We start from the raw sequence: 70,112 nt of genomic DNA, 5'->3' as shown, positions 1-70,112 counted from the left end.
AATTCTAAATAAACACCCCTTTTTTGGAAAAGAGAGGAGACAAAACAGCACCCAATGGTCGGCGGTGTGTGTTGCATCCTGGAGGGGGAGAACAGCGAGGATTCCCTGCCTTAGTTGAATGAAGCCAGTCTGTCTGCTCTGCCATGTTGCAGGGCAGGGGGGGTCTCCCCTATTTGTTGTAACTTTGTGGCCACATCTTAGAAGGATTGTGAAGATGTCCTGTTAGTATTGTTGGGAACCAAGACATTGCCCTGGGGGTGGATCGCTGCAGGCTTCCTTGGGCCAGGATTTGGGTTTTTCTGGCAAAACCACTCCCTTAGAAGATGCGGGAGGTTTCTGACTATTCATATTTGGATAATCTACAAGTTAAAAACCAAGTCAGAAGAATTGTGAACTGTGGTCTCTGAATCTAGACCGGGGGAGTCTGTCAGCAACGGGACCTCCCAGTCCTCAGCCCAGGGCCTCCCTCTTCACCTCTGCCTTGGAGCAGCTCTGACCATGAGGCTGCATCCCAGTGGAAGGCTCTTTACATCGGGTAACTGTCCTGTTAGCGGGGACAGGCAGGAAGGGCTTAGGTGCAGCTGTGTTTCCTGCCTTCCTGCCTTTGTTCCCACTCACTTTAGCTTTGACATGAAGAGATAGGCTTTTTCAATCCTGCAAAGCACATGACCATCAGACGGTGTTGGCTGCAGGCAGTCTGTCTTGGCAAAGCGGTAGGCACGCAAGATCAGGGGCCAGGCTGCCTGGATTCAAGTGGTAGCTCTCGCCTGTCTAGCTTCGTGACCTTGGGCAAATGGTTCTGTGCCTCAGTTCCTCAAATGTAAAATGGGGGAGTAACAATGGTACCTAATTCTCTGTGTTACTGTGAAGACTCGGTGAATTCCTATGTGTAAAGCTCTTAGAGCCTGGCACAGGATGGGTGCCTCAGAAATATTAGCTTTTATTATTCATTATTCTGTCTGCAAAATTTGTATCTTTGACTACAAACTAAAGGTTTGGGAAAACAGCTGACACGTACAACCTCCTGACAGATTTCTACCAAGTCCCTGAGCTCCCACCTGTGTTAGGTACATGGTCTGAGCTTCTGGAGCAGCTACATTGCAGGGCATGCTGACCTCCTGGCCTGGGGTGAGGAAAACCTCACTGTCCAGACCCCACCTCAACCCTGCCAGTTCCGTGGGTCAAGGATCATCACCAGCAACACCCCACTTCCTTCAGTTACAGGTGACAGACACCTAACAGAAATGGGCTTCAGATAGGGGGAAAGAATTTGTCACATCAGGGTACAGGAAAGTTCGGGGGCTTCAGGCATGGTTTGATCCTGGCCCTAAAACGATGTCATCTGGTGTTTCTTCACACGGTGTCCCTGTCTCTTGCCTTCTGTTTCTCCGCTCTGCCTTCCTCTGTGTGGTTTCAGTTGTTTGGAAATCTGTCCCCATAGGGGAAGATCCACACTCTCTTTCATTTTCCCAGCTTAGGAGCCTTGGGAGAAAGTAGCCTCTACTCCTCTGAATTCCAGAAAAGTCCGGGATTGCCTTGAATTTCTCCAGCTCTGGCTGAGTTCTTTAGCCTTGTAACAGCCCCAAGTGACGTCCCGTGTGGCTTCAGAGGACTGGAGCCACGCAGCGAAGGAGGGCAGGAAGGACTGGTATTTATTTATCAGCCACCTGTTCTGTCGAAGGCACTGTATATCTTCTCAGGGGGAAGATTAGCCCCTTCAGGAAGGACCCTCAATCTCATGGTCGTCTTCATGCCCCTCCAAGCTGAGGGGGGAGGTGCCCCTTCTGTGTCCACAGCCAAACCCTCTGCCTGCGCCTGATTTTGTCCCTCTGGCTTCTAGAGGCAGAGCGCCATGAAATTGTTTCCTCTCTCTCCCTATTTTCTCCTGAGCCTCCAAACATGCATGAGTCTCTTCTACTAAAAAAATCTCCCCTTCTTAGGAGAGAATTGTCTACCATCGCTCCCTCCTCCCTGGCCACTCACACACACGTCAACTAAAGGAAATCCGTTCTCTACCGCCGCTGTCTTCCAAAATGGCTCTCTCTGAAGTTAGCAATTACTGCCCATGTAACAAACCCAGGTCCCGGCCAGCTTGACCTGCCCCACGTGTCAGCTCACCATGCTTGCCTTCCTGGACTTCTCCCTGCACTTGGCTTCCCGTGTTTTGTTCCTTCCTGGCTCCCCTCCCCTTTCTCTGGTTGCTCCTTTTGCTGCTCTCATCAGTGAAATGTTTCTGGGAAGAGAAAGCCAGCCCTCCTCTCATTCACATCTATGGTTTCCAGTGCCATTTTTTCCTTGGTGATTTCCCATCCCCGTGGCCTGGGTCTGTCTCTGGGTGTCACTTTCTATATCCAAGCACAGAGTCTGAGCAGAGCCCCTGTCCACATAGAGTGAGCAACGAATGGACTTCCTCAAAGGCAGGGGCCTCAGGAATGGCCAAGCGGTACATGCATCTAGAACTCTATCCCAAGCCACTCGCAAAGGCAGACCCACTGAAGAAAAGCGAAGCAGCATCTCCAGTGCAGGCTAAGACGAGGGGCCGTTATCCTGCTCTTGCTGGATCCCTCTGATGACAACTTGGGCCTCAGAATTCAACCCCACAGAGCCAGCAGCCTCCTCTAGTCCCTCCACATTCAGGAAGCCCCCCGCTCTCATGTTGCACAGTCTTGTCCAAGTGGAAAGAGCATAAGGTCTGGAATTCCAGATCTGCGTTTGTGGCCTGATTTTTTTTTTTAAAGATTTTATTTATTTATTCATGAGAGACAGAGAGAGAGAGAAGCAGAGGGAGAAGCAGGCTCCCAAGGAGCAGGGAGCCCGATGCGGGACTCGATCCCAGGACCCTGGGATCATGACTGATTTTTTTTTTAACATTTTATTTATTTATTTGACAGAGAGAGACACAGTGACAGAGGGAACACAAGCAGGGGGAGTGGGAGAGGGAGAAGCAGGCTTCCCACTGAGCAGAGAACCCGATGTGGGGCTCGATCCCAGGACCCTGGGATCATGACCTGAGCCGAAGGCAGGCGCTCAGCGACTGAGCCACCCAGGCGCCCCCCGCCCTTTTTTTAAATCTAGCTGTGATCCACAGAAAACCAGTGGCTATGTTTGTATATATGCAGGAGCTTCTTCAGGTGGGCAAGGAAGAGCCAAGCTCAGCTGACTTTCAGTAATGGGGGCTAGGGAAAGGACAGGGAGGAAGCCACATTAGCAGCCCACTAGGTCCCTGGAGAACAGGAACAATGACGTGGTGATGTGCTCTGGGTGTCCTTTAGCACTTACGTCTCCCATACTGGGCAGTCTCACACAGGCGGTTGGCTTCTGTTGCATCTAGGTTGTTCATGGTGGCATTTGGCTTGGGCCCAAATCCTGTGTCCAGTCAGCGGCAGGAAGGTTGGCAGGGCTGGCCTCATTGGATTTACATGACCTAGATCACAGATTTTGTGAAGCAAGATCAGCTCAGGTCCACTGGCCTTGGGAGAAGGCTGTGGGAACTGTGGGCACTCAGCTTCATGGGTTGTATGTCTTCCACATTATGTCTCAATTTGCTTCTCTGTTTGACAAATGAAAGGGTTGGACCAGTTGATCTTCAAAGGTGCTTCCAAATCTGACTTTCCAGGAATTTATTATTATTATAGCGTGGTTGCCCATCAGGTCTGGCAAAATGCTATGTCATATCCTTGCTGGAAGGTCTTAAGTTGTGCTATTTATCAGTCAGGGCTCCGTTGCAGGAAAGAAAAACTGCTCTAATTATTTCAAGCAGAAAAGGACTTAATACAGGGAATCCTATGTTCAAAGAAATAGTTGGAAGGGCTGGAGGAGTGGGTTCTGGGATAAACCTCCAGGAATGACTCCTAGAACAAGATCCCGGAGTAGCTGCTAACTCTGGCACAAGCATGAAGGTGATGAGTCAGGAGGCCACTACTAGAATTCTTTTTTTTTTTTAAGATTTTATTTATTTATTTGAGAGAGAGAGAATGAGAGGTAGAGAGCACGAGAGGGAAGAGGGTCAGAGGGAGAAGCAGACTCCCCGCTGAGCAGGGAGCCCGACGCGGGACTCGATCCTGGGACTCCAGGATCATGACCTGAGCCAAAGGCAGTCGCTTAACCAACTGAGCCACCCAGGTGCCCAACTACTAGAATTCTTGCACTGAAGAACGTACCAAGTGAAAACACAACCCACAGAATAGAAGAAAGATTTTGTGAATCGCATGTCGGTTAAAGGAATTTTAACTAGAATATATAAAAAGGTCTTCTGACTCAACAATACCAAATGACCCAATTTAAAAATAAGCAAAGGATCTGGATAGGTATTTCTTCAAATAAGACATACAAATAGCCAAGGAGTGAGTGAAAAGATGCTCAACATCATCAGTCATTAGAGAAATGCAAATCGTAACCACATACCACTTCATGCCCACTAGGATGGCTACAAGGAAAAAGATCATATCAAGGATTGGCAGCGATGTGGAAAAATTGGAACCCTTGTGTATTGCTGGTGGGTAAAATGGTATAGCCTCTGTGGAAACAGGATGGTGGTTCCTCAAAAAATTAAACATAGAATTTCCATATGATCCAGCAATTCCATGTCTGGGTGTAGACCCAAAAGAGTTGAAAGCAGGGACTTGAACAGATTTTCGTACACCAATATTCAACAGCATTGGTCACATTAGCCAAAAAGTAGAAAGAACTTACACGTCCATCAGTTGATGAATGGGTGAACAAGATGTGGTATATCTGTACAATATACAATGGAATATTATTGAGCCATATAAAGGAATGAAGTTCGGATACAGGCTACAACATGGATGGACCTTGAAAACCTTGTGTCAAGGGAAAGAAGCCAGAGACAAAAGGTTACCTATTGTATGATTCCATTTATACAGAATGTCCAGAGCAGGCAAGGTCATAGGGACAGAAAATAGGGATTAGTGGTTGCCAGTGCTGGGAGGAAAAGGGAATTGGGACTGACCACTAACAGGTTTCTTTGAGGGTGATGGAAATGTTTTGGAATTAGATAGTGGTGATAGTTGCACAACTTTATGAATATATTTAAAAACTACTGAGTTGGACAGTTTATTTTTTGCTGCATTGTACAGTTTAAGATGGTAAAAGGATGATTAAACACACAGGCACCCCCTTGTGGCTGCAACCCCCCCTGTTGCCACTGCTGCTTTCAACCTCGTGAAGCTAGTGACTGGACCCTGGAATGCTGCTGAACATTCAGCAATAACATACAGCTGGGAGGTGACCTTGGCCTTACTTTTCCTCCCACCTCTTATATAAATGGATGCAATATATAGACCCTAATTTGCGTGCAGAATGTCAACCATAAGGGATTCTGGAAAATACAGTGTTTAACTTTTCAGTGTTTAACTTGGCAGTATGAGGAAGAGATTGGAACAGATCCTGATGGCCAATTCGCCATATCTACGCTAGTTTACACTTTGATCTTTTAGGGATCTAAACATGCTCCCTAAAAGGAGATATCCAAAGTCCCATTAGTCGTGTATCCACCTCTGGGTGATGTTCATCCTAGTTCAGTCGGAATTCTACCTCAACAACCTAAGGATTACATGATCAAGTTAGCAACAATAACACACCTTATAATACTAGGGAAAATGTGGGAGGTAAGGAAGAAATGGGTTGATACTTATAAATGTACACACAATAGAGCAAGGAAAAAATATGAAACGCCAACATAGCCCTCATTTCTCAATTTTTCATGAATTAGTTATTTATATTCATACATTTTTTAAATTTTTTTAAAGATGATTTATTTGAGAGAGAGATCAAGCATGAGTGGGAGAGGTGGGCAGAGGGAGGGGCAGAGGGAGAGGGAGAAGCAGGCTCCCAGCTGAGCAGGGAGACTGATGCGGGTCTCCATCCCAGGACCCCGGGATCATGACCTGAGCCGAAATCAAGAGTCAGACACTTAACCAACTGTGCCACCCGGGTGCCCTCATACATTTCTTTTAGAACTTTGAGTCCTGAATATGGAAGGACTGGAAGTAGCCCTAGAGGGTCCTTTAGGTTCCAGACATACCCCTTCTTGCTCCCACTGAGCAACAGCAGACCTGTCTCCCTCAGTAATCAAGATCAATCTACCTAACATGATGGCCCCCTTTTGGCTATTGGTTCAGGGGACGAAGAGCCCAAATTGGTCAGAAAGCTTTTGGTCCGATGGACTCATTGTTGTGTGCTCTGGTGGAAGTATTTCTCCTCTGGATATTGAGGCTTTTGTTTGTTTGTCTGTTTGTTTGAGAGAGAGAGAAAGAACGAGCAGGGGAGGGGCAGAGGGAGAGAGAGAGAATCTTAAGCAGACTCCATGCCCAGTGCGGAGCCCAACTCGGGGTGCTCATTCCCACAACCCTGAGATTGATCATGATGTGAGCTGAAATCAAGAGTCAGACGCTCAAATAACTGAGCCACCCAGGTGTCCCTGGGTATTGAGACTTCTAAACTAACAAAGACCAAATTCACAGGGACAAGCAGCAGAACATATATTGGTCACTGTTTCAGAACATGTACCTCATCCTGTGGGACAGAACTTCAGCCTCACAAGATGTTGTTTTCCAGTAGTCTTCAGTAAGCTGTTTTACTGTTCTCTGGGGCCGCAGGTCTTAGCCCCATTGGCCCTAGCTTACTTAGCTCACCTAGGTGGGCAATGTGTGGAATACTACACGATGAATATGGTTCAGTAAGTTCATGGATGATGATAAAGGAAAATGATATCAGCTAATACCTGTAGTACTAACTACAGGCTAGGCTCTGTTATATGTATTCACTTAATTCTCACAGTCCCAAATGATGAAAATGAGATAGAGAGGTTAAATAATTTGCCCAAGGTCATAAGCTACTTAAATGGTGGAGTTAGAAATTCCTATCCAGGTATTCTGGCTCTGGAGTCTATCATCTTAACCACTGTGCTTCTCAAAGTGAATGTGCAATCAAATTTACAATCAAATTTAGAATAATGGGAAGGGGGAAATGTCTTTAGTTTCATAATAACTGAAATTTTATTTAACGTTTCTTTGTGAATATTTTAGGTTTGACATTCATGGAAACAATCCATATCTTGAATGTGTGTCTATTCCAGTGAGGAAAGTCCCTGTGTTCTCAGTGATGGAAGGGATCTGATCTGCTAGTAAGTGTGTAGTTAGTCCCCCCAGAGCATGGAGCAGGGCTCAGTAGTAAGCCAACAACAGCTTCTCAAAAGAATAGGCATTGCCAAAATTAGCACGACTTGACTCCAAAATCTTAAGGCCTAGTGCTGTGGTTCTTTTATAGAAGTTTGCTGGTGTGTATGTACACAGTATCCTCATTTGCCAAGGGACTTTGAACACCACTGGATCTGCTGGGTCATAAAATCCAAGCCGGTTACATTACAGCCTATTCCAACTGGTGGCCATTCTCTTTTCCTTGACCCATCAAAGTCAGGAGCTGTATGAGTTACTTGGTAAGCAGGTCAGCACAGCATAACCAAATGTGGTAGGTTACCTCCAATATCAAAAAAGATTAAATTCTCAGGATTTTTCTCAGTGGTGGCAGGTGTACAGTGCAATAGTTTATCTTTCACTGTAGATAACCTACCATGCTCCAGGCTACTGTTCTGGATTCCTACAAACCTCCTGGAGGTGGCAGGCTCATAATCTCCACAGGGATTATCTCCTAGCCTCTAGAACACATGTGTTTTACCAAGACATTTAGACACCTGCTACTTCCGATTAGGTCCAAAAACATGATGTTATCACATGTAGAGTGGTGTGCTGGGAAATGAGATGATTTAAGTGCCTACCAATGGGATTTCAACAGAGCTGGAGAGGTGATATAACCCAGATGTAGGACAGTCAGATGGACTGTTGACCTTGGCAGGTGAAAGTCATCTGCTTGTGATGTTTTCTGCTCATAGGGCTAGAGAAGAAAGCATCTTCCAGGTCACTGCCCCCAGGTGCTGGGGCAGGTGCTGACCTGCTTCATGAAGAGATTATATCTGAAATAACAGCTGTGAGTCAAGTCCTGTACAGGGCAAACCTATACTTTAAATGTGGATAAGATAGAGATCAGCACTCCTGAATTTCTCAGTCTTTGAGGGTGGCACTGATATCTAGCATGCCCTCAGGAATGCACTTACTGCTTTTGAATTATGATTCTGCTGGGGAAGGACAGTTCCAAGGGCTTTCTTTTGCTCTTCTTACCACAATAGCTTTAACTCTAGAGGTCAATGTGAAGATTCTGCCAGTTGCCAAGTATGTCTGTTACAACTGTTCCTACCAGAACTGAGAAATAACCACAGGATGAATATGTGAGATAGATCTGGGCCAAAATTCCTTTTAAAGTATTTGATCCCCATGCATTAGTCTGCAAGATATGCTATTACAAGTACCACAAACTGGGTGGCTTAAACACCACAAGCTGATTGGGCTAGAAATCCGAGATCAAGGTGTTGGCAGGTTTGGTTCCTTCTGAGGTGCTGTGAGGGAGACTCTGTTCTGGGCTTCTCCCCCTTCTGGTGGTTTGCTGGCAATCTTTGTCATTCCTTTGCTTCTGCTGCATCATCCTGATCTCTGGCTTCATCTTCACATGGCTTTCTCTGTTTTTGTGTCTCTGTGTTAAAATTTTTCCTTTTACATATGACACCAATCATATTGGGGTAGGGGCCTACCCTACTCCTATATGACCTATTTTAATGCAATTACCTCTGCAACAGCCTTATTTCCAAATAAGGTCACATTCTGGGGTATTAGGGGTTAGGACTCCAACACATACATTTTTGGAGTACACGATTCAACCCGTAACACCCCATAAACCTCTATTCTAAGTAGTGGGCCACAAAGACCTTTTAGGTCCCTTAGGATTACTGCTAGCATAGTCCTAGTTTCTAAGTATTCCCGAAAGGCCTGAGTATTTCCATTTCCCTAAGCACAGGAACATAGATAAATGGCTTAAGGTTCCTTTGGGGAAGGCTAAAAGGTTTACAATTACAGTTATGGTGATATTGTTGGGTGCTCCCTCCAGGGCACTAAGCACCCCTTTATTCAAGGGCCTTGGGTCTGAGAATTCAGTGAGAGTTTGTAACTCCATTTTGGTGACTCAAAATAGGCCTCTTTTTGCCAGATCTGGAGTCTTGCTTTGGGTTATACAAACCAAATAGGACCATCAACCCCAGCTCTGTTGCCTTGGGATTGCCCCTTGGCCCCTGCCGCTCCAGGATCCCATCATCCTCACTGGTATCAGGGATTCCATTTCAACAGCAGCATCTCCGAGCTTCAATCCCAGCTTATGGAGGATACAAACTATAGTATTTTTCCAGATGAGGTGTTCCCCTTATCTGTGTACTTTCCAATTCCTTCGTGAAAGGAATATCCTCTGAGCAATTCTGGAGGGCAAAATTAGATGAATAAGTCACACATATGATAAATCTGCATCAACATTTCTATGTTCATGTTTTTGGATTCATCTTTTAATGCTATACTAAGGAATGTCTGGCATTTCAATTTGAGTGTAGACCACTGTTCAGTCCAGGCTTCATCTAACCAACCAGCTAAGGACTCTTAGCTGCTAAAGTCAATATATTGAATCCAGTATCTCTAGGATTTTCATATTAATAAATTCAACCCAAATGAAAATAATGTTCTTTTCTTCCTGGTCTAAACTTTTAAAATCCAGGCTTCTGCTGATTCAAATCAACAAAATCTTATAATTCTGTAAGACTTCCCTTAGATCACACTTTGTGTTTGCTTCCAAAAGCATACTGGGATGGGACTCTAGTTACAGATCTGGTGGCAATACGGGGTAGTGGGTGGGACATAAGTATTGGTTCCCTTTCAAGGCAAGTACCCGAGGGTCTCCAAGTAAGACAGGACCAGCCACATCAGTGAGGGGAAGAAAGGCTGTTTCTGCCGGTCAGAGAAGGTAAGTGGACTCTGGATTCAGAACACTGGAGTTTATCCAAATCCACTCAAATGTCCTCATTTCTCATTTCAGGGTCCCACTCTCTCCCAAACAATGCTATAATTTTCACATAAGAGACGTGATAAGGGGGTGGCTCAGTCACTAAGCATCTGCCTTCGGCTCAGGTCTTGATCCCAGTGTCCTGGGATGGAGCCCCACATCAGGCTCCCTGCTCAGTCAGGAGCCTGCTTCTCCCTCTCCCACACCCCCCTGCTTGTGTTCCCTCTCTCTCTGTCAAATAAATAAAAAATCTTAAAAAAAAAAAGAGAGAGATGGTAAGGCTATGAATTCAACTTATGTTGTAATTCTATAACCCAGAATCTCCTTCTGATTTTCATGTATACCAGCCTTGTAGTTGCAAGAGATGAAATTCTTCTGGGGCTCTCCTATACAAGCTTTCAGCTGAAAACATAAAGTTCTTGAGCCTTTGGTTTTATTTCCTTTACTTTTTAAAAAATTTTTATTTATTTATTTGAGAGAAAGGGCGCACATGCATAAGTGCACCCATGTGTGGGGGGGAGGGGATGAGGGGCAGCGGGAGAGGGAGAGAATCCCGAGCAGACAGCGCAGCTGAGCATGGAGCCCAATGTGGGGCTCAATCCCAAGATCCTGAGATCATGACCCCAGCCGAAACCAAGAGTCAGATGCTTAACCGACTGAGCCATCCAGGCACCCCTCTTTCCTTTACTTCTTCAGCGCAGCCACCACCATCTAGGCCCTCATTTCTTACATGATGGTCTGTAGTGGCAGCCATTTGATCTGCCAAAGTCCTCCAAAAGACATTTCAAGTGACCACAAATATAAGTAATCTTTGTCTACTGCTTTCCAATGGCAATTTTATCCTCATTTCCTTCAAGTCCAACAGAGTCACAACTAATCTAAGAGTCCCATGTTTGACGGCCTATTGCCTATAACCATTTTTGGAACCAAATACCATTATCAGCGTTTAGTAGTTGTAAGAAACAAAACCCTTCTACCTATTTTAAGTAGAAAAGGATTCAATACAAATAAATTAGGTGCTTGCAAGAATTGGAAAGCCTGAGCAAGTGGGCTCTAGGACGGACCTCCAGGAAAAACTGACTGGTCTACCCTGGTAGACCTCTGCGACCATCAAGATGAGGCATCAGGAGGCCACCACAGGCTGACTATAAGAACACATATCACTGTTATTTATGGATCAGGAAGCCCTTCATTCACAAAACTATGGACAGATATTGGAATACTGTTGAAGAGAAACCCACGGCCTCTATATCCTTGCAGTAGCAAAATAAATCAAAATAAAAAATCAAAATAGCTGAAGATGACCCCTCAGTCACTTCTTCCTTCCACATCTTGTTTGCACATTTAATTGGCAAAACTTAAATTATATTCAGAACCTTGGTTTAAGGAAGTTTAAGACATGTAGTTTTTAGCTTTCCAGGCTCTGGAGTACAAGAAAGTATATTAGGGTCAGAATGAATAAGTACCATATCCATGAGTTTCTTTACATTAGCCCATCCAAGTAGGACTGGTGACCAGACACACCCTCTCCCAGTTTTAGCCCCTTTCAAAGTTGACTTGCAAGCATCCCATCTGTCTGGTTTGAAGATTACCTCTCTTCCTGGCCTCAGAGAAACTTAAAATTTCCTTGTCTTCAGAGCTGTTTTGCTAAACTACATACTCTCATCCCCTGCCATAGGTCTCTAAGCTGTGTGTGTGTGTGCACGTGTTTTAATCAGACTAAGGATGTTCCACTAAAGAGCCTTTGTACTCTATTCCTAATGCCTGGTATGTTCTTCCTCTAGATATTCACTTGGTTCTTCCTCACTCCCCTTAGGACTCTGATAAAATTACTTTTATCAAGGAGGCCTACACTACCATCTGAAGTAACACCATCTACCATTCTCTCTTCCCTCTCCCTGCTTTGTTTTCTTCAGTGCACTAATCCTCATCCAGGTTATAGACCTGATGGTCTTTCCCCACTAGAGTGTAAGTTCCACGGGGACAATAATTTTGTGTTTTCTTCGTTGCTGTATTCTACACTTGAAATGCGGTAGGCATTTCAAAATGAATGAATGCTGTACAAAGAGGAAGTTAAACTTTCCCCATTTTCTAAAGGGAGAACTTTCCCAATGCATTACTCATGCTCTCCCCCAGGCGGCGCTGAAGGGCCTTTTCATCAACTAATGTCTAGGATCTACAACAGGAGTGTTGCAAAGGATTAGAGTTAAGTTTAGTTTTTCATAGCTTCTGGTCTAGAGTTCCGGGCTTTTCTTAGATGGCACCCATAATCTCCCTTAACTTATTTCTTCTTATTCCTGCAGGAGGAAAAAAACATGGGTCTTCACCAAAAGCATTTCAGTACACCATCTCACTTAATCTTTACAACCCCATAGTTAAGGATTGTTTTCCCCGTGTTGGCTAAATGAAAACAGACTCAGAGGCCACTGCCCAAGTCTCACAGTGGGAAGAAGCGGAGCCTAGATAACAACGCAGGTTTGGCTGCCAACTCTTGCCCCTCCAAAAGACTTCTTTGATTTTATCCAAGTTAACGGCTGTCCTGGTGAGGCTTCAGAGAATTGCAATCTTGAGTTGATTATTTGCATTTCAGAGATTTCCAGACTGTCTGCCCCTTTTTCCAACAAGTCCCCTTTTCACACAAGAACACTAGGGCACTTTCTTCCAGAGACCCGAAGTCCACTAAGAGCACTTCCTGTCCTAGGTGCAGGGAAATGTGCTCAGTCTAGCTGCAGTGCCCAAGAGATAAGGATCTTCCAAATTGTCGTCCAGACTCATCCTCCTCATTGTGGTAAAGCACAGGCCAGGAAGACAAGGAGCAGGTGCATCTGTGAAAGGAAACAGAAAGCCATCTGGTCCTTCAGGGAAAGGATGTTTTCAACTCTTCCTGTGGGCCCAGGGCTAAGGGGCTAGAGAAGTTTGGCACTGGAAGCTCCTTAAGTATTGTTTAAGAGTTGGGGAAATTAGGGGCATGAGAGAGAAACTGATTCACAGTCACAAAGTTACTGCCAGATTTAGAATCTTACATCAGGTTTCATGAATCTTTTAAGTTTTCTGCTACACTATGTATGAGCTTTCTTGCTAAGGTCATTATTCTAGACAGAGCCAAAACCCTGAGTAGTACCAACTTAGCTCAATTCTGATGACTTTATAAGAGCAGATAAAATTAAATGTTGAGATTCTGATGGCATGTCTCCGCTCTCCTTTTATTACAAATTTTAGTCAGATTCCTTAGGCCCTCTTAAACTACACTGGCAAAACGAGAAAGCTTTTTGGAACAGGGAGTGCATACCAGAGAATATAACAAACACCTGGGTTATTGCTTGGTGATTAGGCAAAATCAGTACCTTTCCTTCTCCAGTAAGAACACTCTGTCCCCAAGTTGTAACCCTGCACCATTCACTGGGCTTTCTCTGAAGAGCCACTGAACAGCCACCCCTCTTCCCTCCTCTGAAGTACATTTCTACAAGCGACTACAATGCAGAGAAGTAAAGCTTTAACAGCAAAACTGCACAGCTGCCTCTAGAGGGCAAACAAGGTTCATTTTAATCTACAGCTTCTCCATATGGCTGACTCCGCTAAGTCTTCAGTCTGACTACGCAGTCCAAAGCAAGCTACCTTTGCTTCCTGTCAGGCTAGGAGTCGCTGGTTTATAGAGGACTCCACCACAGTCTAATTAGAATACAACCCTTTCCTGGGATTGGGAAAACTCCGATCTAGAGACTGTTAAAGACGTGAGTGGTCTATTCAAACACTTGGCTCTGTAGAACTATCCAAGCCAAGGAAAATGAGATTGGGTTGAATTATGACAGAAATCTTTATTAAAATGTGTTCTTCGGTAATATGTTAGCATACATACAACATATACACATACATCTGTACACTCTTTGACACACCTCACGGATTGCCACCATCACTTTAACCAATAAATTAAAACTAAAAAAAGGAGGGAGGGGGTGGGGGCAGGACTAAGGGCAAAAATCTCCATGTTTTTTCTGGTAAGAAACTGCAAATTTCTCAGCATTTCCCTGGGGAAAACCTGTGACCAGAGAATCTTTGAAATAAAATACATAAATCCCCGCCTCCCCCCAAAAAAATTCCAAAAGATGCAGTTACAACAAGTGTGCTTCTCAGAACAGGAGCATTCATTCCACTTCATACTCCGGCTTCTGCACCTTCTGGCTTCAAGACAGTCTTCCCCTCGGCTGGGGCAGAGAGGTTCATATGGGCACTTGGGCTCGGTGCACCTTGGGCTCTGGGAGTCGAGGGGCAGGCTGCCGTATGGGAGCGAGGGGAGCCACACTCATCTGAGGTGATGTCTGGCACATCGTCTGACTGCGTATCAGAGCTCTCCAGGTCACTTCGGATGCTCTCGGGCTGGGCCAGGCTGATGTCCCAAGCTTTGCTGGCCAGACAGTCTTTCTGTTCACAGCTTTGGTGTTTGCAGGAGGGATCCTCTTCATTGCTGCCACTGCCGCCACGACCACTACCTTCTTCTTCATTCTCTGCCATCTGAGCATGAACATGGAGCGAGTCCTCCGTGCTGCTTCCACTCACCAGCTGATAGTGGCTCGGTTTGGCTTCAATGTCCACTTGGATTTCCATGTTGTTGCATTCTCTGTGGAGACAAAATCCACTTTGCTGAGTCATGTATGGATCATGCTATACCTGTTGGTACAAGCAGTTTGTGGGTTCAGGATTAGGAAGTCCAAAACATAGGTAAACTGTAGACTAAAGCTCACTTTTAGCAAAAACAAAAATTTAACCTAACTCTCAAATAAGATGAAGAAGAACTAGATCCCTTTTGATGATTAAGAACACACACACACCTCTGCTAATTTCTTCACATAACCAAAAAAGAGCTTTCAAAATTCAACTAAGGGCCAGACCCTCACACTATCCTACTTAAATACGAAAGTGAAAGAAGATTCCTACTGTTTTACTACTGTGTCACAATTAAGAGAAACCAGAACCTCTCCAGTAGGGAGTGCTGCAATCACACCCTATCAGTTATACTAGCTTCTCAAAAATAAAGAGAACTAGGTGACAGGAGTCACATCAGGCAAAGGGTGACATGAGAGCAAAAGCCACAGACCCACAGACATCAGTGAACAGCAATTTAGCTCCTTACATTTCATGAGAATAATTATACGATAGCCAAAAAAGACCCAAAAAATGGGGGAAGGGAAGAAAAGGAAGAAAGAAACCCCTAAAAATCAAGTGCTAAGAAGAAGAATCAATCAAGAGATCCCAAACACTCTTATAACAAGAACCTGCCCAGTGCACTCAGGGCACACACTCTATATCCCATCTGATGGTACTCACAGCCCTAACATGAGGCATTGAGCTTCTGAAGGCCTAGGACCCAACCACAAACTGTAACCTCTCCTGGGCATCTCTGACTGTTCACATACCTGTCCTGTGGGTTGTAGGAACTGATTATGGAACCGGCCATAGCACGAGTACTTGCGTTGTCACTAATTGCACCAAGACTGGCTGTGTCTTTGGGGAAAATTTCCTTTTGGACATCGGCTTGGACTTCTAACCTGTGTAAAGAGGGGACGATCAAGTTAATACGAGACCTGGGTATTCCAAGACAGTCTGCTTCCTGGCACCACATCTCTATTATTCTCTTGCAAATTGAGTTGATCTGATCTTCTCCAATTGTCAAATAGCTCAAGTAGATGCCCACACAGTTTCTCTCTTGAATATCTACTGCAATCGTCCCCTCCTTTCTACCCCCAGTGCTACTACTTAAATTTAGGCGTTGGAACATCTCCTGCCTGGAAAATTGCAACTGGGTTCTCTCTCCAGCAGCCCTAAGTTCAAGTCCAACACCTTCCAGATCAGTGCCAATGTGGACAAAGTCCTGATCACTTTAACAGTCCTCTCTTGGCTCTCTACTGCCAACAGTCCTCTCCTGGTTTTCTGATCTGCCTCCAAGCTCTCTCTCCAGTTCCATCTCTCACCATAGGTTCCAAATCATAATCACTCTGAATTCTTTCTTTCCTTACACACCTATATGTGTTGTTTACCTCCATGACTTTGCACATGCTATTCCCTCTCTCTGGAAGTTTCCTTTCTCTATGTGACAAACTCATATTCAGTCCTTAACAGCAGAGGAAGTATCATCCCCCTCACTCTCCCAGCAAACCAGTCATTCCCTGTTAAATGCTCCCACAGCATCTACCTATTTATTAAATCAATTTATGCATCTCTCCCTCACTCATCTGTGAGTTCCAAAAAAAGGAGAGACCACATCTCATTCACACTTTACCCTTCGTGTCTTGCACAGAGGAACTCAAAACACTTAGCAATCAAATTACCCCCAGGCTACAAGATTAAAGGACATTGAGGATCTGACCTCCCACAGGAGCAGCAAACTTTCCCGATGGTGTCTCAAAGCTGAGAACCCATAACTACTTCCCTCCTTGGCTCTAACACCAGTTTGCTGCACACCTAAGTATTTCCTCTTAATAGGTTTCACAGTCAAACCCATCTGACTCATTCACTTCCTATAAAAGGCTTTCACAGAACTGGAACAGCTGGACTGGCTAAGCTGCAATTTCAGCAAGTCAGTCTCCAATTATGTCTGTCTGCTTATTTACAAGGGTGATGGTTGGCATGTGGGGGCGGGATCCCCTAACAAGAGACGACCAGAGTCATGAGGCACAGACAGGTCAGCAGCAGCCTTCAGCTGCACAGTCAAGCAACCCCCATCCTACTGCCCACACCTTCACTCTGCAGCTCCAGCCTCAGATACCCTTCAAGAATGTGCCATGGCCCAGGAAAATGAGGCAGTGGAATGGAAAGTGTGTCGAATCAGAGACCTGCGTTCTAGTTTCAGCTCTCCCATAGACTCTCAGAATTGGAAGAGGCCTTTCACAAATGTCATCACTTAGGCGCTTCCCAGATGCTAGCTTGTGCAATGACTCTGCTAGAATCACCTGGGGAACCTTTTCAAAACACAGATCCCTAGGTCCTACCTTCAGGAGATTCAATTTATTAATTTTGGGATAAGGTCCTGCAATCTATTTTTAAGAGGCTCCCAGGTGACTGACAGGCACTCAGGTGTGGGATCCAGTCCATCTGTCATCTGTTGCTTGACTCCTTCTAATAGCCAAATGGCCATCTGGTCTTACTTTAAACACTTCCAGGGATAGGCAGCTCAGTATCTTCTAAAGTAATCTAATCCTTCTTTGACCTTTTATACAGATTTTCCCAATATTCTCTATAATGAAACAAAATTAAGTTTCCTTCTAGCTTCCGCCAAGTTGTCTTAATCTACCTCTTGGCATGAGTCAGAATCCTTTCTTCCTGTTCAAAGTCCTTCAGATATCTGAAGGCAACCATTTCTCCTACTTGCCTACCTTGTTCTGCCCCATCTGCAGGTCTCTCTTCTCCAGTGCATTCAACTAACTGCTTCTCATATAACGCCTGCTATGCTCCTCTGAATATGTTCTGGTTTATCTAACTGGTAAAATGACTAAGCAAGTCATAACATTTTTAGTCATAAAGCTTTACAGCTTCTCAACACAAATTCATAGAACTGATTTTCCTTATCTATCAAATGGGAATAAGAATAAGAAGGTAATACAGCACCAGTAAGCCAACAAGACACAGTATAAATGCTATTCAATTGAAAGTCAATGACAAGCCTAATGGGTAGCACAGCCTTGGGAATTCTACAAAAATGCATGCTTTCCCTTCTAGAAGCAGGCAGCCTAATGTTTAGAGGGAAAATCTGAAGTCAGGATTGCTCTTTATATGGATCCACTATGGTGCAGTGGAAAAAACACTGAACTTTCTGTAAGTCATTTAACGTTTCAGAGCCTGTTTTCTTATTATAAAATTAAAAGAAAAAAAAGATAACAAAAAACCCCACAAACCACTGATGATTACATCAAAATGAGATGATATATGAGATGTGCCTAGCATAGAGACATGGCTCAATACAGGTATGTTACTTCTTATCATTCCAACTGGTTCTGTCAGAAATTATCCATTTGCTGGGTGCCTGGGTGGCTCAGTTAGTTAAGCGACTGCCTTCGGCTCAGGTCAAGATCCTGGAGTCCCGGGATCGAGTCCCGCATCGGGCTCCCTGCTCGGCAGGGAGTCTGCTTCTCCCTCTGACCCTCTTCCCTCTCGTGCTCTCTATCTCATTCTCTCTCTCTCAAATAAATAAATAAAATCTTTAAAAAAAAAAAAAGAAATTATCCATTTGCTTACCTGCTGTATTTTCCCTTGCCACTGGAAAGAATGCCACCACTCAGAGTGCCCCCTGAGAGAGCTGCAAAGCTGGCTGTCTCGCTGTATGGACCCTGCATAACACTGAGTCCATCTGTAGGACTTCCGCTGGTGCTCAGTACGCTAGTCAGACCTTCAATGCTGCTTTCCCCAATGCTGGGATTCTTGAGGGCTCGCCAGGCATCGGCCACTGGGGATGGAACCAAACACATCAATTCAAGATAACACAGCATCAAAATAGAGTCTGTTATTTTCCTGTAATGATTCTTCAGAGTGGAGAATGTTCATGTAGAAAAATCCTCATTTACTCACTTAATGAACAGATACTATATGCAGCCACCACACATCAGGTGTTTTAACATATTGTTAATATTTAATCTTCCCAATAACTACGCAATAACAGACTGAATTTTAGAGGAGAAAATGAAAGTCTAGAACTAAATGACGTGTCCAAGTCACGGCTGGTCACATGAAACTACACTTCCGATTCTAAGTCCACTATTCCGTCCATTATATCATAGATGCCATCTAATCAAACATGAAGATTTCAAAACATGTTTAGGTCATGTTAGGTGTTGATTCTAGTTGAAGCTTCAAAAACTGTGGGACTCTCTGTGCCCTAGCTTAGTTAATATGATAAAGTGAAAACATCAAAGTAGAAGTCAGGGGAACAAAAAAAGAAGCTGGAAGACTTGCTCTAGTCCCAGCTCTGCAGAAGCTCTTAAACCCATTTAACAGATGTTGAGACAAAAGCTTAAAGAAGTTCCCATTAAATGGGGATAATAATAGCCCCTACCCTCCCTATTCAGAAAGCTATTGTAAAAACCAGGTGAGATAATAACTGTGTAAAGTCCTCTGAAAATTATAAAGTACTGTGCAGATATAAGACTTTATTATAATCACTACTATTACCAGCATACTTGGAGTTACTTGGAATCCTACTAGTTTGTACCTGCCACACAGAGCCAAGTACCAGAGGAATTAACCTAATAATTCTGGGACAAAGAAATGAAAAGCTAAAAATACTTTACCCCCCACAAAGCTCATTATCCAAAGTAATCCAATGACAATCTCTCTGTAAAATGTGCTGAATTCTACTGATTTTTATTTTCTGCACCATAAATTCAAAGGGAAATTAAAATCCTCCCTTTACCTGTGATTGGACCATCATCTTCATCAAACTCAATTTTCACCCCCTTTCCGTTTGCCGTGCTAACTCCACAGCCACCTCCACGACACAGAGAAATGGGCACAACCCCATAGACATAAGCCAGCATAATGGGGACGCCAATACCTGGGGGAGGAGAAGGAAACAAGTCAGCAGGCCATCAGGTTGCAACTGCCCTAAATTCTCCTTCCCAGCCTGAGCACAGACAAACCACTTTATAAAGGGCCAAAGAAAGACAGAAGAGGTAGCTGGGGCTAACAGAATGATGACTGGTTTTGGGAATTAGAAAGGCCTGGATTAGAATCCTGGCTCCAATTTACAAGCTGTATAATCTCACATATCTTCCTAGGGTTGTCAATAATCAAAAGAGAAGGTATGTTCAGTGCCCAGCACAGTAAGTATATGTTGATTTCATTTTCCCTCTTCTACTCTCTGCTGACATGCTAATCCAAGAACCAATCAATACTCAAACATTAAATAAGTGACTCCTGGGGTTTAGGATCACCCCAGGATGTTAATTCCAAAATCTTACTGCTGTGAAGGCAGAATGTGCTTAGCTGTTAAGAGCACAGGCTCTGAAGTCAGATTGCCTTGATTCATGTTCCAGCTAAGTGATCTTGGGCAAATTACAGCACCTTACTATTACAACTGGTACTGCTGTGAGGATTAAATGAACTAATACACGCAAAACCCTCAGAACTGCTCCTGGTACATGGAGAGCCTTAATAAATGTTAGTTACAATATTCTTATTCTAAAACAAACCCTTATGCCTCCCAAAATACTGTGAGGCATTAACCAAATCAAAATAAAAGTAATTTTATTTTGTGGGTTCCCTAGCAAGTGGAGAAGGAAGATAAAAGGTGAAAAACTAGGCCTTAAAGTAATATTCTTTAATATAACCTTTTCTCTGAGCCAGACAGAGTTCTAAGCACTAATTTAGGAATGAAAGATCCCAAACTCTGACAATTTAGTGTGGCTGCTAATCACAGTAACAGTGCCTAATAGAGTTAACTTCCAAGGTGGGTTTGGCATAAAATGTAGGAGCCTCCAAGGTGAAACATCTGGCCAGCTGGCTAAACTGCTATTGTCAGAAAGCTGGGTAGGGGGGTGTGGTGGAAGAAAAGAGAGGGAAGGAAGGAGAAGAGTCGCAGTCTGGGCTAGCTTACCCACACTAACTGCAGCGATAACTGGGGATGCAATGACTGACAAAGTCACTCCTCCTGTGATAGCCAAATTCCTCTTATGTTTGGAGGTTTTCCTTCCCTCATACCTGCTGTGAATCTAAGAATAAGAAAGAAAATCCAGGTCAGCAGGTTAGGATATCAGTCTTTTTGCTGGGGTAGAAAAAGACAAGTGAATATTCCATCTATATTAAAATATATCCCATACCAAGAGGCCATCTTTCTCAAATTTTAACCTAACTCAGACCAGGGTGACATAAACTAATACAGAAAAAGTTAATCCAAGAAGAGACAAAATAATTCAGAGTTGTGAGGAAAGTATTTCACCTTTAAGTCACTGAGACAAACCAGGCCCAGGATGCTAATAAGAACTTTCAGATCTCTTGGGGTTTATGAAAATCCATTTAAGAAATTAAGGTTATTTTTATCTAAGAACCAGCTGGTTTTCAGGAAGCTCTGAAATATAAGCTCCTCCCTATTTCCTTCAAAACTTTACCAACAAACCTGGGGATAGAACACACACAGAACTCAGCATGTCTTACCTTCCTGCCAACATAAACAGGAATGCCAATGACCATGGCAGGAATGGCAATGCCAGCAATGAGGGAAATCCCCACTGGCGCACCAATCAGTGTTCCCAGCTGCCAAAGAATTTTCTTCTTACGGCTCCACGGCTTCTTGCCCCAGAATGTGCAGCCAGAGGGGCTGCAGAGGAAACATGCTAAAGTTAATATCAATATTACAAATGCAGCTGTTGTCAACAGAGGGCTTGATAAGAGCAAGAGCCTTCTTTTTCAATAAGATGATTAATGGTTACAAAAGGTTTTAAGAAATGAATATATTACATGAGGGGGAGCAAAAGACAAGGTCAGATTAGAGCTCTGGGCCCTTTACTTTTGTTTGTAAAGACAGCTTCCAGACTTGAAACCTCTTTTCCTTTCTTTGCTATTGAACTCTGTCCTCCCTAACCCAACACTGATCCAGCTTCCTTGATTGATATACTACTTGGGATCCTGCACAACCTACACACTTGACATCTCGTTCAAAAGCGCTGTGCCCTACAGCTAATGAACATTGATTTGAATAGTTTTCTTGGCATGTGTCCTACCCATATCCAATAGATACTGTAAACTATGTTTCTGGGGAAGGATATAAAAAGACTTTGTCACACCCTTTATGTCAGTTTCATACTCTTTGAGTTTGGCTACTTTTATACTCAGTCCTTCTGTGTTCAACCATTTTTGCTCACTCCCTTTGTCTTGTCTTCTCTTACTAGACAGGATAAGCAATTTTTTTTTTAAAGATTTTACTTATTTATTTGACAGAGAGATAGAGAGCACAAGTAGGCAGAGTGGCAGGCAGAGGGAGAGGGAGAAGCAGGCTCTCTGCTGAGCAGGGAGCCGGACATGGGGCTCGATCCCAGGACCCTGGGATCATGACCTGAGCCGAAGGCAGCCGCTTAACCGACTGAGCCACCCAGGCGCCCCAGGATAAGCAATTTTGAAAGTAGGGATCATGTCTTACACACCTCTGTTTTCCCGATAATCAGTACAGTGTAAGTAACTCAATGTTTGCTATATTGGAAATGTAATGTTTCATCCACACAATGAATGTTAAGTTTGTAAATATTAACTCCTTCAGGACAATATTTTAATATTCACTCTGAATTCTTTGTAAAGTCATTACATGCAAGGAACTGTAAAAAGGTAACTCCGGCCTTAATAAATGTATGCAGTTTAGCAAAATTCAATATGTATATGAAGTAAAAGTAGTGATGTTTATAATAAAACATTTAAGGAATGCCAATACAGAAGAATGAGGCAGAAAAAGTTGGGGAAGGCATCATAGATGAAATGGCATTTAAGTGGACCCTGAAGGGGAAATAAGAACTGAACAGGTTGAGAGAAGAGGGGGTTGCTGGGAGGGTGACGTGATCAGAAAGTATTCTGGGCAAAGGGAAGAACATGAACAATTATGAAAGAACATGAACAAGAAAGGTAGCCAGAGGAAACACAGGGAATAGCAAGCCCAGGTTACCGGAATATAGCATGTATAAAAACAACATGGAAAAAGCTAGAAAAGGAGATTAGGGCCAGACTGTGGCAAAGCCATGCTAGGGAAATTGAACTCTATCTGGAAGGTAATGAAAATAGTCCCTGGAAATTGCTGAACTGAAGAAAAACATGGTCACAGGAGTGTTTGAGAAGAACTTTTTATAGCTTCCTTATACTGCAATGAGAGGACAGACAACCGTGTCTTTTTGACATCCTTTTCCCTAAATCAGTAAAAGAACAAGACTATAAAGCAATGGACACATTTCCCATCTCACCTGAGGTAATGCAAATCTGAAATCTCTTTCATACAAAGCCAACAGAATTCACAGCCACACACTGCACAGGTCATATGATTACAGCTTCCATCATTCATCTTGATAATGTAAGCACTGCATCGTGGGCATGGCTTGATGTCATCTGCTAAGGTGGGGAAGGAAGATTGGGCAGAAAAACACCCCCAGTTAAACCTAATTTGATTTATTATTCCTAGGAATATATATATAAAAAGTGAGGAGACAGTCAAGAACTCTTGGCTGAGAATTCCAAACTGTGCAACCCACTTCACTGGAAGGCTGGCTATGTCTAGACCTCAGGAATTTTCATAAAATGGATCCTGTCTCATACTGAGCTGCCTATCCCCAAAACTGGCATCTTACATAGCACTTAAGCCACACTCTGAACAAGAAGACTTCCCTAGAGACAAAGATGGTTCCAAGAAAAATGGAATTTCACCAGCCAATAGGCTGGCAGGATTCAAAGCAGAGTTCTGCAGGAATAATAGTCTGCAGCTTGGAATTGGCTTTAAGTTTTGAAAAACTTTAGCTCAGGAAATTCATTTCTCAGGCTCAGCAAGTATCATTGTGATATGCTGTTAACACAACCCACAGACCCCTCCCATGATACTTTCAAATTCAAAACCTAAAAATAATTGGGTATGCTATGTAGCACACACCTAGTAATTTTCACAGCAAGCTAGGAACTATCCTATTAAAATGACAATTTAGGTTATGCTGTGCCAGGAAAAAGTGAATGGTAAAATCTTTCCTACCAGCCTCTCCCAAATGACATCAGTGAAATAAAATACATTTATAAAAGGCAATAAACCCACTGACATTTTTAAATAGGTTTACTCTGACTTGCCAAGGTTCCTCCTTTTAAGGTTAATCATTAATCCATACTAATATTATTTCCTTTCCTTCACTCTGTACCCTACTTCCAAAAGTGGTGATGCACTTAAAGCTAGTAGGAAGATAGTAGAGGTTTAATACTAATTGTCTTTCTGCTCACAAAGTTTTGAAAAAGTCCCTCGCAAAAGGACCTATATACTCTCCAGTATAAGACATATCATTAAAAAGGTAGAAACTAAACAATTCAATTTTGTTGCATTCCAATTTTACCAATTTATAGGTTGGAAAACCTACAGTTGTCAGAGAAAGAAACTACATATCAAATATAATATTGAGAGTATTACCAAGTATTTTCTGCTCTCTGATCCCAGGAAAGACTTGGTTATACAGTAAAATAATCTCTCCCAGCTTTAGGCTCACATTATGAAATATCAAATAAAGAGAAAAACGAGACAATGCCAACTCATACCTGGTCCAGATTCTTGCCCGTAACTGAGACCTGAAGTGTGCTTGGTCCGCACTCGCAAAGCCTGCGCCCTCTGCTGCCGGGCCATATCGCATGTCTGATTTGGATGCCATATTTGCTTGCAGTGGTAGCAGAACTCCGTTTGGCAGCCTTCCCTCTCACAGGTCAGCTTTGGGCAGCTAGCACAGCCATAGGCAATAACTGCATAACTGGGTAAGGAAATAGGAAGAGGTATCAGTAAGGTAAGAATGATCGGAAAAAGACAGACATTATTCACCAGTTTTGGCGGGGTGATGCTGACACTCCTTACCACTACCCACCATGTAAAGAAGAGTATACATGTGACACATAACACACACACACAAGCATGCCTAACAAACTGTAAAACATATTCGATGTGAGAAAGTAAATTTCGTCTTGAGATTCTAAAAACACAAATCATTTACCTTCTAAAGAAAAAGGGGAAAATATAATATTTAGCCTGGATTCAGTCATAGTTTAAGAGTAGTTTACCACAGCAAGTTTCACAAATAACAGGGTACAAAACTCTATCGTTTTGATGGTTTGCTATATTTAGAGAGATTAGAATTTGTTTACATTAAAGGACAGAACGTTTGTAAAATGAAAGTATAGCAAAACTAAAGTATACTTTTTCATTTTTAACTTCCACAGTGAAGCTGGTCTGAGCACACAGCCTGAGACAATAGCCACAGATGGATTCAGGATCAACTTCTACTGAAAGCTCATTTTATTTTTCTTTCTTTTTTTTTTTTTTTTTTTAGCTCAAATCTATACCTTGAAATATCTACTTCCTTGACAGGCTCCAGAATCCAAGAATACCACTCATCTACCTTACTAATTAATCCATAATAAGGCTATTATCTCCCTCCCCTTCCTTCTCTCTTCTGACACATATTCTTAGTAAAGATGCACAACTCAGAATCCATCTGCTCCAACATCAACTGTTTCTTGTAATTAACACTTATTTTCCAAGAATTATTCTCTCACAAACAATCCAATATATTTACAACCATTAGCCCTTTTGACTAGTTCAAAATATGTCAACCAAATGTTCATATTACCCTAACAAGTGAAGACTTAAAAAAAATTTAAAAAGTAATTTAAAGAAACAAAGAAGGGAAAATAGCAGTTGTGAAAGTTCAAACAATTTTTAAACAGGTCAGTAAGTGCAGGCTTAGGTGTTGCCGTTGGGCTTTGTTGTCCCCCATTCCACTTTCTCCTCCAATAGCCAAAGACCTCAAGCAACTTATAAAAAAAGCTAATAACTTTTTCTTGGATTTATTCTACTGTTTGTTTTTTTGAATGTACATTAGATGTTCATAACAGCAACTCAAGTTCTCAGATTTATTATAGATTCTGCAAGGTGATTTGAGAATGACACTGAAAATATCAATGACATATCATTTGTGTTATATAATACAATCTGTACTAAAACTCTTCTCAGAAAGAGCAAAGTGAGAATAGGTCAATGTATGAATGCAAATGATTCATATCCTATAGGAGTTCTGAGCAAATTTACCCAACCTAGCTGCAAAATAGCTACTACAGATAAACAATGTTTCTCCTAAAGAAAGTGACATGCTTGCTATTTTGTGTTAAATGGGAAAGGTACTGGATGACCTCAGTACCTTAAATCAACTTCTGATGATACAAATTACATAGACAGTCAAGAAGCCTTGATCATTTCCTGATCTATTGCTACCTCACCTGGTGGAAATAAATACTTATTATTAACAGATTTTTTTTTCTTTTAAGACGAACACTTGACCAGATTGATAATGTCACTTTTGGGTGTGGAATTGGGTTCCAAGGAAGTAAAATAATGCCAAATACTCATGAGCCCACAACAATCTATTACCATGACACAGAATTACTCAGGGCACGAGACTTGGCATTCCTGTTTTTGGGCGCCTGGTCTGGGCTCCTTGTCCCTGACTCATACTGCATGACACTGAGCTAATTTAAATCTCCAAGCCTTAACCTCTATCCCAAAAATGGAGATATAGGTGCCTGCCACCTTCAAGTGTAACCAAACATATTCTAGAACTGCATTTGAGATCTTGCCCTGAAAGGTATGGTATAAAAATATAGCACATTTTGGGCGCCTGGGTGGCTCAGTTGGTTAAGCAACTGCCTTCAGCTCAGGTCTTGGTCCTGGAGTCCTGGGATCGAGTCCCACATCGGGCTCCCCGCTCAGTGGGGAGTCTGCTTCTCCCTCTGACCCTCTTCCCTCTTGTGCTATCTCTCATTCTCTCTCTCTCTCAAGTGAATAAATAAAGTCTTTAAAAAAAATATATAGCACATTTTATCCTACTTCCTGGCCTTTGCATAATCTACTCCTTCTGCCTAGAATGTTCTTTCCTTTCTTCTTGCCCTGGCAAATACTTATCCACTTAAGAACCAGCTCAAATGTCATCTTCCCTATGAACTCTTAATACTTAACCTCTCCAGGCGGCTGGCTGCCTACTTTATGCCTATGTACAATTACTTTATACTACTTATCACATTAATTATCTGTTTATATGTGTGCTTCCCCAACCAGACTAGACTCACGAAAAGTATCATCCATGTTTTAATCTTCAGGGTCTAGCATACTGGTTCATGCTCAAAATACTTGTGTTGAATGAATGATTGAGACCCTCTCCTGTTTAGTTTTTTACTTTCCCCAGGCCATTCTAACTCTTCTCCTGGGCTATTACTTTACCCTAAAGCAATCTTTAAACGTTACCCATGTATCTATTGGTTTACTATATGCCAGGTACTAGAACTTAGACCTAAAATTTTGTCTAAGCCCATTTTAGGAGGAAACCCCTAAATTCTGAATAGGGTAATCTTCCTCAGGTAGTTGAAAAAAAACTTCATCCTTGAGACCAAATCCGCTTTGACAATCTTGTTCCTTCTCTTCCATGTCCTACCCTGGAGCCTATCTCCTACCCTGCTCTTGGCTTAACCAAGAATTCAGGTTTGCTAATTAGAAGCTAAATAAGAGGGGAGAAAGAAGAAGCTAAATAGAGGGTGATGGAAATTACGTGCTGCTAAGAAAACAGATGTATCCTTCCCCCTCCCCTTATGTTTATATAAATTTACTAATTTCTTAAGTCTTCAGAAATATAATATGTGACAGGCTAGACCACAGCATTACCTAACTTCGGCCCTGGAGAAAAAAATCCCATTATTATGAATTTGATTATGCTCTAACAGACCCTAGTAGTTAAAGAAATGTGTTCCTATACCACGTTTGAACTTTCTAGCTCCAGGCCACATAGCTTCATTTACAAATGGACCCTGAGCATGTGTGAGGGCAGGAGAAATGCGCCAAGGTGTCATGGTTTGTACTCTTACTCTCTTCCTCTTTTTTTTTTTTTTTTGCCCTAGTTTAAATTTATGTCACCTCTTGGCCAGACAACTGAAAGAGACTAATACTTGGTCTCCTTATTCCCCACTCCAGTCCAAGTTCCAATTCCAGAAGGTTATCTATCATTATGTAACTCTTTTACTTAAAATCATTCAACAAAAAAGAAAATAAAAGTCCTTCAAGCCTAAACTTCTTTGCATGGCTTAGGTAAGTCTATCAATTGGAGTCCAGTCTACCTTTTCAGATTGATCTCTAGTTACTTTCCAGATCATGCTCTCTATATTGTGCATCCAGAGGCTGACCAAACTAGATTCCAGACCTACTACTGTATTTTTATACCTCTATGCATTTCACTTGCTCAAAACACTCTGGTTTAAGATGCCATTGTCTCTACTCGCATCATTGTTTGCCTGGTATAAATTCCTACTTACATTCTTCAAGGCCCAGATCAAATATTACCTCCTCTGTGAAGTCTTTCTTGACACCATCATGCAAAATCTTTCATCTACCCTCTAAGAGCATTTGTGTTTTCTTTAGTATGTATTACACTGAATTTATAATCTGTTATCTATATCTATCTATCTAATCTCTTCTAACAGGCCAAACTCCCTGTAAAGAGGACGTCTAAGTCCTTTTTGTAATACCCAATATTCACTTAAGGAAAGTTCAACACTACATAATTCTCAAAAGTGTCCACTGAATGATCATCTGTCTGTCCTCTTCTTGCCCTCCACTCCCATTATCTGTGTCTCTTTCAAAAACTGGGCTCTTCATTTTCTTTATCTACCTCATCAAAATTCAACTATCCCATTCTTCTGGGATCTAATGAAAAATTTTGCTCAGAGTTGTAGAAAAAGTTGGAATATGGATAACCTAGGCTAGAGGAACTCTCAATCTATTCAGAGCACAAGATTCATTGTTAAATAAGGACACTAACAGAAGACAGAGTAACTGTACAGAGTAACTGTTAAAGGAGTTTAGAAAACTGCAAATAATCAGGGAAAGTGTCAGTTTAAGATGCCATAGAAAAAACAAAAACATGTTTCCTGTTGATTTAAGTTTGGGAAAATTACACCAGATTGGAGATTTATACTGTATATTAGCATTAGCAAAATATATACTGTATATTAGCATGTTTAAAGGGTATAAAAAGCTCAGAAATACATTTTGTTCAATCCAATACTTCCCAAGCTTATTTGATCACAAAATGTTTACCTTTCCAGTAATACCAAAATATACATTGTAAAATATTGATGTAAGTGAAAAATAGCAAACAAGATGAAAAGATGGCAGTAGACTGTAAAGGGGCTTAAATTATAAGGGTAGATCATATAAATAATCAGTTCTTAAAGACATAAGAAGTCATTTTATAGGTCAAATATGAACAGTTTGAAGCAGGGGAGTGATATAAAATGTTCCACTTTAGAATGATACACTGGCAAATATGGGAAAGATGTATGGAGTTGGACGTAGATGCGCAAGTGAGGGGTGGGGGACAGAGTGAAGAGTTGTGAATATAGAAGGTACAGAGCTAAATTAAGAGAAGACGTCCAGATCAGCTATATCTCAATTTTTAAAATGTCATACCAGAGAGAAAGAGAGAGAGAGAGATAAAAGATGTAGGAAGGCTTCAGAGAGGAAAAAAAAATCCCTTTCCACTGACTGAGAAATTTGTCTGCTCAAGGAGTTTGTTCTTCCTTCATAAATGTGCTAGAGATGAACAGAAGCTTCCTATTTATGGGATGGTCTAGTCCAGTTGCCCAGGAAGGCCAACAGCTGATACTACCTGTTAGGGTCCGGTAGGAGGGGGACTCTGCAGGAGAAAGAGCCAGCAATGAGAGGCTGGAGTGGTGGACCTGCACAAAGAATTTAGGTCAAGACAGCCTTATCTCCTATTCATCTGTACAGAAGATCTGCCCCTACACACCAGGAAATTTTCTGTTACCTCCTTTGCTCATCCCTCAGTCTTCTAGAGATTCTAAAAGGGTTTAAAGATCAGTAACAGGGTACTTGAGAGGAAAACATTATATATTTACATGATGTAGGGGTTTCTGAGAAGACTCAGGCTTAAGCAGAGACTCTAAGGGGTATCAACTGCACCATTTATTAGCTATGAGACATTGAACTTAAACTTCTCTGAACTGTTTTCTCCTTTATAAAATAAGTGTACCATCACCATCCACCTGTATGAAACTAAATTATTCCTGAATAAGCTTATAATCTGAAGATTATAAAGAACTATAAAAATGTCAGTTATTTATATTTTGAGTTAATTTTATCTCATTTGAAAGTATGTTTTAAATATACTTGGTAATATTGTACTTAATAATATTAAACAATAATGTAAATGTTGCCCCACTGAAACTTGTTCTCTTATTTATGAATAAGATCATATTCAAGTATGGGAAAAGAAAAATTCAAGACTCTGCTCTACAATTATTTTGTAAACAAAAAACTTTTAATATATAGTGTTCTCATTATCATAATCACAGTGAAACTAATGACCAGAACTCTGTAAGACCACTTACATACCCCCTTCACCCTGCCAAATATAATTTTTTTTTAAGATTTTATTTATTTGAGAGAGAGAAAGAGGGAGAGGGAGCATGAGCACGGGGAGGGGCAGAGGGAGAAGCAGACTCCTCACTGAGCAGGGAGCCCTACCCTATTAAATACATATACATAGACAGACAGAGTGCAGGGAGGACTTGATAAATTTGGCCACAAGAACTTGATCTGTGAGTAAAGTAAAAATGGTCAGGTACAAGAAGAAGAGAACTAGGGATTACACTTACTGCTCATTCATGATTTTTACCAGACACAGAAGAATAGAACAGTTTGAAACAAAACAAAACAAAACAAAACAAGCTGTTTTTCTACTGACATTCAAGAGAGGTGGCAAAACCATTGGCCACATCCCCAGGGAACTCAGATACCTGTTTGGGAAATGACAGAATTTTAAAGTTACTCCCTGTTTATCTAACACCTCCAATTGCAGACCTCAAAACACTTTGCAAAGGGACGCCTGGGTGGCTCACTCGGTTAAGCATCTGCCTTTGGCTCAGGTCATGATCCCAGTGTCCTGGGATCGAGTCCTGCATCGGGCTCCCTGCTCGGTGGGGAGCCTGCTTCTCCTTCTGCCTCCTCTGCCTGCCACGCCCCCTGCTTGTGCTTTCTCTCGCTCTCTGACATAAATAAAATCTTTAAATTAAAAAAAAAAAAAAAGAAACACTTTGCAAACATTAATTAAGCTTCTCAAGTCAGGAAAGGATTAGGCCTATTTCAGATAAGAAAAATAAAGTAGATAAGAGGCTGTTCACAAAAAGAATCAGAAAAGAAACTAGATTTCAGATCCAAGGCTCTCTCAAAGTTGTCCTTAGGCCACATTTGATAAAATGATACAAACAGTAGCATCCCCAATAATGCCAACAAGTGCATGCTTTTTTTAAAAAAAGGAAAGGTTGAGAGAAAAGAATATTGGCCTTGGTTGGAGTTAAGACCAGTGTTTCAAGGCTGGTTCCACCACCCACTAGCTATATGACCCTGAACAGTGACTCAATTATTTAAATTTCAGTTTTCTCATCTGTAAAACTAAATCAAATCTATCTTACAATGTTGTAAGGATCAAATTAAATTATGTACGCCTGGCACCTGGGATACTTGGATGCCAGCTTTCTTTCTTTCTGCAGACTTCACCTTCTTTAAACCCACAGATAACACATTAAAAAATATATATAAAATTATTATATGCTTTTAACTAGTTAAAAAAACCCTCTAGATGATACTAAACCAATACTTGGCTAAAATAAGAAATGGCCTTAATTCTTTAACTTTTAGTAATGGTTTACAGTTGTCACCATAAAGATTATAAATTAATTCCTGTCCATTTTTAATGTTGTGAGCAAAAACAGTCATTGACTTTAGAGAAATAAAAACAAAAAGGGAGCTTTTCCAGAAAAATAATCAGCAACGCCACATTTCTCAGTTAAAATTCAAGGAAACACATCTCAAAAAGGAGTTAATATACTATGTCAAAATTAACCATGCAGTGTTCTCTTAAGTAAATATTCCTTTGGTTCAGAAAATAGATCAATAGTATTTATAAAACCTATCATATACATTAGCCTCCTAAGGCCACTGAGATCACCAGGCCACCAGATGTAAGAGCCTACAAGGTTGTTTCCAACACTTAGTAATTCAAAGTGAAAGTGATCTACCATAGACAAACACCATACCTTTGACCACACTTCAGAGTAATTTAGAAACCCCATCTCAGTGAGGTTAAATAACACACCCATCTCTAAACAAGTCTGGCAGAATAGAAAGACAGATGTTAACTCTTCTTACTCTCCTAGACACTCTAAGACAGCTTCTTTTCAAGGGGACAAATAGTAGCATCATAGAAATCTTTTTTTTTTAAGATTTTATTTATTTATTTGACAGAGAGATAGAGAGCACAAGTAGGCAGAGTGGCAGGCAGAGGGAGAGGGAGAAGCAGGCTCTCCGATGAGCAGAGAGCCCGATGGCGGGGCTTGATCCCAGGACCCTGGGATCATGACCTGAGCCTAAGACAGACGCTTAATGAGTGAGCCACCCAGGGTGCCCCAGCATCACAGAAAACTTAAAACAGCCTTGGTATACAAGCTACAATTAAAAGCCCTTCTTAACTCCTTTGAAGCAAAGGCCCATGCAGCTTTTTTACTACCATTACATTCACACACTGCAAGGAGTCCCTAGCGTCTTTTTGTCCCCAAAACATAACACACAAGAATAAAATGATCTGCCCAAGGTCACAGAACTGGTAAATGGCACAGTCTGACTTCCAATCACTTAGATAAGCTCTTCTTTGCTGCATGCAACCATTCATGGGATGTACTGACAATAACAGATTTTTTTTTTTAAGTGGTGGTAGGGTGGTCTCCACTGAATACTTTAGACAGTAAAATCTGGTGGTATTCTGTCTCTGCACATATTGCATATTTTCTCACTGACCTTAAAAATTCAGGATACATGGTGCCTTAAAAAGACTGTCGTCAAGAACTCAAGATCAGAGGGGCTGGATAACACATTTTCTCCTACCGCGTCAGCCTCTGGGCATCCTTCTTCTCAGTGCCCCGTTGCTTCTCTGGACAAAGAAAAGGTCCGTCCACTCCTCACCCTGCCCAAGGCAGCAGTGTAAGAACCACAGGGGGCCTCCCAATAGCTTGGCACAGAAGGCACACAACGCCCAGAGAGCCCCAGAGCTGCCAGTGAGCTGTCCTTTCCCCCTAGTGCCATTTCCATCACCTCCATCCCAACTTTAGCAGCTGTGGTCAGGAAGAACACACCTTCCCCCGTAATGCTGCGAAGTCTGCCCCTGGCCAAAGGGACACACCCCTCCGAACGCTGTGAGGCCCTCAGAATATTCTCATCCCTTCCTTTGCCAGTTATCGCCTCCCCGCCGTCATTAAGACATGGCCCCTACCTCTGGACAGAGGGGCGTGCACCCCACCTAAAAGCCTCTCCCTGCCTCCTGACTTGATGGACAGCTCCCTTCCCCTCACCGACTGCTCAGCCCCCACTTCAAGCCCTCGGGCAGGGCGGGTGGCGGGTGCCTTCCCCCGCTCGTCTGGGCTTGCGGACGGTGACCGGTTACCAACCCGCCGCAGTTGCCGCCTTCTCCTCCCTCCAGCCCTCACCTCTTCCCCGGTGCTGGGACACACACACGCACACGCTGCACCGAGGACCGCCTCTCCGGGCCGGCCACACGCTGAGTGGGGGTCCAGTCCCCCGACCCGGGTCCCCTCCGCCGCAGCCCCTGCCCTGGCGGCCACGCCCCCGCGCTCACCCGCAGTCCGGGGCCGGGCACCAGCGGCAGTCGGGGTCCGAGGCCAGGTAGCGGCGCAGCATGAACTCCTCGTACTTGTGCATGAGCGGCGGGTCGGCGAGCAGCAGGCGGATGTCGTGCGGGTTGAGTCGCTCGCTGCACTCGGGGCAGCTGATGGGCACCCGACTCTCGCTGATCTCCAGGCGCAGGTAGTGGCGGAGGCAGTCCCGGCACGAGCGGTGCGGACAGCTGAGCAGGCGAGGGGCCCGCTCGGGCGGCAGCCGAACCAGGCAGAGCGGGCACTCCACCTCCTCCGGGCCGGGGCCGCCGCCCTCCGTCGCCTCCTCATCGTCGAACCCGGGCCCGGCGGCAGCCGCGGCCTCCGCCTCCGCCTCGGCGGCCGGCTCGGTGGGCAGCGCCTCGGGCGGCGGGGCCTGGGCCGCGGCCGGGACCGGGGCGGGCGGCGGCGGCGCGGCCGGGGGCGGTGGCTCGGCCTGTGGCTTGGCCCGGGCGCGGCGACCGCGGGCCGAGGCGGAGAAGACACCGTGGAAGGTGAGGCGCCGGCGCCGGCCGCCGCTGCGGCACTTGGGGTCGGGCGCGGCCGCGTGTAGAGATGTAGAGCGCGGCGACTCGGAGTCCTTCTCAGAGCCCATGGCCCCCAGAGGCCGAGGAGCGAGGGGCGCCCAGCGCCGCCACAGCTCCCGCCTCAGCGCCCCCTCAACCGGCGCGGCGACTGCCGCCGCCTCAGCCGCCCTCCCCGAGATAGAAGCCGAGCGGCGGCGTCGAAGTGATTATAAAGCCTCCGCCCCGCGCGCCGCTGCCCACTGCGCAGGCGCTCCGCGGAGACACCTCACAACCCGCACCGCCCCCCGCCACCGCCGCGCGGAGGGGGGGGTGCTGGGCGGGGCCGAGCGGGGTGGGGCCGGGCGTGCTGGGGCGGAGCTCCGCCTCCTGCCAGTCATGGGGTTCCAGGGCAGCCATCTTGTGGAGGCGCTAACCCAACTGGTTTTCTTGGCCCCCTCCCCCGATTCCGTCACCCTGACCGCCTTCATCCCCAGGGTGGTGGTTTCGGTTTGCCTTTGCTCACGGATAGGATGATTGCCCCTTACAGCAAATGGTACTGAGGTTACTTCATCTCTAAAACATAGGCCAGGATAGATCACATGGTGATTCCCAACTGGTCCACCTTCCGACACTTCTTTTGTTAACAGCATTAATTAATAAAGAATACAGTCATTCGTTAAGCATCTACAAAGTGGAGGCATTACTAGATAAGACAGACAGGGTCCCCTATCTGCAAGGGATTTACAGAATAAAGGCCGAATTCCTTAATCTAGCATTCAGTGCTCTCTGTGAGCTAATAAACTGTATTGCTAGGCCCACCTCCCACTCTATCCTCCTAGTAGCTTGGTTGTTTACAGTTTGTGGGAGGAGGCCTAGCACCTTTCCCCCCACCCCCACCCCGTACGTGTCATTCTTGTGCTCTCGGCAGCCTTCCTGATGGGAGGCAAACACACAACTAGAACAGCAACAGGAATGGTCTGTTAGGGTTAGGTTCAGTTGCACATAACCAAAGGAAAAAAAAACTTACAATAGAAATTTATTTATTTATTTTTTAAAGATTTTATTTATTTGACAGAGAGAGAGGAGAACACAAACAGGGGAAGCGGATGCAGGGCTCGATCCCAGGACCCTGGGATCATGACCCTGGCTGAAGGCAGACACTTAACTGACTCAGCTACCCAAGCACCGGGAGATTTATTTCTCTGTTCAAAAAAAGAAGTCCAGGGGTAGGCAGTCCAGGACTGCTCTGCTACACTCAGCACTTGCTTTTCAATCTTAAGTTCACCTCATTATGTTCCACCTTTGGAAGTAGAGAGGAGAAAGGGGGAAAAGTGCACCCTTTCTTTTTAAGATACTGCATTGGAAGTCCCACATATTTCTGCTTACATCTCATTGGCCAAAACTAGTCCCATGGCTATATTGAGAAATACAGTCTTTTAACTGGACACAACGTGCTCAGCTAAAAATAGGGGCTCTGTGATTAACAGAGAAGGGTAGAGTGAATACTGGAAGGTACCAGGTGTCTTTCTCATGGGTGGAATGTAAAACCATGAGAAAGGTCCCCAGGAATAAGCCCTGAGAAACTTCAAACTTTTGAGGTAAAATAGTGAAAAAGGAGCCAGCAAAGGAAGCTAAGAAACAGGGGCTGTCAGAGGAGAAAAACCAGGCAGGTGTGATGTCACAGAAGCCATGGTAAAATGTTTCCAGCGGGGAGTGGTCAATTGTGACAAATGCTGCTGAGAAATCAGGAAAGAATAGAGAAGCGACCACTGGATTTGGCAAAAACCATAAGGAGGGGGAATGTTCTCTTCGAATAAGGAGGTTTGATGCTGGATGGCTAAAACAATTTCTATATATTGGTCAGAATAGGCTAGGCTTTGCTACGGTAACAACCCAAATAGCTCAATGGCTTAACCTAACAATGGTCTATTTTTTCTCACTCAAGCAATGCCTGATATGGGTCAAGGCACTTTCCAAGATACATATCCTCTACTCCACTGGAAAACTCAGCGATCCAGGCTTTTCCATCCTCGCCTCCACAACCTGCACACAAGGCTTTCAGGATTGCTTCAGTGAGGGAAAGATTGCTGGAGGGTTGTGCACTGGCAATTAAATACTCCAGCCTGGAAATGGAATTTGTCATATGAGCCAAATCTAACTGCAAGGGAGGCTGGGGATTGTAGAGGGGAGCCATGGACTAGTAAGTACCCAGTATTATCAAAGCCACGGTTCCCTGTAGTTATTTTTTATTCTATCCTTAGTGCCAAATGTCCTCATCAGCTGCAGGGCCCCCTTCGAGGAGGTGTGTGCCTGTGGTGGGGACAAAAGGTGGGGGAGAGGGCTGCCTTGTTCCTTGGGTCAGATTGTGTTGAAGGAGATGGGGATCCCCTGATTCCAGGCAGACCCAGATGGCTTTTAGGTGCTTCTCCCGGTGCAGCTGTCAGAATCCAAGCTTGCTGAAAAGCTCAACACACTGAATGTTTGCTTGTCTTGGCACTGGCACCCAAACAAACTGCCTCAGCTCAAAGCTGCCACCATCGGAACTTTGGCAGAAAGCTGACCTCTCATAAATGCCATTGAACTTTGCAATGGCCCCATTTCTACTGGGTTTTCTTCCCTTCTGGATCCATTCACCCTTGAATTGAGGGACTAAAGTAATTCCTCCCACTTTTTTTTTTTTTCTGTGTCCCTACTTGGTAGAAACTGAGTAAGTGACTCAGGGAGATGGCATGAGAGAAAGAAGGATTCTTACTCATCTATTCACCCGTTCAGTAAACATTTAGGATACTTTGTGCTGGGCTGTTTGTCAGGCATGAGGGTCATGGAGATGAACAACGTAGCCTGATGAGGGTTACAAACAAGAAAGCAGGTCACTGGGATCCTAGGTGACAAAGACATGTACAAAAAGGAAGGCATATATAGAGGAACGCATGGTAAGCCTTGTGGTCAGGAACGGCTTTCCGGGGAAGAGCCCTTTGAGCTGGGTCTCCAAGGATGAGTAGGAGTTGACACTCATAAGTAGGGGAAAGGGCAGAGGGAGCCTGGAGGAGAGGCACAGGATTGGTCTGAGGAAATGTGAGCAGCAGGGTGTGACAGGAGAAGAGAATGTCTGAAAGGATGTGAGAGAGAAGAGAGAATGGAAAGTTCCTATGTTAGGACTCCATCAGATGCAAGGAAAAGAAGCCCAACGTGAACTAGCCTATGCCAAAAGAGCACGTTTCTTGGCTCATGCAACTCTTATAGACAAGTACTACAGCAACCGGGCCCAAGGACCAACCACACCCGGGAGCCACCTGCCCTCCTCCAGCTTTTAACTTTGCTTGTCTGCCGGCAACTGTTCCTCCACCTTCTCCTCCTCCCTCTTCTTTGAATTGTGGTAAAGTGTACATTACATAAAATACCACTATAACCAATTTTAAGTGTGGGATTCAGTGACCATTAATTATATTCACATTGTTTGTGCAACTTTCACCACCATCCATCTCCAGAACTTTTTTATCTCTCAGATTGAAACCCTGTACCTATGAAACAATCTTCTCCCTACTTAGATGTTTTCAGACCACTTACCTCTCCAGGCTGGAACTGTGCCCAACGGCAATCCCCAGCTCACGCCTCCTAGCTTCCTCATCAGAGAGATGAGAGAGTCTCTTCCTTTTGCTCCAAACCTCCCAGAATCCTTCAGGAGGGTTCTGATTGACCAGGCTTGGTCACATGCTCACTCACACCCTTGATCAGGGGGAATGGGGTGCCAAAATTGATAGTCCCCACCTGGACCATATGGTTGGACCAGGGGAGGAGCAATTCTTGTGTTTCCAGAAGAAGGGAGGAGCCCAACATGACCAGACGAAATATGAATCATTCACCAGAGATAGGTTGGGGCCAGGTCACTAGAAGCCTTGAGCACCAGGCTGAGGACCTCAGCTTTTATTCTATTAGGTAGTGGGGCACTGTGGGAACATAATAATCAAGGAGTGCAATATATGCAATGTAGTTGGTCTGCAAAATCTGATCTTTCTTTACTTGAGGCTCTATTTTTGAGCTTTCTCTTGCCTTTCAAGGTTGCTCTGAAAGCTAATTTCAATCAGATGTCACCTGAATACTGACTAGACCCCAGCTCCTTCCCCTGGCCTCAGAAGTGACCTCTACCTCTTATGACCCCTACTCTTTCCCTCTGGATCAAGAGTGGTGAATGCCACAAGTCCAACCTGGGTCGCCTCCTGTCTCCAGGTTTCTTGGCCCTCCCTTCTCCCCACCTGCTTCAGTGAATGGCCTCCCCATTCACCTGGAAGTTCTCCTGCCCCCGATCTGTCCTCCAACTCCCACATCCAAGTCCATTTTACTTCTAAAGTGCTTATAGAATCTTACCTGGCTACAGGCCTCATTATTTCTCTTGCCTGGACTTTGGCCCCAATTCCTCAATTGGTCTCTTTTGTGAAGCCACCAGCTCATGTCAATCCCTTCTACAGTTCCCATTGCCAGCCCCATCTCCTTCCATGCCTCTTAGAATAGACCCATTTGGCCTTTTTTTCTTTTTTTTAAAGTAATCTCTACACCCAACGTGGAGCTCGAATTCATGATCCCGAGATCAAAAGTCACATGCTCTACCAACTGAGCCAGCCAGGTGCCCCTTAAAAATATGGGACACTTCACAGGTTTGCATGTCATCCTTGCATAGGGGGCATGCTAATCTTCTCTGTATCGTTCCATTTTTTTTTTTTTAGATTTTATTTATTTACTTATTTATTTGACAGAGAGAGAGATCACAAGTAAGCAGGCAGAGGGAGAAACAGGCTCCCCGCTGAGCAGGGAGCCCACCGTGGAACTTGATCCCAGGGTCCCGGGATCATGACCGGAACCGAAGGCAGACGCTCAACCACCTGAGCCACCCAGGTGCCCCGTATTGTTCTATTTTTAGTGTATGTGCTGCCAAAGAGAGCACCATTGGGCCTTCTTGATGTTATCTAAACATGCCCCAAATTACCAAGTTTTGTTTCCTTTGCAAATGCTGGTCCCTCTGCCTCTCATGCCTTTCCTATCTCTCTTCATTTGGTGTAATCACTTGCATACTTCCAGACTCATTTCCTTGGTCACGGCCTCCCTTCCTCCAGTCAGCCCCGCCACCCTCCCACCTTTGTGTCTCCAGGGCACAATGGAGATAACTCTAGTGTCACACTTATTGCTAGGATGACCACATAATTTATGGTGCAAACCCAGGACACTTCTGAGAACGAAAGGGAATGTCATGATTAATTGCCCTGGTTCAACGGGTGTCAGCTAGTCTCTTCCAGGCTAAGGAGGAGGCATGGTCAGCCACCTACACCCAGCATTGTTGTAAAACCTGGCACTTAGTGTTTTCATTTATCTTGTCCATATCTCTCAGCCCTTTTAGACAGTACCGTTATTTCCCATTTTTTTAAGATGAAAAGATGGAGCTTCAGAGAGAGAAGGGACTTGTGGTCACACAGCCAGAAGTAGGCAAAGCTGGCCTGGGAAGCCGGATCATTAGATTCTAAACCCTGGACTCTTCTGACTGTAGAGGTTATTATATACTACTACACTTGACCCCTCCAACCCCAGAGTCTTATTTGTCTAGGTTGGTCATGTGTGGTCCCTCCAAGATGAAGGAGGAAGGTAGAAATGGTGTCTTGTTCAGCTTGTGCACCGGTCCCGCTGAGGGGCTAGCCTAGAAGGCCTCGGTGCATGTTTGTTACATAGATGACTTCATGAGGATAGAACTGTGTGTCCCATCTTAAAATCTGTGTCCGCCTCCACACCTAGTACCTAGCACAGGACTAGCCATGCATCTATTCATTTAATAAAATTTTATCAAACACCTACTGTGTGCCAGTGCTGTGTTGGTGATACAATGGCTTGCAAAAAGACAAGGTCGTTGTTCTCATGGAGCTTACTGTACAAACACGATCACAAATAAACATACAGCTACAAACTGGGATAAATGCTAAGGGAAAATACTGGATATTGAGGTTTAAGAAATATTTTGGAGGTAAATTTAATAAGTTTCGGTCATAGATTTGATGGGGGACAGCAAGAGGGACATGGCTATCAGGTTTTTGCTTAAAACAGAGATGGGGACACAAAGAAGAAACAGTTTGGGGAGAAACTGTGGTTGGTTCGGATGTGTGGTGCTTGAGGTGTCTGTGAGATTTCTATCTGAATCTTCCCCACCTCCAGGCAGGTTAACTGATTTGCCCAAAGCTACAAAATCTTGGCGAGTAACAGAAACCTGCTTCAGCCAGTCCCAACAAAGCTGGCCTTCAGGTAGCACAGTAGGAAGAGGGACAGATGGGGGAAGGCAGAAGAGAAGCAGAGAAGGGATGTGTTCACGGAGACAATAATCAGACCTCCCAAGCTGCAGTGAGGATCGCGGCGAGAAGCCAGGGATCTGGCAGCGTTTAACAGGGCGGGGAGAGCGCGGCCCCCGCCCTACCCTGTTCTGCGCTGGGCCAGAGCATCCCCTGCAAGCGGGAACGCGGGAGGGGCTGCTCCTTGCCTGGAAACCCGAGCAGCCGGGCGGGATCGGCTGCGGAACCTCCAATCCGGCCGCGCCTGGTGGCGGCGCCACGTGACCGGCCTCCTTCCCCCACCTCCTTCCCCACCCCCTTCTCCGGCCTTCCAGGGAAGACGGGCATCCCCGCCACCCTGCCGCCCCCGCCCCTCGCGTGCCGCAGCGGCGCGGGAGGGCGCAGAGGCGAGGGGCCGGGATTCCGCCGCAGTCCGCTGCGCCGCGGGGGTGGGGAAAGGCGGGGAGGCGAGCGCTTTGCCGCCGCAGCGCCCGCAGTGTCTTCTGTCAAGGTCAAGCGTATCCATGCCTGGGCAACCCAGTCTCTGGACTCCCTCCCTTGCCATCCTCCGAGCCATTCCCACCGCCGCTGCCACATGCCTGGCCGCAGCGTCCCTGGCCCTCCTGGACCACTGCCTCAGCCTCTCGCTGGGCTTGCTGCGGGGATAGCGGGGGGTGGGGGGGGACGGGGGCGGAATGGGAGGGTTTCAATCCATCCTGCCCACGAGCTTCCCAGCTTCTTTTGTCATACGCACACCTCATGCTGTGCCGCTGCTTTCAACACCGCACTGGCTCCCAGAGTCCTGTAAGACAGCGTTAAGGCCCTTCAGAACCAAGCCCCAGGTTAACCCTTTCCAGCCCCACCGCCCCCTCGCACCAGAGACCCAGTCCCTCCGGACCCTTTGCCCTTCCAGGAACAGTCACCGCTCACGTGCTTAAGTGACCACTGTTGCTGTATCTTCTGCCTACGGTGCCCTTTGCGAACCTAGCAAATTCATGGACCCAATCTGATTGCAATAATGCAGTGGAGGGCGGAAACCGGTCCCGAAATGCCCTTTAGCAAAGGTCACAAAGTTGAAAGCCTACAGGGATCAAGCTGGAGAAATAAGGCCAGTGGGTGAAAGCATAAGAAAAACCTGTCTAAAGGGCAGGGACCCTGCTCTCCATTCAGGCCAACAAGCTCCTTGCGGGGAAATGTGAGTCCTATGATGCCAGATATTATGAGTTTACAAGAAAAGGCACAAATCCAGATTTTCACGTGTAATCTCTCAATTTTTTAATGTTCATTTGATTTTTTTTTTTTTAAATCCCTGTGGACCACATACAGCTTGTAGATCCTCAGCACGTGACTTCCTGTCCTAGGGAAGGAATGGCTTTCGTTGAAAAAACACTTTGAAAAACTGTTGAAAGTGAAGGTTTGCTCTTGAAGCTCTGAGAGGCAGCTGCTGTGGAGGCAACAAGAAGTGGACTAGGATTTGAATTTGTTCCTAAAACGACACGGGATGTTTTAAGCTACCGAGTGCCCAAGAGAATTTACCAGAAACTGGAGGACTGGGTTTGGGAAATGGGCAGGAACCAAGGGTGGGGAGTGTGGGAGAGCCCTGTGGCAGCCAGCAGCCAGGCAGGATCACCCACCCACCAGCATCAACTAGCATGAATGATAGCAAACATTTCTTCCCATCCTTGTTGGGGCTTCCTGAAGGCCTAAGAAGCACTCTGCAGAGTTTTACTTGTGGGGGTGGGGTGGGTGGGTGAGGGGGAGATAGGAGGGGAAGCACACCACCACCAGCCCGCCCCCCACCCCCAACCTCTAAGGCTTCACACGGTGGGATAATGCCTGGAATGGAAATTGGAGAGCTCCTTAGGAGGAGAGAATTGGAAACCATAGCCAAACTATGGCAACTGTCCCAAGGCTGAGGGTCTGGGGACAATGGAGAGGGAAGCAGAAGAGCAGGCTGAGGCCATCTTGGGAACTGGGTTACTCTTAGTTCATCGTGAGGTTTTGTTTTTTGTTTTTTGTTTTTTTTGTAGCTATGATGTGATCCCCTTCTCTGTCTCCCATACCTAGAAACCTTAAAAAAAAAAAAAAGTCTCCAATACTCACTGAGGCTGCCTTGACTGGGGTGTTTGTGGAACTAGTAGAGGGGCCAAGTTTTACATCTATTTTGGTATAGTGTTGACCAAAGACGGTATAGGCTGAAGCCAGAGCTGGATTGGGAGAAATCAAATCGCCCAGGAATTTGCAGTAATCTTGGAGAGGGCTTTGTAGTGGTTACTTGGGCTCATCCTGTGAAGATCTCAAGGGGTCAGGAGGCCCCTGGCTGACATCTAGGTGACAACGAAGAATCAGCTACAATTTACTGAGTGCTTGCTTGCACCACTGTGCTACATAAATACATTATCTCTGTTTTCCCTGCAGTGATTGCATGAGAGGGTCATACTCTCTCCTATGAGACTATGATCATGGTGCCCATTTTACAGATGAAGAAATTAAGGCCCAGAGAAGTGAAGGGACTTGCCCAAAGTCACAGAGATGGAAAAAGTGGACTGGACCTGCTCTCCAACCGATCGCGCCCCCCCGAAAGAAATTGTCATAGTGTCAGCACTTACCATGCGCACAGTGGGTGCTGAGTACATGTTAAATCAATTCATCTAAGGAAGGCCAAAAGCAGTGCCCTCAAGTCTCAGATCTCTGTGCCCTCGGGCACATCATACACCCTCTCTCGGCCTAGGTTCCATCTGTGGAATGGGAATTATAATACAGACCTCAGGACTATTGTGGGATTTACACGAGACCAAGTCATAGAATTTCTGTAACTTGCCGTACAACCCGCAGCTGTTGTTGCTGCTAAAGATGATGATGATGGTGGGGACAGAGGAAGGAGCAGGGAAGGAAACCAGGATCTGGAAGTACCAGCCCTGTATCAACTCAGACGCGAAATTCTCAGGAGGCCCTGCCAGTTTGCAGTTGCTAAGACTACTGTGTCTTCATTCGTTCATCATTGCTGGAACACCTACTATGTGCCAATGCTTGATCTCATTTCATTAAAAACCCTGTCTCAGTGTGCTCCCAGCTTGGGTGGCCATGCTGAGGACAAGGCCATCTCACCCGCAGACATGGGCCATGTGTGAGTCCCGGGAACTACTTCTGGTGTGGTTCCGGTGCTGGCAGTGGATGGCGCTGAGCATGTCTACTGGCCTGGCCGCAGGGTGTGCGCAGTCGGGGCTCCCAGGGGCCCCGAGTCTGAGTCTTTCGTGCAGCAGATGTACCAACCCTCCCTCACCATCTGTGATGGCACCAAGCCTGCAGCACCTACCGCACCATCTACAGGACTGCCTAGTGCCGCAGCCCTGGGCCGGCCTCCACCGGGCTTCGCTCCGCCTGCTGCCCTGGCTGGAAGAGGACCAGCAGGCTCCCCAGGGCCTGTGGAGCAACAATATGTCAGCCACCATGCCAGAATGGACAGGGCTATGTTCCAGCCAGGCCGCTGTCACCACCCTGCAGGATGGCAGGGCGACACCTGCCAGACAAACGTGGACGAATGTGGTGCTGGAGGGGGCACCTGTCCCCCGCACTGTGTCAACACTGCGGGTAGGTACTGGTGCCAGTGTTGGGAAGGGCACAGCCCATCTGCAGATGGTGTGCTCTGCCTGCCCAAGTGAAGGCCTCCCAGGGTAGCCCCGAACCCCTCGACAGGAATGGACAGTGTGGATACTTCGGTCAAGACTGGATGTGCTGGAGCAGAAGCTGCAGCTGGTGCTGGTCCCCACTGTACAGCCAGGCCTCGAGGGCCCTGGAGTACAGGCTGCCTGACCCTAACAGCCTCCTGGTTCACTCCTTCCAGCAGCTGGAGCGCATCGAGCAGCTGGGGTTCTGCTCCTGCAAGAAGGAGCTGTGACAGGCCTGGTCCAGGTCCCTGGCTCTGGCTACTACGAGCTTGTGCCCACTGGGCTGCCTAGCACCCGTGCACCCCTGCCAGTGGACCCATGGCTGAGGGAAGGTACGAGGGTCCTGCTTGCTGGGCAGCATGTTGGGGGGCACCTCTGATCTGTGTCAGAATAAAATGAGGGTTCGGGGCAGGGAAAAAGCTCTGTTTCATTATGAACAGACACTCAATTTCATTTTACAAGTGAGAAAATGAGGTTAGAGAGATGATGTGACTTCCCCAAAGAGAACACAGCTGGAATGTGGCAGAGGCAGGATTTGAACTTGGACCTGGGTGGCTCCAAAACCTTGTTCTTTCTGCTCTCTAGTCAGTCTTTCCTCCATTCACCAGAACATTTATCAAGCATCAACCAAGTGCTAGGCCTTCTGCAGGGGCAGGGGATACAAGACCCAGGCAGTCTGAAAGAAGTTTCCAGGTCAAGTGGGGGAGGTAGACAACTCAGTGGACACTCACGATTCAGCATGACAAGCTCTCTGCCAGGGGGAGAGAAGAGGGGCTGTTGCCTTAGATTTGCCTTTGTCTTTGGCCCATGGACCACTGAGGCACATCTCAAACTTGCCAAGTGGTCTCTAAGCCTCCTGCTCTAAAGTGAGGAGGAGACACACCCTCATCCCTCCTCTCTGGGTGAAGGGGATTGTTACAATAGGAACAGACAATAATCAATAATCCTCTCCAAAAGAAATCCCTCCCAAGCAGCCTCTCCTCTGTCTCTGTGTCTCTTTCTGTGTCTGCCTAACACACACACACACACACACTCCGTGATGACAAGAGGCCGGTGATGGGTTCATGCGGGTAGAACCAGTTTCTCCAGCCGTAGGCATGCCCTGCCTGGGTGGTCCTCGGTATTTGTTGCCTCTACTCTAAAGGCAAAGTGACAGGACACTTGCATTTAACACCCTGGGACACATGCATTAAAAAAGAAATCAGGAGGGCGCCTGGGTGCCTCAGGTGGTTGAGTGTCCCACCCTTGATTTCAGCTCAGGTCATGATCTCAGGGTCCTGGGATCGAGCCCCGCGTGGGGCTCCCTGCTCAGCCCAGTCTGCTTGTCCCTCTCCCTCTGTTCCTCCCCCAGCTAGCACTCTCTCTAATAAATAAATAAAATCTTTAAAAAAATTTTTTTACCATGGACTTACTATTTTTGTAATCAGGAAAAATATAAATGAAATTATCCTCTATTTTAACAAGCATGTGTGGCCTCACAGGTGTGGGAGGGGGTCTAGTAGAAGCAATCTCACAAGGAGCTTTGCCCTGAGCACAGCCGGGACTGGACAGGACATCACCGAGGGGAGGGGGGAGGAAATGAGAGGTCATCGAGGATTAAAAACAAGAGCCACTGTTCCTGAGCCTAGGTTCTTCCCAGCCCTTGATGTGCATATCTCACTTAACCCTCAAAGCCAGATTAGGAGATAAGCTAATATTTCACAGCTGAGGAAACCAAGGATCCATTTTATAGAACCCTCCCAGTGGCACAGAGCTTTTGTATTCCCAGCTCTTCACACACACACATGCACATGCACACGCATCCACACTAGTATTGTGCAGAGAAGCAGGTGAGGCGAAATCATTGCCCCGTTTTCCATGTGAGAAAATCAAGGCCAGAGAGGGGACTTGTTCAGTGTGGTCAGCTGAGAAGTGGGGGCACTCCTAGAATCAGATCTCCTTTCCCTTTTCTGGCAGTCCTCCTTCTTCTGCTACCTTCTGCCAATTGCGGAGGCTTCCTTCTCGAAACAAATGACTCAAGGTAAATTGCTGACTGGACTTCCCCTTTCGGAAAACACAGGAAGTCTGTGTTGTTTGTAATGGTGGGAGAACAATTTCAGGTCTGTTACTAAGTGGGTAGGGCCACATAGAGGATTGGGTCCTGCAGGGGCAGGGCTCTCTGCTGCCTGGGCTGGCAAGAGATGACCCCATTTTTCCTGAGGGTCATGTGAGTGTGTCTGCCAGAGTCCGCCTGAAGCCCCATCCCAAAAAGCTGACTTAACTATTATGGAATTTAGGAAAATGAGCCCAGGATGGGGGGAGGCTCAACAGTAATAATAATAATAATAATAATAATAATAATAATAATAATGGTGATGATGATGATAGCTCACATTTATGGCACATTAACCTTTGTACCAGGCACTCTGCTAAGTGGCTGATACACGCAAATTCATTTGAGCCTCATAACAACCCTAGAAAGAAGATTCTATAGCTTTGGAGCCAAAAAAAAAAAAATTGGATTCAAATCACAACCACGCTGCCTCCCAGCCATGTGACCTTGGGGAAGTTATTTATATTCATTCAACAAATATTTTTGAGCACCTACACTCACCACACACTATGTGCCACACACTCTTCTGTGAACAGTACAAGAATCGCTGCTCTCCTAGTGCTGAGATTCTACAAGCGGAAGCAGACGAACTGAAAACACAGCAGGTTTTGTTAGAAGGTATAAAGACCAAGCAGGGTAAGGATAAGGAGTGCTGAGGTGTGGAGGGTGGAGAGGGGGTCCATGGTTAGACAGTGGTGGCAGGGAAAGCCTCACCGAGAAGGCGATATTTATGTAAAGCCTTAAGGAGTTGAGGGAGTTAGCCACGTGGATAACTGGGGGAAGTCTTCTCCAAGCAGGAACAACAGCCAGGGCAGAAGCTCTCACTGTGCCTGGTGGGCCCGAGGGCCAGTATGGCTGGAGCAGAAGGAGCCCGCGAGAGAGTCCTCATAACCCCAACAACGCTCCAGTCGTTCTTTCTCATACCACACTTTGTGCGTCCTTCACCTCTCTTCTCATATTTGTGATCGTTTTATTTATTGGGTGTTTGCCTATTTCCTGTTTGTTTCCTCACAGCGCTAGCCTCCTCATAAGCAGAGGTCATGTTAGTCTTGTTCAGGGCTCGTCACTGAGAACCTAGGAAGCGCTTAATACTAGTCGAGTTAATGAATTAAATCCATTCCTCCATCCGTCTAGTCATATTTATGATGGAAGCTCCCCATCACGTATAACACCATTTCTCAGGGCATCTCGTTCGGAGTTCTAGTTCACAATATTAGGAACAGAGGTAGTAGTTGAGAACGTAGGCTCTGGGGCCAGGCTGCATGGCCGGTCCAGGTTTCACTACTTACTAGTTGCGTGATCGCAGGTAAGTTATAGGAGAAAGAACCTCCCTGTGCCTCAGTTTCCAAACGTGGAAACTGGCATCATCATAGTATCTCTCTCCAAGACTTGTAAGCGTTTGACGTCATGCCAGGTGGATCGTGTTTTTACATGTGTTGGCTACTGGTGTTTTCCCTATGCAGGCCAGCCCTGGGAGCCAGGCCTATAACTCCTTTCCTCCCGTGCCAGATCCCCAAAGGAACGAACCCGCGAAAGGCAAGCGGTGCCTGCAGAGCATCGGGGTGCCTCTGTGCTAGCCCCTGGGGGGCTCTAGCGTCTCTACTGGAGTTGCATTCTGGGGAGATTTTTCCTTGCTGTACAGCCTCCCAGAGTGATTCTCTGGCCCTTTCCTGCTGGACACTCTAGAGCGGACTCTTGTTTACAGTTGAGCATGTTAACGGATGAAGACATCAATACTGAGGTAGGTAGGTAGGTAGCTGCACTAAGTCTGCCGGACTTGTGGGTCCAAAGATGGTTCCCAGACTTCTGTGCCCGGTACTTTATGGTTTTTTTTTTTATTTTTTATTGTTATGTTAATCACCCTACATTACATCATTAGTTCTTGATGTAGTGTTCCATGATTCATTGTTTGTGCATAACACCCAGTGCTCCACGCAGAACGTGCCCCCCTTAATACCCATCACCAGGCTGACCCATCCCCCCACCCCCCGGTACTTTACGTTTATTATTTCATTCACTCCTTATACAGACCTGAGAGGCAGTTATTAATAATCCTCTTTTGCAGATGAGAGAACCAACTCAGAGAGGTGAAGTGACTTGACTAAGGACGCATAGCCAATGAGTGGCAGAGCCAGGAATTGAGCTCACGTGCAGCTCCGCATTGCTCTCTCTCCGCATTGCTCTGGCAGGATTTTCTCCTCCAGCACTTGAGGCTGTCTGGGAAGACAGCCCACATCTCAGCTCTGCCTAGATGGAAGAGATTATGGGAGTGTGCCCCTCAGCCAGAAAGATAGACAGGTCTGGGCTGCCTGGGAGGAGCTCCAGCACGGGGAGGGGACCTGACTGCTCCTTGCCTGGCTCAGTACTTCAACGGGAGAAGCCCTCCTCCCCATTGCCCTGTAAACCAGAAACATTTTCACTCTGAAGTCTGAGCCCAACTGTCACCGGGTGGCCTGATTCCCGTGGGAATGTGGAGATGGGAAACATCTGGGGCTGCTGCAGTTGCCAGGCAACACCCAGCTCCTCACTCACTAGAAAGAGTCAAGGAGGCTGCCGATGCTGTCAGAGATTGGAACTGATGCCCGGAGACCTTGATTCTGGTTCTGACTTGCAGTGTGATCTTGGGCAAGTCCCTGCCCCTTTCTGGGACTCAGTCCTACCCGCCCCCCCACCCTTGTTTAAAGAGTGGTCGGACCACGTAAGCAACAAGATGAGTGGACACTAGAGAGTTGGAATCAGATGAGAGGGCATGGCCAGAGCCTCAGGGGCTGGTCATGGGTGAAAGCAGACTTGGTTCTCCTTCTGTCTGTCCTGTGCTAGCCTGCCCTGGCCCTGGTTACCAGCTGAGGGTAAGGGACGTTGCCTTTCTTACCCCCAAGCTGACTCAGTCCACCCAGGCTCCATCCCAGGCCCACTTCGGCAGCTCAGTCTGGGAATCATCTTTGGACCCACAAGTTCGGCAGACTTAGTGCAGCCACCTCCTACCCGGTATGGGGGGCTTTCCTGAGTTCCCCCCAAAAGGAAACTTTCCTGAACACCCATCAGAGGCCCTTCTGATGCTGTTTGCAGTGTCCTCACTGATGGTAAACCCTGAGGGTGGTGTGTTGTGCAGCCATCAGCCGAGTTAACACGTTGCATTTCACAGCCACTACAAAAAATGACGGGGGTTGCCATTTGCTGGGCTCAGCCCTGCGACACGTGCTTTGTGTCTGTGATCTCCTTTAATCCTCATACAATCCAGAGGGGTGGAAACGCAGGCCCGTGTTTTACAGATGAGGAAATGGAGCTTCAGAGAGGTGAAATGACTTGCCCAAGGTCCCAGTAAATGACGGAGTCAGGACTCACACTCAGAGCTGGTGCCACCGTCTGGGGGTTCAAACCATGATAGGGTGCTATTCCTCCACAGTCCTGGAAGGACTGTGTCAGAGCTGGAAGGGCTCAACCTGCCCTCAGTCCCCACTTTAAAGATGGACAAATCAAGACCCGGAGAGAAATGACTGGCCCAAGGTCACCATAGCAAGCCAGCCTCAGAGCCGATTCTAGGACCACTCCCCGCAAAGCCTCACCACACCGGTCCAGAAAACGGAGAGGGCCCCAGGCATAAACAAGAAATCCTGTTTTAAGAATGTCTCCAGCATTTCCTAGGAAGTGGAACAGTGCCTAGGGTTCACAGATGATGATGTCCTACAGGTCTCAGAGTTAGGGCTGGAGTCCTAACCCTCCTCTAGGCAGCAAGGGGGCTGCGGGTGTTACTCTCTGGGGCCTACAGAGGAGGCATCATCTCTAACCATTTGCTGAGGTGGTTTGTGTGCCCAGAATATTCTCCTTCTCAGCTGCTTTGGCTGGTTAATGCCCACCTGTCCTTCAGGTGTCAGTTCAATGTAACTTCCTCTGGGAGGGCCTCTGCGAGCCCCCACAGTCCCCCAGCCATAGTCTCATGAGTCCAGCTCTTTTCCATAATAGCCCTGACCACAACGTGCCCTGTGGACTCACCGCAGAGGCACATGTAATGAATACCAACTTCAGAACTCACCTTCCGACCATGACCTGCAGCTGCACCCCTGGAATTTGGTATTACCCTTACAAAAGCAAGCTAGTCTTTTAACACTCACTAAGATGATGATTGCTTAATATAAAAACAGATTGGAATCACCCCTGCAGCGTCCAGGAGCACCCCTGAATGCTCTGCTCGATCTCAATTCATCCGTAAAGATGGGGTCTATTTCTTAGGGTCAGAGCAGCGTTAATGTCCCAGTATCTCAAGACAGCTTTTCCTTTGGTTACCTCCTTCAGCCCAGGTCTCAGACCCAAGCATGCAATAGATTTATTGTGCATTACAGGTAATTTAAGGACTTTTGAGTGTAATTTTGAATGATATGCCCTTTCCACCGGAGGGCTGACTTTAGAGGTGAACCTCCTCCGGAGACAATCCTCACCATGTGAGAGAGTATTGAATTTCTATCCCCCCTCCCACCGCTAGACCAGAAGCCCCAGGAAGATCTGTTTGGCTCATCTCTCTGTACCCATATCCAGCACCATGCTGGGCACAGAGCATGCACCCAGTAAGTGTTTATGGAGGGAATGAATCACGTTTGTTTACTTGTGGAAATAAGACCAGCGTGAATCTGTGTGGGTCTAGGTGGCCGTAGGTGCCCTCACTGCTCAAGGCTGAAAGCCACTTAAACATCTATTTGCACTTGCTCTCATGCATACACAAGGCCAGAAGCAGTGTGAGTGTGAATGTGTGTCTATTTATTTGCTCACACAGATATGTGAAAACCAGACACAGTTTTCTATTTGGGGCAGTTACATTTGTATCAATTTCATATTGCTTCTGTAACAAATTGCCATAAATCTAGTGGCTTAATACAATGACAATTTTATGGTCTCACAGTTGGAGGTCAGAAGTCCAAAATCAAGGTGTTGGCAGGGCTTGCATTTCTTCTGGAGACTCTAGGGAAGAATCTGTTTCCTTGCTTTTTTAGCTTCTAGAGCTGCATTCCTTGGCTTGTGGCCCTTCCTCCATCAGCAAAGCCAGAGGCACAGCATCTTGAGATCTCTCTCTCTTTGTGTTTCTGCCTTCACACATTGCCTCCTCTCTTATAAGCACCCAGTGATTACATCAGCCCCACCCTGATAATCCAGGATGGTCTTCCCCCTTTTTAAGCTCCTTAATTTAATCACATCCGCAAAATCACTTTGCTGTATAAGGTTATGTTCACAGGTTCAGGGGATTAGGACCTGATACCTTTGGGTGGCCATTGTTCAGCCCACCTTGCTCCATTGAGCAAGACACTCAATTCGTGTTTGATGAATTGCATCATAAGAAAGGGAAGAACTGCTGTCCCAGCAGAGAGCCCACAGCATGAGAACCTGGGGCTGGAAGAACTGAGAAATTCTGGGCATGGTATAACCCAAAGTCCCTCCAACGTGATATCATCCTCACCTCCCCCCAGGTATTGCCGTTGCTGTGCCCCTGGAATTCTGGTGACACCTGCCCCAGCCTCTTCCGGGCATCAAATTTTTTGTTCTTATTTTAGATCTTGAAGAAACAATTTACAAGTTTGTTACCAAACAAGAGAATCTTATTTGTTTATCAATTAATCGAACAGAAGAACTGATTGTTTTGATTAAGCATGAACTTTGGAGTCTAGAAGACCTGGATTCAAACCCGGGTTCTGCCACTTACTAGCCATAAACAATAATTTTACCTCTGGGAGGGGCCTCAGATGATATGTGTTGTTTTGTTTGTTTTTGATCGGTAAAATGGGGATAATAACAGAACCTCCATCGTAAGGTAGTTGTGAGAAATAAGATAATGTAGATTGTGGTTTTCAAAGTGTGGTTCCAGACCAGCTCCATTAATATCACCTGTCAGTTAGACCCATCCCTGATATATTGAATCAGAGACTCTTAGGATGGGGCCCAGCAATCAATGTGGCAACAATCTTAACCTTTCAAGTTATAGTTAGAAAAGTATATAAATATATTCCTTACTTATATATATATATATATATATATATATATACCTTACTTCTATGTATGCCTATATATAATTATATTATATATTGTATAACATACCATATGTTACCTATACACTTAACATAATTAATATAATACATATACTTAATATATATTATATAATATGTAATTAATATATATTATACTATATATAATGTGCTAGGCATAAGGAGCCTGACACACAATAAGCACTCAACAAATGGTTCTCATTATTCTTATCACCAATGTCTCTTATTGATAGTTCTAGCACATTCTCTGAGATGTTGAATTGGGTATGTATCTCTCCCCCTTCATATCCTACCAACACTGTACATGTTAGGGAGGTCTCCTACTGCAATCTGTCACCCATACAGCTGCCCTTTAATGAAGTGTTCTTCCTGCTTCTCCTTGCTCACTATTTCTCTTCTTAAGCCCCCTGGCCAAGCCCTGCCCATACCTGCATGCCAATTTTCCATGCATTGTAAAGACCTCCCCTATGTGTCTCTTCTCCAAGGTACCTCAGCTGTGCTTAGGGCTCTCCAGCATGTCTGAGCCTCAGATGAGGGCTGACCAGTCCTGAGGCGCAGGGTAAGTTTCCTTCACTAATCTGGGACCTATGTTTCTCCTTGTCTGTTTGGCTTTGGCAGCTACTTCTGCTGCTGACTCACTCTGCTCGGAGTTTGACCAAAACCCCCAGGCCTTTTTCTCAGGAACTGCCTGAGCTCTGGTGGCTTGGGTCACCCCAGTCATTGACATGTGCAATTCATTTCTTAAAAATAACATCTGTTTTCGAATTACAAGAGTAGTACATCCGTGGTGCAGTCATTTAGGAAACAGAAAGGGGGAAAAAAAACCGCTGATAATGGTCACTTCTAAATGGACCGATTTTCAAAAGTGATCCTATATTTTTGTAATCAAGAAAACCCCACACACACTTAAGCAACTTTCATTTCTGGGGGAAGAAAAGGAATTGGAGAAAACAAAACTAATGTACATGGGGTGGGTGGCCCCTGGTGGCTCAGCCAGTCAAGGGTCCAACTCTTGATTTCTGCTCGGCTGGTGATCTCAGGGTGGTGAGATTGAGCCCTGCATGGGGCTCCTCGCTCAGTGGAGTCTCCTTGAAATTCTCTTTCTCTCTCCCTCTGCCCCGCCCCCCACTCACACATGCACCCTCTCTAAAATAAACAAGCAAATAAATAAATAAATAAATAAATAAATAATAAATAAAATCTTAAAAAAACTAATGTACATGGGGATAATTGTGAATTCTAGCATATATAGATATCTCTGGTCTCATATACAATTCAAACATGTGTCAGTGTATAACACTGTAAACTCATCTCCCAGAGACTGCCATTGCTAATATTTGGGGTATAGCCTCCAGGACTTTACAGCTAACATCCTGTATGTTTAAACTTAAATTTAGGTCTAGGGGATGCAAACTGGTGCAGCCACTCTGGAAAACAGTATGGAGGTTCCTCAAAAAGTTAAAAATAGAACTACCCTACGACCCAGCAATTGCACTACTAGGTATTTATCCAAAGGATACAAACATAGTGATTTCAAGGGGCACATGTACCCCAGTGTTTAGAGAGGCAATGTCCACAATAGCCAAACTATGGAAAGAGCCCAGATGTTCATTGACCGATGAATGGATAAAGAAGATGTGGTATATATACAAAATGGAATATTACTCAGCCATCAAAAAGAACGAAATCTTGTCATTTGCAAGCACATGGACAGAACTAGAGGGTATTATGCTAAGTGAAATGTGTCAGAGAAAGACTAATACCATATCATTTCACTCATATGTGGAGTTTCTAAGAAACAAAACAGATGAATATAGGGAAAGGGAAAGAAAAATAAAATAAGATGAAAACAGAGGGAGAGAATCTTAATCACAGGAAACAAACTGAGGGTTGCTGAAGGGGAGGTCGGTGGGGGGCTGGGGTAACTGGGTGATGGGCATTAAGGAGGGCACCTGATGGAATGAGCACTGGGTGTTATATGCAACCGATGAATCACTAAATTCTACCCCTGAAACTAATAATAGAGTATATGTTAACTAAATTGAATTAAAAAAAAATTTAAAAAAGAAAAAAAATTTAAATTCAGGTCTAAACTTAGCACTGGATTTGGAGATAGACCTGGTTCAAATTCTGGCTCCCATATTTATTGGTTGTATTACTTTGGACAATTTATTAAATCTCTTGGAGGCTCAGTTTCCTCATCTGTAAAATGAAGGTGATAATATCTATTCCCCAGGATTGCGGCCAACTTGAAAATTAATGGAAATAAAACACACAGTAAGCGTCTGCGAAGAGCTTATATTGGGGTTATTACTATTATTAACCGTTCACCTGGTCACCTGCTGTTCCCCTCCAGATCCAGGTCAGATGCCGCTCTTCTTTCTAGTCTTCCCTGGCGGCTCCCACGCCTCCGGCTCCCTTTATCTTGCTGCTGTCCCGTGTCCATCTTTCTGTTACAGCATCAGACACACACTGCTGTGCCCCCTTACAATCTGAAGCTCCTCTGGGGGGGAGAGACTATGTCTTCCTTGTTCATTTCTGTGTCCCCGGGGCAGGGTCCAGCAGAAGGCGTGACCCAGAGTGGCTGTCAGAATGCATCAAATGAGAGAATTAGAAGGGGCTGGATAAGAATTTGTTAGGGAATGGATGAATAAACATCGGGAAGACTGAATGCGTGAATGGACGAATGTATGAATGACTCGGGAGCGGCAGGCGTCGCCCCCTAGGGTAACCCTCTTTTCTCGGGGAGGGGGGGAGCGAACCCTCTTCTCCCTGGTAGGTCTCGTCAGGTCGGGGGCGGGGATCCTGCCCGGCCCAGGCCGGGGCGGAAGTCCCGCCCCTCAGTAGCTGGGGTGTTGCTGGGGGCGGGGCCTTTCGAGGTCGGGGGCGGGGGGTGGGTGTCAGAGGCGGGGCCGGACGGGGCCGGGGCGGGGCCGGGCAGGGCCGGGCGGGGCCGGGCGGGGCTGCAAGGGTCAGGGAGGCCAGCCCCGGCTGGGGGAGGCGGGGCCGGAGTCTGTGCACCCACACAGCCAACCCCCCCACAGTCTGCGGCCCCACCCGAGGCGTGCTCTCTGGAGGGGCCCCTGCCTAGATGGCCAAGAAACTGCTACCTCAGGGGTGGGAGGCAGCAGCCGGGCCAAGTCCGACCCCAGCCAGCTAGTTCACTTGCTGTGTGACCTTCGTTGACACGGGTCTCCGTCCCCGCTCCAATTTCCCCCATCCGCTTTGGCATGATAAAGTCAACTCTTTCCCAGGCAACCTCCAAAAAAAAAAAAAAAAAAACCCGAAAGCAAAACCAAAACCTGATACCTGACACCACTGAATAGATCTTTAGGAGGAGCAGACAGCTGAGTCAGACGGAAAAGTCGCCTTACCCAGCTCCTTCCCAGCCTTCGGTTTCCTTATCTATATAACGGGTCGACAGTAACTGCTCCCACGCCCACAGGAGGGCCGCGCGACTCGAAGGGGCTGTGGTACGTAAACTGCTTTGCAAGCGTTGGGAGCGAGTTACTCTCACTCTCGGAGGCCCGGCCCTTCCTGAGGCCAGCCCCGCACACCGCCGCTCATCGAGTGGCAGGGGCAGGGTCAGAGGGCCGCCGCCTGGTATATTCCTGAGCCCATTCCACTGCAGCTCGAGAAGCTACGCTAGGACCTCTGTGTTGAGGGCCTCCTGGCCTCAGGCCTGCGGGGAAGGAAGTTTTTCGAGAAGGAAATGGTTGTGGTAAGACAGAATGATGGAGCAACTTCGCGGGGATGCGGGTGAAAAGCTCCCTGCTCCAGGCGTGTTCTGGTCGTGAACATGGGGCAGCCACCGAGTGGCTGAACACCAGAAAGTACCTGGTGTTCACCCAGCACTTCATAGGGCAGCAGCAAGCCTTAGCTTGAGGAGCCTCAGGCTAGCCACTCGGGCCTCAGAACCTTCCTCTGCTCAGAGCCGTTTCCCAGGGTTACACAGAGGCTAGTCCACCACCCAAGCCTCTCTTCTCCTCCTCCAAAGGACGGCCCTGGGAAATAGCCTTGGGAGTTAGCTCCCAGCTTGCCAGGTGTCGTGGGAGGGCTTTCCCCTCTCTGGGTCTCAGTACTGGGTGAGAGTGAGTTGTATCTCATCATCCAGTGGCGTGATCTTGAACCCAAGATCTGGTGACCAAGACAAGTAATTTTGTAAACTCTGGGGTTGGGGACAGTAGAAAGGCCCAGTCCCGTGGACAGATGAAAGGACACCCAGGATAGTTGGAGGGCTTGATCACTATTCACTGCACAGCTTGGAGAAGACCCAACCTTCCTGTGTTTCTCCTTCCTCATTGGCAAAATGGGGACATTCCCTTTCAGGCCTCTCGTTCCTTTTTTGTAAAACAGGAGGGGGATGGGCTCCAAGGGTCTCGGGTCCTGTGATTCTGCTTCCTAGCTGTGACCCTGGGCAAGCCACTTCACCCCTCCATCTTAGAAATGTTTTAGTCTCTCCATCTGCCCAATGGGCATTTTACCCCTCCCCACTTCTCAGGGTTACTGAGTTCAAATGGGGTGAACAGGAAGAAAGTGGACACTGATATAGGCACAGTCCAGCTTCATCTCCCCCCACTTCCTGAGGAATCTGGGGTGTGCTGTTCCTTTGGTGCTGGCTGGAAGTGACCTTTGGAATCCATCCCCCTGAAGTTCTTCTGAAAGAGCTTCGGTGGCTCTCTATTGCCCAAACGGGATCAAGGACCAACCTCAGTGTCCATTCAAAACCCTCTCCCACTCATACGTGATTCTCCTCACCCTCCAGGACACACCAATAACATCCTCAAACAAACCTTCTTCCCCCAGCCCTTAATTCGTGATTTCAGGGTCCCAGCTGTACTTGTCATCAAGATCTGCTCTTCCTCCAACTGTTCTCGAAATTAGAGAAGGCTATCCTCACATACCCAGGAGCTGAAGCCTGGAACCTGGAGGGTGTTATCCTCAACGCCTTTTCCTCCTCACCCACATTTATCCTAGCCCACATCATGAAGATTCTGTTCTCTGGGAGTCCATCCCCTGTGTCTCTCATAGGTACCCCCAGGACTTTGTGGCACATTACTGAATAGCCACACACCTTCGCTATGCTGGGCCCTGTGCTGACGCTCGGGGCACAGAGGTGGGTCAGTCTTTATCCTTAGGGGCCCCAGGCCAGTGGGGAGAGGGTCACGTAACCACTCTCCTGGACTTGCCTATTCAATCGCTTTACATTTTAAGCCCCTACACAGGAGAACATGGTAAGACCTACAAACATGGGTGGGAGAGAACTGGCCTTCTCCCTCTCTGGGTCTCTGTTTTGCCATCTGCATAATGGTATGGAATGGATTCGAAGAAAAGATGGGTGGGGGCTTTTCCAGTTCCAACAATCTTGGAAGCAGCGATTCTCCAAGCCAGGGAGCAGGAGGGGGAGGGAGGGAGATGGGAGACCTAGACACAGCTGCTCAGCTGCCCCCTGACTAAGGAGGAGGGGGTCCCACTCCTGCCAGGCCGTTCCTTGGAAGTCCCACCCCCTTGCCCTCACCTCTCCTGCCAAGGCAGTGTAAAGCCTTTGTAAAGCCTTGCCTGAAACAGAGAAGCTGCTGGTTAGCTCCTTCCCAAACCCTGCTGGGCTATCTGGCCCACTGCCTAACCTGGCTGGTGACCGGCTGCTCTCTCCGGCCGGCATGGGGCTGGAGTCCAGGCTGGGAAAGGAGAGCCGCGGATCTCTGCCCCAGGGCTTCTGCAGTGAAGAGTCTGTGAATCGGACAGACCTGGGTTTGAACCCAGCCCGGCCACTTTTTAGCTGTAGGGCTGTAATATTTCATTTTATGTGTCAGCCTGACCGGCTCACAGGGAACTCAGACTTGTACCAGCACTAAGTGAAAACAGAGGCTTTGGGCAGTTTGCTGACTCACTCGGAGCCTCTATTTTGAAATTTGTAAGAAATGGAAATCATAATTCCTTGCACAAGTACCACTCCCTCCTTTAGAATTCCCATTATTTATGGAAAAGAGCTCTGAGTCTTCTTTGCAAGCATTTCACTGCTCTTCTCCACCCTGCCCCGGGCCGCCTTGCGAAGGCTCATTTCCCCATCACTGACTGGATGGGCTAGCTAGACACCGTTCCCTTTCCAGCCCCCCCCCCCCAGCCTTTGCACCAGCTGTTCCCTTCCCGTAAAACGCATGCCTAGTCTTGCCTTTTGTCTAGCTGGTAAACTCTCACGCACCCCTCAGGGGCCATCTCGGAGGTGTCCTCTTAGAGCCTTCCCTGACTCCCTTAGGAGTTGTCTTTGCGGTGCCTGGCACAGCCCTTGGCTGTCACATTATTTATGCCATGCTGGGGGCGTGGGGCTGTGTGTCGTCCTCCCCGGACTCTGAGCTCCTCGTCTATGTACACAGGAGGGTGATGGTTTCCCTTTCTTTGCGTCGCTTCAGTGTTTTTCAGTTTACGAAGTACTTTTTCAGATCCATGATTTCACTTAAAGTCACAGCAACAGCGGAAAGGAGGCAGAGCCAGGATTATAAACCCCCAGTTCATCCCCAAACAGGGCTTTTTTAGAAAGAAAAACTTGGGGGGGGGGTCGGGAGCAGGGTTTGGCTCCCGAGGCCTACAGCTCAGCAGGGGCTGGAAAGGCAAGGCCAGGTTGGGTTGGGAAGGGTGGGCCCCAGGCTGGCAGAGGGTGTGAGGGCAGGTGGAGGCCACAGGAGAGGGGCAGGTCTGATTCCAGATGTGTCCCTCTCTGTGGGGTCCTGGGCAGCTCTCCTCTTTTCTCCATCTTTAATCTTTAGCTCCATAAAATGTTGCTTGGAAGGCCAATGTGGAAGGCACAAGATAATCATGGGGTGAGGGCCCTGGGAATGAAAGGCCCTGAGGAACTTCACAGACGCAGCAAATACGTGCACCCAGATGGACTCAGACACTCTAGCTGTTCCTGTCTTTCTCACGACTCATCTGTTATTGTGAGGACCCCCATCCCCGGGGCCAGAGTATCCAAAGACCCTTCATCAGAACTCGAAAATCCTCTCCTGGAGGGCCCAGAGACCCTCCCACTGGGCCCAAAGAGACCCATCCCAGTTCAGGGCTTGAGGGCCCAGTGCTAAAAGGCTTAGAGCTTCCTACAGTAGATAGGCCTTTCTGATGGTGGTGCCCACATCCCCTGGGGAGGACTATGTGAACTTTGTGTGGGGCTCATGCTCTATTTCATTCAAAAGCAGTGCTGTTTGCATGCTCAAGGGCAGAAAGAACCACAATCCAGTGCCTGCTGTGAGCTCTGACTGAGCAAGGCTGGGGAATCTGCTTGGGGTTGCTAGACTCCCTCAGGCTCAGCATGGGGCTGTCCCCAAGTCAAAAATATCTCTTGGGTCGTTCTCACGTCCCTCCAAGAAGTTCTTTTCCAGGAAAGTCCCTTGGGTGTCTGTCATCCCAGGGATGGCCTGACCCAAGGCAAAGCCAGGAAAGACAGCAGTGATTTTCCTCCACGATTTTACCGTGTAGCTCAGAGCCCAGGGATGTGGGTTCTTGTCCCAGTTCTGACTTGCTGTGTGGATGGAGGTGAGTCATTTGGACCTCCTAGGTTTCAGTTTGCCTCTGAGTGGGGATTGTGGGCCCCACCCCACAGAGGATCCAGTAAGATCAAAGATATGGACATTCCTTGCTGTTGACATTTGAATGATGGGGGAAGATTATTGATGGGAGGTGGCGGGCTGGCAGTCAGATCCCCCTTCTGGCCAGATGATCGTGGACAGGCTTCACCCGCACTGCTTCATGGAGGAAGCCGGCTGCTCCGCGTCTCAAGTTAGAACAGCAACAACACTTGCTTAGGAATAATGCTTTTCCTGTCTGCCCAGAGAGGCCGGCTTCCTGTTATAAAGCTCTCCAGCTAAATATATTTTTCTAAACCACCCAAATAATCGTAAATAATTCATCATTGGCACCCCGACATGTTTAGCGCCTGTCCTCTCAGCCAGACTATGGGCTCCAGGCAGGAACCCTGTCTGACCTGTCCTCCAGAGGTCAATATGGGGTCTGACCCATAGGTGCTCAGGAACTGTTTCTGCAGGTTCTTGGAGTTCAGAGGCTCACTGGGCTGTGGGAGGAGCCCAGAAGATAGAGGATGAGGCCCACAAGCCTGAGGGGTCTGCGTGAATGGGTTGCTCTAGGAAGGTCTTTCTCTGAGACCAGAGGGGAGGGAGCGGCCCAGGAGGTGGGATGGCTTTGGCATCAGGGGAAGGGAGGAGGTGGTGAGGGCAAGCTGAGATTCCAGAGGCTTTACCTACGCCTCCACCTTACCCCACCCCCCCCCCCGGCCCCCCAGATGCCTGTGAGGCCTGTGGGTGGGCCCTGCTCTTTCTAGCCTGGGGTAGCCTGGGAACCTTCAGACGTGGCTCTGCAACTGGTGCTTACTTCAGCCCCTTGCTGCCTCTGGCCTGCCCCTTCAGGTCATCCCCTCGTACTGACACCCGCTCCCCTCCTGGCATCTGCCACGCGGAGCATGCTTCTTCCTCCACAGATCTGGTCCTTTCTCCCATGAGACCTTTGTACACACTGTCCCCTCAAGAGCAGTGCACACCCCTTCTCTGCCTGGAAGGTGCAAGACACACTCAGCTCCACGCTCTGCTGTTGGGAAGTCTTGCCGGCCACTGCAGGGAGAGTGAGTGGCTCCTGCCTTGGGGCCCCCTAGCCTCTTGGGTCTCCTTCTCTCTACACAGTTCAGGACCTACCACACGGGGCTGTGAATGGTTTCCTATCTGTCCCCAACCCCACAACCACCTGGGAACCACTTGAAGGCAGGGATCAGCTCAGCTCCCCATGGCGGCCCCGCGCACACAGCACAGGTTCTGGCGCTGAGGAGAGATCCTAAGTCACTGAGGGCCTGGGTTTCTTGGCAGGAGAGACTACTCTGCAGTAGCCACAGTATCTGAGGCAGTATGTGGCCAGAAGATCAAGGACAAGGGCAAGCTTATTTATTCACCGTCTAGGAAACAGAGGTTCATGAAGGGGTAGGGATTTGCCCAACATCCCATAGCACATCAACAACCAAGTGAGGCCCCAAGCCCAGGGGTCCCGATGCTTGGTCCCTAGCTCTGGGCTGTAGCAGCCATGCACAGTGTCCCTGCAGCAAGCCAGGGTGCCTGGAGGCCCCAGGGGCCCTGGCCCGGCAGCTGCTCATTCCACACTAGCTCAGCCCTTCTGGCCGGGCTCTCAGCCAACTGCAGCACGAGGCTCTGTCTGGCTGCCCCGGCCAAAGGTCGCTGTCAGCAATTTGGGGAGGTGACCAAGCCACTTCCCTCTGGGTGCCTCAGACACGCACAGCGAGGCCTGGAACAGTGTCTCCACTGGGCTATGGGCTCTTCCAGGCGGACAGTGTCCTCCTTGCCAACCTGATTAAAACTAAGCTAACAGTCTGAAGAGCACACAGCAGAGTCTTGTAATATGCACTCAACAAACATTCACTAGCATAGCATCATTATCACTACTGTGATAACGAGGAGCATCCAGGTGGCCCTGCAGGATGTGCATCCAGGCTCCCCCGCCTACAAAGTTAAGCAAGGTACTTAGCTTCATTATGCCTCATTGTTTTAATCTTTAAAATAGGACTGTGGGAGAATTAAATCAGTTACTATGTGAAGGGTAATTAGAACAGGGCCTGTAAGGAGTGATCACTGGAAAAGTGTTACCTGTTGTTATTAAGTGGCTCAAATCCCTGGACTAATAGAGCAGCTTCCTCCCTGGACTCTATCCCCTCTCCTCAGCATTAAAACACAGACTGACCACGTCATCCCCCTTCTCTGTTTGCGAAGCTCCAATAACGGGCTCGAAGACCTGTGTCCAAACTCCTCCGCATGAGGCTCGAGTCTGCTCCTCCTTTGCCCCCGGCTGCTTCCCTGGCCTCATCTCCCAGCCCCCTCCCATGCCTCCCAGGCTCCAGTCAAAACAGACCCTTGCTGTCTCCGGAGCATGCTGCGCTTTTTCATGCCTCAGTGCCTTGTACAAGCTAGAGTCTTTCCTTCTTCTGCCCCCAGAAAGCCCCTGCTTGACTCTCAAGGCCCAGTTGGGATGGTGACTCTGCAGGCCTTCCCCATGGCGCCCAGGTGAAGTCGTCGCTCTGTCCTGTGTTCCCACCATATCACTCGACACTGCGATTACCTGCTGACATGTGAGTTTCTCCCTGGACTGCCCTGTGCTTCTTGTATTCTTTTTGTCTGGCTCAGCACCAGCAGGCCGGAGCGGAAGTGGATGACTTCCAGCCACCCATCCAGATGCAGCTCTGGGTCTGTTAATGTGCTGGGCACTGGGGGAGTAGAGGCTGAGGCTTGCTCTTTGTCCCTGAAGGAGCCCCAGTCATTTGGGGAGGTAGGACAAATCTGTGTATTTATTTTAATTTAATGTAATTTTATTTTATTCTATTCTATTTTTTTTTTTTAAGTCTCTGTATTTATAAATAGAAAAGTGCCAGGTTGCTTGAGTTGGGTGCGGGCCCAATGACATTTCCAGGGGATGAACTGGAGGTTGCCAGGTGGGTGTGGAGAGGCAGGAGACCCAGGGAGAAGACATGGTGGAGTTGATTTCGGGGACCTCTTAGTGGTTCTGTTTTGCTGGAGCATAAAATAGAAAGGGGAGATGGAGCTCGACAGGCCTCTGTGTGGCCAGCTACTGAGTTTAGACTTTGTCCTGCTGGTGACATCCCTCCCCTGTCCCCTATTCTAGGAACTCTTGGCCTGGGGAGGGATTTCTAGGGCATTTCTTTGTTTCCCACAGGAGCCTTGAATGCTCAGATAGGAGCCTAGAAGGGATAAAGCAGTCCAATTTGTAAAACCTGTTTATCTGACACAAACACTTTCTCCCCAGTGACTGCCTGGCAAACTCCCACTCATCCTTCACGCTGTGCCTCAGAGGTCCCCTTCTTGGAGGCCTTCCACAACCCGCCCCCCCCGCCCCGGGCTGGGTTTCTCATTCCCTTCTTCCTACCTTTTCTTCGTCTCTGATTTTAGACCTGTCTCCCCTGTTAGATTGGGAGGTCCCTGAGGGCAGGCACCATCTCGTTCATTTTTGTTTCTGGGTCCAAAGGGCTCAGCACAAACAAGAGTCAACTTTTTAGTAAGTTTAAGGTGCACAGCAAGATGGCTTGATTCAATTCATTTTTTGAATCGATAAATGTGGTGGTATTGCTGTGTCTGCTTTGCAGATGAGAAAACTGAGGCTCATCATGGAAGTGACACATAGAAGACTGCATAGTAAGGGGCAGAAGCAGGACTGAGCCAGGTTTGGGGAGTCCATCCGGTGGGGAAAGAAGGCATGGCTTCGGATGGCTAAGGCTGGAGCTTGGCACACTTTCAAAGGAATCATGCCTCGGTTCTGATCCCTGTTGCCCTGCCAATGGCAGGCCTGAGAGAGCAGGGGAGAGACATACATTGGGCACATACTGTGTGAAGACCTAGCTTGGGACACTTTCACATAGAGAACTCTATTTTATTCTGATAGAGGCATCACCACCTCAATGTACAAGAGAGGAAACTGAAGGGCACAGGAGGGAAGTGGCTTGTCCACCATCTCCCAGTGAGGGAGAAGCAGAGCCGAGATCTGAATTCCAGGCTCAGTGTCTCCGCACCTGGGGGTCAGGGGCTCATGTGAACAGGAGCCCAGTGAGGACTCTGGAGAGGGGAAGACCGTGTAGTTTTGGGTGGGACTGGGGTCCCACTCCTAGGTTGTGTCCTCTGGCTCTGGAGGCACCTCCACCTTGCAGTCTGGGCCTCTGCCCGGGGCTGTCACTCCCGCTGCTCTCCTGGTCTCCCCGGAGCCTTGCGGGACTGCATGGTTGCCACTGCAGCCTGCGGCTTCCCCACACCTGAGCCAGCCTGAGCCAGAAGCAGGTGGCCCGGGGCCAGAGGAGCGGGGGGTCAGGTGGGGGTGCGATGGGGTGCGGGGAGTCTGACCTACAAGCCCTAGCCAGCACCCTGAGGGATGGGGGCTCTGGCCCACTCCCATCACAAGGTCACCGTGACTTCCTTTTTGTCTCTCAGCTGCTCTGAAGAGAAGGTGTGTGGACTGGGGTGTAGAAGAGGATAGGACCCCAAAGGCCCCGCTGGGTGGGGCTGGCATTTCCACGTCTCACAGGCTACAATTCTGATAACAAAACCCCTCAATTCCTGCAGGGCCAGCAAGTGCCAGGTTCTGTGCGGAGAGCTCTATCGGGACTCATTTATTTCCCACAACAGCCCTGGGAGGTGGGCACGCTACAACCCCCACCACACAGATGAGGGAAATGAAGCTCCGAGAGGTTGAGGGACTTGCCCAGGGCACACAGCTAGGGCGCAGAGAGGCTGGGACTGGAGCTCAATCTAGCTCCGGAGCGAATAATGTACTTTTTAAAAAAGATTTTATTCATTTATTTGAAAGAGAGATAGCGAGAGAGAGCACAAGTGGGCAGAAGGAGCAGCGACTCCCCGCTGAGCGGGAAGCCTCAGGTGGGGCTCGATCCCAGGACCCTGAGATCCTGACCGGAGCCGAAGGCAGCTGCTTAACCGACTGAGCCACCCAGGTGCCCCGCAAATAATGTTCTAGCCATGTCATTTTTGCAGTCCAGACTCCGGGGTTCTAGGCTCAATTGCATTCTTGGGCAAGTCTCAACTTCTCTGGGCCTCAGTTTCTCCTCCTATGAAGTGAGAGGAGTGGGGCGCCTGGGTCTCATCTCAGCAAGGAGTCACTGAGATGATGCGTACAGAGGGTTTGGTGTGACGCGTGACACATGGGAAATGCTCAACACATCACCTTGGGATGCCCTTCCCTCCTCCCGCCCACCCCCTACTCCCTACCCCCTCCACGAAGCTGCCCTGCTGACTGCTGCAAGCCCTCACTCGCTGCCTCCTCCTCCACAAACTCCTGCGACCTTTGTGCTGCACAAATCGGCATGTTTGGTTGAGTTGGATTCCTGTTGCTCACCTCCCCAGGATCTAGACTGCTCTCACTTCTCTAGAGTCTCAATTCCCATTGGGAATTCACATGGTTTCAGGGAAGCTGATTCTACTTCCTCCTACCCCCCCACCCCTCATTCTAAGGGTGAGGCACATGCTCTGAGCTAAGCCACTGAACAACCTCTGCCCCTAAGGGTTAATCCCCAGGTGGGCAGGTGACCTTACTCAGTCCACAGTGAATCTCAGGAATTCTGGGACACAGATTCTATTTTCTCTGTGGCTCCAGGTGGTGTGGAGTACAAATGTGAGGTATGGAACTGCTGCAGCCATTTTGCTATCATAGGAGAAACCAGCCTGAGGATGACGCTGAGGGTGCAGAGCTAGGAGACTAGCAGAGAAATGGAGTTCTGATCAAACCGTGCCTGACTGCTGGGCTCCGATAGGCTTTTCAGTTTCATGAGCCAACAAATTTCCTTTATTGTTAAGTCGATTTTCTATTATTTGCAACTAAAATCAACCTGATTCAAACACTATCTAGTCAAACAATATTGTTACCAAGAGATATATTTATTCACTTATATATTGATTAGGCCTCTGCTCTACACCAAACACTATCCTGGGTGAGGAGTACTGATGTGGTCCCATCCTCCTCAAAGGCTTACAGTCCGATGGAAAGAATCAGGGATTAAAATGCCTGCCTTGGGGGCTCTGATGTATGTAACCTGCTCAGCATCCACCCCCCCTCCTTTAAATAGCAGAACCCTGACTTTTCTTTGGATACCATCTAAAGACCTGGTCAACTGACCAGGTGACTGGTCTCATTCAGTGAAGAGTCACTGACAGTGACTCATTCAGTGATGGGCATGAGAGTCAGCCCCGACACTGTAAGCTTTGAAACACAGGTCCTGTACTTCTGGGGCTTACTAAACTGGGGAAACATAAGGCTGGGGTTTCCTCAAGCTGAAAGAGTGCTAGGACTAGTTAATCTCCGAGTGCTGGTAGCAACTGACTTCTCTGACTTCACTCCTTCATTCAACCAGCTGTCAGTGCCTCCTCCCATGCCTGAGCCTGTGCTGTAAGATGGGGAAGGAGGGATGAAGAGAATGTGGCCGCTCCTTTTGAGGTCAGTCTAAAGAGAAGGACAAATGAATAGGTAATGTACAACACAGCGTAGCTAAACTAGGACTCACCAGCTTAGCTTCAAGGCATTCATTGTTGTTGTTAATTCTGTGACATGTTACACATAGGAAAAATTAGAAGACTCAAGAAAGGTTTAAAAATAAAAATCTCCTGGGGCACCTGCCTGGCTCTATCAGTGGAGCCTGCGCGGTTCTTGATCTCAGGGTCGTGAGTTCAAGCCCCACATTGGGCATAGAGATGACTTAAATAAACAAATTAAAAAAAAAAAAGAAAGAAAGAAAGAAAAAGAAAAATCTCCCTTAGTTCCACCACTCAGCTATGATCATGGTTAATATTTTTGTCCACAATCTTCCAGATGCTTTTCTATGTGCATACACTTAAAAAAAACCCCAACTGAATGCAATGTGGCATATTGAGTTAAATCCTGGAACAGAAGAAAGGGCACTAGTGGAAGAACTGGTAAAAACCAAATAAAGTCAGAGTCTAATAATGTCCCAATGCTCATCTCGGTTTTGGTAAATACCATGATTATGTTAACAGCAGGGGAAGCTGGGTGACGTGTATGCAGAAATCTCTGTGTGCTATCTTTGGAACTTTCCTGTAAACTTAAAATTATTCCAAAATAAAAAGTTTACTTAGAAAAAATGAACTCGTTCTCTATTGTTTTGTAATCTATGTTTATTCACTCAATAGTTTATCTTGAAATTCTTGTCTTAAAATGATTTATTTCATGATCGCGTACTATTCCATAAGTGAATCATCATAGCCTATCTCCCCTTTGTTGGAAATTTAGGTTGTTTCCAATTCTTATTGTTATAAAAAATGCTGCATATACTTATACTTAGTCATTTCCCTAGGATATACTAACAAAGTGGAATCGCTGAGCCAAAGCCGGCAGCTAGGAAACACACACTGAGCACCCAGACCATCAGTGTTCTCAGGCCCCCGAAATACATGAACTTGAGGCCTGACAGGCACACCGACAGAGAGGCACTGCTCTCATTCCTTTATTCTAGGGCAATTTCCAGAGGTTTTCATGGGATGAGCCAACAAATTCTCACCAGAGACTCTCTCAGCCCACTGTAGCACCTTCCTGGTGTCACGTCCAACTCAAGGGCGCACGGATCTAGCCCATCCCACGGTGCTGCTCGCGGCTCCCTCCTGTTCTGGCCTCCAGGAGGGCCGTTCCTGCAGGCAGCCACTGGAGTGGGCTGTGGAATAAGAGCAGGTAGCCCAGTCCCATGTGTGATTTCGACCACAGCCCTTGTTTCTGTCTTCAACGACAGAATGTCCTCCTCTCCGTGACCTTTGGTCATTGTGGGGGCCATGTCCATCACGACCCGGTAGGCTGCCACATCAGCAACCCTGAGGAGACTCAGATTCCCGGCCCCACCCAGGGGCACATCTGGCCACTCAGGAAACACCCCAGTGACGAGCAACCTGTTCTGGTCTGGTGCAGTACTCCAAAGGGGATGGAGGGCACTGGCACTGGGGAACAGGGATAAAGATATATGGTCTGAAACACCTGGTAGCCATGACAGGGTCCTTCTTTCCTTGGCAAAGAGCCATAGGAAAAAAGGTAAATAGGATCATTTACTGGGCTATTTTTCAATTTTATGGACCGTGCCTCCCATGGATGGGTGCTATGATCCTCCTTTTACGGATGAGTTCACCGAGGCTTGGAGGTTAAGCGGCTCCCAAGGCAAGTGGCGAGCTATGTCAGTGCCTAGATCTAACCACAGGTCATCTCTGTCACTGCAGAACCCATGACCACATCACTAGGCATGTGACTGAACACGGAGCTGACAGTAACACCAAGAGACTCCCTTCTTTTCGGTCCCACCACAGCAAAGGGTCACCCAACTCACGGTCAAAGCACTGATGCCGTGTGTTCGGGAGAGGTGGCAAATATGGCATGAGGGCCAAACTTAGAGCGGCCATCAACTCTGTGTACATATCCTTGTCTCTGGCTCTTCCAGGTTCTTGAGCGGAAAAAATTCCCTTCTGTTGTCCCTATGCTTCATTTGAAAACCACGGTTTCCAAGCACCCTAGGGGTTCACTAGGTAAAAGCAGCCCTTAGTACCTGAGGCCTCCGCCGGGAATGCCCTGCCCTCTGCGGGGAGCCACCCCAGTCCCACCCCCTCTGCCTCGAAGCTACCAGATCCTCTCTGCAGTCTCACCTCCCGTACCACGTAGTAGCCCTTTCTTTACCCCCCACTTCTTTCCTGGAATAGACTCAAGGCGGTTGGAAAGACTCAAGACATGTCCAGACACATTAACACGAAACAAAATGACTGAGGTTGGGTGAGGTGGGGGAGAATTTTATTAAGAAAGCCTGACAGAAGAAAGCATAGCATCGAACACAAGCGGTCTCCTCACAGCCAGGGCAAAAAGCAAAAGTAGAAAATGAAGCATTTCTTACCTAGCAGAATGCAGACCAACTAAACAGGAAGCAAAATGATCTCCTAGCTCTAAGCTTGGAGAAATCTGTCCCCAGAGTCTTTATCTGGGGGACCCCCTACATAACGTAATGATTTGCCCCATGGCAATTTTACCCCCAAAGTGCAGAGCCGTTCAGTCGGGGGGTTAGTGCACAGGACCTGGCCCTGCCCCTGCCGTCTGCCACCTTGCCTCCCCACTCAGGCCTGCTCTCTGCTGGGGGCTCCTCCTCTTGCCTGGGTGCCCCGAAGGGGTCTTCTGTGAGAGAAGCTCATCATCACACTGCCCTGCAGGACTCTAAACACAGAGCTGCCATGTCCCCGAGGTGTTGGCAGGGCAGCGGTCCCTCGGGATCACGAATTCCTCGATGCCATTAGCTGTGTGGGGCTTCGGTCCAAAAGGAATGGCTGTGACGTGGAGCCAGTGTAGACACCTTCCTGCTGCCGCCCTTTCCAGAATGTACTGGCGGGGAAAACGGACTCCTCTCTCCCCCCGTAACTTGCTCCTCTGGCCTCCTGGAACAGGAGTGGTTCCTGGAGTTCTGCGAATCCAGCACATTGGAGCTTCAGCTCCCACAGCAGGGAAACAAAAGAAGGATGAAACCGAAAACGGTCTTACCCGAGGCTGCGCTCCCCACTCGGGTCCGCCACCGTGCCAGGCAAGCCTCCTCGAGTTTCTTCTCCTTTCATCCCGATCTGTGGCTTGTCGACGCCGCTGTATCACGAGTGCCTTCAGAGGGTTTCCCTGCTCCCAGCCGAGCGTCAAGGCCATGGAGCAGCGGTGGAAGGCCAGGGTGTGGAGCCACGGCCGGGCGCGTTCCCGGCTCCTGCCGCTCCCGGGTGTACGAGCCTCAAAGTGCGCCCGCGGCCCGCGGGAATAAGGCCAGCGCTCACTCCCACAGGCTTACCAGAAGTGGCAGCGTGGACGCAGGGCCTATCATCCAGTAAGCGTAAGGTCACGCGAAACGATCAGTAATTAGGAAAATACAAAAATACGGAATTCTGCATATAACTTTCAAGGGCTGTCGCCAAGGCTTGCGTTTCCTCTCTGCAGGCCATCAGCAACATCGCGGGCGTCTGCGGTGTGCCGGGATTCCAGCCACCGGTGTTGCCAGCACACCTGAGGGGCAAGCGGCCATTTCTGTTCTACCGTCGGGGAGGTACCTCGCCCGGGGTCTCACGGTGGAGGAGGTGTGGCAGGAGTCTGTCTTCTGACCCACTGAGCAGTCTTCCCAGGAAACACTGCTGAGGCTAACTGCTAGGCCTCCTGAGCGCCAAGGTTGCCCTTCGTTCTGTCTGCAACGTTCTGTGCCCACAAGACAGCCTGGGACACTTTCCCCGGGTCCTCAGACTGGCAGTGAGCGGCCACGAACAAGAAGGCACCCGGGAGGGGCCCGTCTTACTGGAGAGCTGCCCAAGTCGCTGAATCACTTCAGTGACAAGGTCAAGGAGACAGGCTCGGGTGGCAGAGACTGCTTTCGGCGTGCCGCCTTGGCCTCTTCTGTGTGACCTTGCCGCTCCAGGCCTTGATCGCCTCACCTGTAAGACGGGAGGACAGCTCCAGCCGCCCGGGTGTCCCAGGAGGGCCCCGGAAGGTCTTGGCTACGAGGCCCGTGT

The 70,112-nt window shown here is 47.2% G+C and overlaps 2 protein-coding genes, 1 non-coding gene and 1 pseudogene across 8 annotated transcripts in view; 1 reads left to right on the top strand and 3 right to left on the bottom strand.

Annotated features, from left to right (window-relative positions):
• Nucleotides 1-11,281: 11,281 nt before the first annotated feature.
• Nucleotides 11,282-34,158, bottom strand: RNF19B (ring finger protein 19B). 5 transcript variants are annotated; one of them, XM_025856217.2, is made up of 10 exons: nt 33,396-34,153; nt 24,196-24,401; nt 22,875-23,019; nt 21,088-21,250; nt 20,531-20,645; nt 19,349-19,489; nt 18,178-18,385; nt 15,363-15,494; nt 14,065-14,566; nt 11,282-12,776 (listed from the first exon to the last, which is right to left on the bottom strand). In XM_025856217.2, exons 1-9 carry the CDS (start codon nt 34,025-34,027, stop codon nt 14,104-14,106), a joined length of 2,205 nt encoding a protein of 734 aa, XP_025712002.1. In that variant the 5' UTR covers nt 34,028-34,153; the 3' UTR covers nt 11,282-12,776; nt 14,065-14,103. The 5 variants fall into 5 exon arrangements, with proteins under 5 accessions (XP_025712002.1, XP_025712001.1, XP_025712003.1 ...); XM_025856216.2 differs by lacking the exon at nt 11,282-12,776 and having other exon boundaries at nt 13,747-14,566; XM_025856218.2 differs by lacking the exon at nt 11,282-12,776 and having other exon boundaries at nt 13,747-14,566; nt 22,875-23,016; nt 33,396-34,152.
• A 4,410-nt stretch (nt 34,159-38,568) lies between these two features.
• Nucleotides 38,569-38,673, bottom strand: LOC112812417 (U6 spliceosomal RNA). The gene has a single exon (XR_003205276.1). It is a non-coding gene; the product is annotated as a U6 spliceosomal RNA (small nuclear RNA).
• Nucleotides 38,674-42,665: 3,992 nt separating this feature from the next.
• On the top strand, nt 42,666-44,877 carry LOC112811818 (epidermal growth factor-like protein 7 pseudogene; annotated as a pseudogene).
• Nucleotides 44,878-68,362: 23,485 nt separating this feature from the next.
• The window catches only part of AK2 (adenylate kinase 2), a 22,560-nt gene continuing 20,810 nt past the window's right edge, over nt 68,363-70,112 (bottom strand). Inside the window, exons 7-8 of one of the 2 annotated variants that reach the window (XR_012381304.1) lie at nt 69,115-70,112; nt 68,363-69,037 (exon numbers count right to left, since the gene is read on the bottom strand). The exon at nt 69,115-70,112 is cut by the window's right edge and continues 2,021 nt beyond it. The gene's annotated coding sequence lies outside the window, so the exon portion shown is untranslated. The other variant, XM_025856222.2, reaches the window with a different exon arrangement.

The sequence above is a fragment of the Callorhinus ursinus genome, unplaced genomic scaffold (genome assembly GCF_003265705.2).
Source record: "Callorhinus ursinus isolate GAN/ISIS: 27379988/994484 unplaced genomic scaffold, GSC_fseal_2.0 scaffold18, whole genome shotgun sequence".
Classification (NCBI taxonomy): Eukaryota; Metazoa; Chordata; class Mammalia; order Carnivora; family Otariidae; genus Callorhinus; species Callorhinus ursinus.
The sequence above is the reverse complement of the archived record's forward strand: the minus strand, read 5'-3'. Positions and strand labels throughout refer to the sequence as shown.

Bases quoted from the DNA above. Each gene is read 5' to 3' on its own strand.
- RNF19B (XM_025856217.2), bottom strand. From the start codon at position 34,027: ATGGGCTCTGAGAAGGACTCCGAGTCGCCGCGCTCTACATCTCTACAC. The intron at 23,020-24,195 runs GTATGAGTTGGC...TCCCCACCTTAG, and splicing joins CGGGCAAGAATCTGGACCAG to CAGATGACATCAAGCCATGC. The intron at 15,495-18,177 runs GTAAGCAAATGG...CTCTTTACACAG, and splicing joins GGCAAGGGAAAATACAGCAG to GTTAGAAGTCCAAGCCGATG.